The sequence below is a fragment of the Lupinus angustifolius genome, chromosome LG02, assembly GCF_001865875.1.
Source record: "Lupinus angustifolius cultivar Tanjil chromosome LG02, LupAngTanjil_v1.0, whole genome shotgun sequence".
Taxonomy (NCBI): domain Eukaryota; kingdom Viridiplantae; phylum Streptophyta; class Magnoliopsida; order Fabales; family Fabaceae; genus Lupinus; species Lupinus angustifolius.
This window is the reverse complement of record NC_032010.1, coordinates 17,568,689-17,622,930: the sequence shown is the minus strand read 5'-3', so window position 1 is coordinate 17,622,930 and position 54,242 is coordinate 17,568,689. Positions and strand designations below refer to the sequence as shown.

The 54,242-nt window shown below is 33.2% G+C and overlaps 4 protein-coding genes across 8 annotated transcripts; 2 read left to right on the top strand and 2 right to left on the bottom strand.

The window, feature by feature from the left end:
* On the top strand, nucleotides 10,750-28,224 carry LOC109337190 (AUGMIN subunit 1-like). Of its 2 annotated transcripts, none has more exons than XM_019574120.1 (7): nucleotides 10,750-11,082; nucleotides 12,201-12,333; nucleotides 12,425-12,559; nucleotides 12,710-12,833; nucleotides 14,066-14,203; nucleotides 14,313-14,484; nucleotides 28,209-28,224. In XM_019574120.1, the coding sequence occupies exons 1-6, from the start codon at nucleotides 10,836-10,838 to the stop codon at nucleotides 14,418-14,420; spliced, it is 885 nt and encodes a 294-aa protein (XP_019429665.1). In that variant the 5' UTR covers nucleotides 10,750-10,835; the 3' UTR covers nucleotides 14,421-14,484; nucleotides 28,209-28,224. The 2 variants fall into 2 exon arrangements, with proteins under 2 accessions (XP_019429665.1, XP_019429658.1); XM_019574113.1 differs by lacking the exon at nucleotides 28,209-28,224 and adding an exon at nucleotides 14,556-14,768 and having other exon boundaries at nucleotides 14,313-14,490.
* LOC109327607 lies at nucleotides 18,421-19,026 on the bottom strand. Its single transcript, XM_019560787.1, has one exon. It carries the CDS (start codon nucleotides 19,024-19,026, stop codon nucleotides 18,421-18,423), a length of 606 nt encoding a protein of 201 aa, XP_019416332.1.
* Nucleotides 23,647-27,302, top strand: LOC109337205. 4 transcript variants are annotated; one of them, XR_002106416.1, is made up of 3 exons: nucleotides 23,647-23,855; nucleotides 25,617-26,634; nucleotides 27,042-27,302. XR_002106416.1 is itself a non-coding variant. In XM_019574141.1 (2 exons), exon 2 carries the CDS (start codon nucleotides 25,777-25,779, stop codon nucleotides 26,557-26,559), a length of 783 nt encoding a protein of 260 aa, XP_019429686.1. In that variant the 5' UTR covers nucleotides 23,648-23,855; nucleotides 25,650-25,776; the 3' UTR covers nucleotides 26,560-26,854. The 4 variants fall into 4 exon arrangements, 2 of the variants coding, with proteins under 2 accessions (XP_019429686.1, XP_019429675.1); XR_002106419.1 differs by having other exon boundaries at nucleotides 26,975-27,066; XM_019574141.1 differs by lacking the exon at nucleotides 27,042-27,302 and having other exon boundaries at nucleotides 23,648-23,855; nucleotides 25,650-26,854.
* On the bottom strand, nucleotides 29,516-33,659 carry LOC109337184 (probable leucine-rich repeat receptor-like protein kinase At1g35710). Its single transcript, XM_019574103.1, has 11 exons — nucleotides 33,405-33,659; nucleotides 33,183-33,330; nucleotides 32,023-32,094; nucleotides 31,326-31,397; nucleotides 30,977-31,048; nucleotides 30,756-30,899; nucleotides 30,579-30,659; nucleotides 30,426-30,497; nucleotides 30,191-30,262; nucleotides 29,834-29,905; nucleotides 29,516-29,755 (listed from the first exon to the last, which is right to left on the bottom strand). The coding sequence occupies exons 1-11, from the start codon at nucleotides 33,496-33,498 to the stop codon at nucleotides 29,665-29,667; spliced, it is 990 nt and encodes a 329-aa protein (XP_019429648.1). The 5' UTR covers nucleotides 33,499-33,659; the 3' UTR covers nucleotides 29,516-29,664.

The window sequence follows — 54,242 nt, the reverse complement described above, 5'->3', positions numbered from 1 at the left end:
TAATAACAAAACCTCGAGAGTTGTGATACATTACCAAAGGAACTTAGTCCAGAAATTTAGCCTTCCATGGCAATGGAAGAACAAACCGAAAATGAGAAATGAAGAAGGGGTGAAACCCTAGCAGAGCAAAAAGAGGGAAAATCGAAATGTGTTTCTTTCAAAATGAGACAAAGTAAAAGTGAAGTGTGTTTGGAGTGGGGAATCCGAATTTAACCCCTCCAACACACATAAACCGAATTGGGCCTAAACAATGGGCCCAAAGCCAAATTACAATAAAAACAACTCCTAAATTAAAAATACAATCTTCACTTCAACACGTAGCCTCGACTTCCATAATGCCCAAAATGTCATTGGTGCCAAATGTGATCTGAAAATGATAATAGATTTAATCAGGCCAAATAATCCCAAATTAACTCATTTTAGGAATATTAGTCCAATAAAGTCTAAAATACTAAACCATGTGAAACAAAGTCAATTAGGCACCAAGAATCATCAATCATGCTAAATTAAGGTTATGAATAGTATGTAATATATTGTTCATCAGTTTGCTTTATAAAACTCTGTTTTGTGTACTATTTTTGTAATAAGGGAATTTGTCTCTTGATGTCTTATGACCTAAGAGATTCGGTGTGTCTTCACCAAGACTTAGAGGTCTTGAGTTTAGAACGAGTTCTTAGCTGTGGCTAGATCACAAGAAAGGTTTTCTGAGGCGATTGAGAGAGTCAAACCAATAAAGTGAGTTCTTGGATTCAAGAAGGGAGAGTCTAAGTGTTGTATTGGAAGTTTGCATATAACTATACATTCTGTTCAATATTAGTGAAGAAAAATCTCCTGAGATCAGAAGGGGAGGCCTGGATTTAGTTTGCAAGTGGACCTGCAAACGAACCAGGATAAAATTCCTTGTTGCATGCTTTTTCTATCCCCTAATATCTTTACATTTCAAGTCTTATTATTGCATGACATTGGCTCATATTTTGGATACTGTTAGGTTGTTGTATCTAGTTTAATTTTGTATAAAAATATATGTTTTATCTATTCTTGAACGTCGATGACTTGTTGTGCAAGAAGCCATTCTGCATCTTGTTATTTTGTATGTGTTAATCGATTAATGCATACATTTAATCGGTTAACTAGGGCTTTTTCCATAATAGGGCTTCGGTGCGAAAAGCGGTAATTGATAACCGCTACACCTATTCAACCCCCCCCTTTTATGTGTGTTATGTCCACTGATACCTAACAAGTGGTATCAGAGCTAGTACGACGTACTAGCTCAACCACATATGTTTGATCCTTAAGGGAAGACAAATGGGTTCCACCAACCCCTTTGCCTATGATGGCGCATCCATTAACTGCCCTCCCGTATTCAATGACGAAGGATACACCTACTAGAAAGTCTAGATGAAAATATTCATAGAAGCCATTGACTCGGATATTTGGGAATCCGTAGGCAATGGGCCTTTCGTTCCAATGCATCTAGCGGACGATGAACCGAAAGAAAATCCCAAGAGTTTATGGACCGATGATGAACGTAAAAAGGTTCAATACAACCTACATGCTAAAACATCATCACATCGGTACTGTCATATGATGAATTCTTTTGAGCTTCACAATGTCAAAGTGCCATGGATTTATAGGACATTTTACAAGTGACTCACGAAGGCACTAGCGAAGTCAAGCGTGCGAGACTGAATGCCCCGACACATGAGTACGAGTTGTTTCATATGTTGTCGAGTGAATCTATCGGCGACATGCAAAAATGATTCACACATATAGTAAACCACTTAGTTGCTCTAGATAAATCTTTCACCAAAGGAGAATTAACTAATAAAGTTTTGCGTTCTCTTGATAGGAGATGGCAACCTAATGTTACAACTATCATGGAATCCAAGGATGTTGACTCCATGCCTTTGGCAACACTATGTGGAAAGCTTCAAGAGCATGAGATGGAACTTGGGCGCTTGACGATGCATGAGGAATCAGACCACAAGAAGAAAGGCATATCTCTTAAAGTAACAACGTCTCAACCTACTAAACAGAAAGAAGATGTTGAGTCTAATTCAGACATTGATGATGAAACGTTAAGCCTTCTCGTATGAAAATTCGGGAAATTCTTAAATAAAGGAGGCTTTAAACGATTTTAGAAGAAAGAAGTATGTGAATCAACTGGAAAATGCAAAGGTAATAAAGAGCGCTTCACTTGCCACGAGTGTGGTAAGCCAGGACACGTGAGATTTCAATGTACTACTTATCTCAAGAAAGTTGATTCAGAGAAGAGCACTCCCCGAGACTTCAAGTCAAAGAAGGCCTATATTGTCTAGGGTGTACCAGAGGAGGATACGACATCAAGCACCTCAGATGAGGAGGAGTCCACCAAGCTATGCCTAATGACCAGAACAAATGAAGCTTGCGGCTCAAATAATTCAAAGGAGGTAAATAATGAGGTATACTCTGACACCTCATCTTCTTCTTCTGATGATTCACCATCTTATGAGGATTTATATAACGCTTATGTCGAATTAAAAAAATTAGCTAGGATTAGTTCCGAAGAAAACGCGTAATCCTTCTAAAAGAACATAAAATAGTCCTATTACAGAAAGAATTAGATGAGCTGAAACTTGAGAATGAAACTTTAGATCTAATATTTTCCTGTATACATGCAATTGCTCAAATGATAAATTATGTCAATCAACTGTCTGTGAGTCTTGCGAGACTTTGAGAAATGAAAATGTGAAACTTAATGAAAAACTCACAAAACTCATAGAGAGTCACAACCAACTAGACAATATGCTTAGTCAAACTAGAAATGTTTGTGACCATACTGGATTAGGGTATATCCCCCCTTTGCATAGGGAACGACCATATAGGAAACTTGTAACTCGACCAAATAAAAAGTTTTATAATAAGAAAGTTCATACATGTTTCTATTGTGGCACTCATGGCCACACTTCCTCCAAGTGATGTATATGTTTGGATGAAAAAGGGAGATAACTCCCTGGTTACTAACAGAAAATGACCGAATATAAATTGGGTACCTGAAAGAAGCAAGTGATCTATTTTGTAGGTATATCTACGAGCACACGGGCTACATTAGTATCTTGGTAGTGGGTGTTCGATGCGTACGACTGGTGAGAGATCGAAAATCCTAAGCATATCATCGAAGGAAAAAGGTTTTGTCACGTATGGAGACAACAACAACAAAGGAAAGATACTTGGCACTGGGACAATTGGAAACTCAACTCAGGCAGTGATCGAGAATGTATTATATGCTGAAGGCCTGGAGCACAATCAATTGAGTATCAGCCAACTTTGCGACAAAGGTGCTTTAGTATAATCATACTCTAAGGACATGGACCAGGACAAAGAAGAAGAAGCAGAGCAAATTGTCCAGGATGAGCATCACGACTTGTTGAACGTGTGGAAGACCAAGAAAAATCATCCACTTGATAAAGTTATAGGTGATATCTCTATGGGAGTGGTAACCTGTAGTTCTTTACAAAATTTATGTAACTCTGTTGCTTTCGTATCTTAGTTCGAGCGCAATAATGTGTGGGACTTGGTCCCTAAGTCAAAAGAACATTCAGTAATTGGTACTAGATGGGTCTTCCATAACAAACTAGATGAATCTGGCTTGATCATAAGAAATAAGGCACGCTTAGTGGCCAAAGACTACAACCAAGAGGAAGGCAACAATTATGATGAGACCTACGCTCCTGTAGCCAGATTAGAGGCCATTAGGATGCTCTTATCCTTCACATCAATTATGAACTTTAAGCTTTTTCAAATGGATGTTAAGAGCGCCTTTCTGAATGGTTACATTCAAGATAGGAATGGCAACGAGGCGGGTTTGCATATACCCAAACTCAAACCCGAACCCAAACTCAACGGGGTTGAAAATAAATATACCATCCCCAAACACGTCGGGTTTTGGGTAACCCGAACCCGAAAATAATAAAGTATTAAAGAAAATATGATATTCTTTTTGTGTAATTTTTCTCTAACATTTCTATTTTATCTTGTATTATTTCATTTCTTTTATGCTTGAAGATCCAATAGTATGTAAAGTGATATTATAAATTAGAAACAATGGGAAAATAATAGAAATTTCAATTTTAAATTGAATTACCTTACTTCGGGGCGGGTTCGGGTTAGGGTCTTTGCTATACCAAACCCGAACCCGAAATTTAAACCCGGGTAAAACCCGAACTCGAACTCAATCACATTGGGTCTCCCCATTAAATTCGGGTTCGGTTCGGGCGAGTACCCACGGGTTCGGTTTTTATTGTCATCCCTAATTCAAGAGGAGGTGTATCTCAATCAACCACCTGACTTTGAAAATTTTAAATTTCCGAACCATGTGTATAAAATCAAGAAGGCTCGCTATGGTCTGAAACAGGCCCCTAGAGCTTGGTATGATAGATTGAGCTCCTTTCTTTTAGAAAAAGGGTTCATGAGGGGTATGGTTGATACTACCCTCTTTATCCGTAGATTAGATGATCATGTATTATTAGTTTAAATATACATTGATGATATAATTTTCAGATCTACTAACGACATTCTTTGTAAAGAATTTTTTGATGTGCAGGGAAATTTTGAGATGTCGATGATGGGTGAGCTGACTTTCTTCCTTGGGCTACAAATCAAACAAATGGAAAGTGGCATCTTCATTCATCAATCGAATTACTGTAAGGAGTTACTCAAGAAGTGTGACATGGAAAAATGTAAAGAAGCTTCTACACCTACGGCATCCGCTTGCTATCTAGACAAAGACAAAAAGGGAAAAGCTATTGAGGTAACCAAGTATCGAGGGATCATCGGCTCTTTATTATATTTGACTTCGAGCCACCCTGGTATTATGTTTAGTGCTTGCATGTGTGCAAGATTTCAAGCATTACCTAAAGATTCACATTATAGTGTTGTTAAACGTATCATGAGATATTTAAAAGGAACTATAAATATGGGATTATGGTATCCTATGGATGCCTCACTATCCTTGGTAGGGTATTCCGATTACGATTTCGCTAGATGTAAGTTGGATCGGAAGAGAACTAGTGGAACTTGTCACTTACTAGGCAGTTCCTTAGTAGCATGGCACAGTAAAAAGCAAGCTTGTGTAGCTATGTCCACCACCAAAGCGGAATACATTGTCGCCGGTGTGTATTGGGCTTAAATCCTATGGATGAAGCAACAACTTAAGGACTTTGGTCTTAATTTAGAAAAGATTCCTATTAAATGTGATAATACAAGTGCCATAAACCTATCCAAGAATCTCATCTTGCATTCGAGAACCAAGCATATAGAAATTAGGCATCACTTCTTGCGCGATCATGTTCAAAAAGGCGATTGTGTGCTTGAATTTGTTGAAACTACTCAGCAATTAGCTGATATTTTCACATAGCCCCTCTCATCCCCTTTCACGAGATACTTTCTATGTTCTTCGAACAGAACTTGGAATCCTTGATCAAAAATATCTTGATTAAGTCGTCTAGCAGTTTATTTTTATTTTTTTGCCTTGCATGTTGAATGCCTTATATGCTTCAAAATGAATACTTGTTGAATGCATTCTATTCCTAATATGATTCATGATCTAGTATAATAATCTCTATATGTATGTGTGTTTGCTTAAAATTGTTAAATATAGGCTAGAAATGTTTGCATGCTTTTAAAACTCAAAAACCTACTTGATTCTACAAATCTCTTTACATTTCAACTCTTATTATGGCATGATATTGGCTCATATTTTGGATACTGTTAGGTTGTTGTATCTAGTTTAATTCTGTATAAAAATATCTACTTTATTTATTCTTGAACGTTGGTGACTTGCTATGCAAGAAGTCATTCTGCATCTTGTTGTTTTGTATGTCTTAGTCGATTAAAGCATATATTTAATCGATTAAAACATACATTTAATCGATTAATATGGGTTTTTTCCATAATAGGGCTTCAGTGCGAAAAGTGGTAATTGATAACCACTACACATATTCAACCCATCTTCTAGGTGGGTTCTGTCCACTGATACCTAACAAGGTCCCTTGATGTTAATAGCTTGGGAATTTTGTCTCTTAGTAATCCATATATAATTTTTATTTGGAACATCATGCATTCTAATATTACATGTATTCAAAGTGTGACCTTGTAATCCACAATAAAAGCAAGTATGGGCTTTAACATATGAAAATTTCAAGACATCTATCCGTTTCTTATGAAATATGTTCTTTGCATGCATATATCCCAAACCATATCTAATCCCAACATTTTTACATGTAGCAAGTAAGTTGTTTAATTTGTGACTACTAGTTTGAATTTAGCAACTTTATCCTTTAAGACATTATTTTCATTTTCCATGCAAGTGCAATTTTCACAAGTAGATATCACATTTAAATTAGTAATACAATTACATGAAGAGTTAGCATATTTAGCATCTAAGGTTTCAATTTTCAATTTTAAGCATATCAATGAGATTTTGCAATTCACAAATTTTCTTTTCAATATCTAAAATCAACCTTTTTCAATCCATATACTTTTAGCTAACTTTTTAAGATCTTCATGCATTTCAAAATAAGCATCATAAAGTATTTCATACGTGGGAAATATATCAGAATTTGAAATAGAATCGAATGAGTGTACCTCACTAGGCTCATCTTGCTTAGTTACTTTGCAAGAAATCAGATTTTGAGCCATTAGACATAGTTTGTTTGATTCTTCATCTTTCGAGATGTTTGTTGATGAATTGTCCTCTTCGGGTGTGTCCCAAACAATGTATGTTTTTTTAGTTTGGATGTCCCGAGAGTCTTTATAGTTGTCATGTTCAATCTTCTTGAGAGAGGTAGGACATGTATACCTCATGTGGCCTACTTTCCCACTCTTATGGCAAGTTGCTTTGTCTTTGGGATACTTGCTCATTTTGATTGAATCTTCTTCATCTTTCTTGTGAAGCATCTTGAGTCCTCTATTCTTGCTTAAGCACTTTCTGAATTTGTTGATGAGGAGGGACATGGCTTCATCACTTATGTCACAATCAGACTCATCATCATCATATTTCTCCTTTTAACAACTTGAATATGATTTTGTCGCTTTGAAGGAGATTTCTTTGATGTTGTTGTCCATTTACTCATTGAGTATCAAACGTCTTAATTTTATCTCGTGTTCTTGAAGTTTTCCCAATAATGTTACGAGCGTCATTTGTTCCAAGTCCTTTGACTCCATGATGGTAGTCACCTTGGGTTGCCATTTCCTATCAATACATCCCAACAATTTAATTGTTAGTTTATGTTTGCCAAATGATTTATCTAATGCAAAGATATGGTTAATAATGTAAGTAAATCGCTTTTGAAAATCAGAAATAGACTTGTGTGGAAACATGCGAAATAACTCATAATCATGCATCAATGTATTTAATCTAGATCGTTTGACCTCACTAGTGACTTATTGGGTTACTTGTAAAGTGTCCCACATATACTTGACACTATCGCACTGAGAAATCCTAAAGAACTCATCCTATGAGAGTGAGAAGGTTATAATATATTTTTCTTTCAAATCAAGCTGCCCTTTTCTCTTTTCCTCGTTGGTCAAGAGACTTCTTGGTTTCTCCTTCCACCATGTATAGTGGAACAAAAGGTCCATATTCTACAACATCCCAAACACCTATCTCAATGGCCTCAATAAAGATCCTCATTTGGATTTTCTAGTAGGCGTACCTCTCGCCACTGAAAACCGGAGGGCGATCGATGGATGCGACATCGCTACTAAAAGGGTTAGAAGAGCCCATGGTAAAAGTGCATAGGATCTACGATCTAAGCGGTTAAGCTAGCACGGTCGTACTAGCTCTGATACTACTTATTGGGTCCTACAAGGCTCTATAACTCACTTGGAGGGGGTGAATAGGTGATACGGTATAAAATTATCGTTGCTCGATAAATAAACAGATTATACAAAATTTACACACTATTTAATCGATTAAACACAACTATAATCGATTAACTCGTTCTAACTCTATAAAAATTTATTCATATATGTTATGAAGCAATATAAAAAACTTGGGTAAATATACAATTCTGTTTTCAGCTGTAGTTAATCGATTATCACTTAAACTTAATCGATTAACGATTCTTGAAAATACTAGAAAACAGAAATAGCAACAAACCTTAATCGATTAAACTCATACTTAACTGATTAACAGATTTCCAAGATTAATGGATTTACAAAAAGATATTTCAATATGATATGAACCTCTTACATGATTTATACAAGTATGATGCATGACTTTGAATGATATACGATTTAAAACTCATTTTAAATGCATCCAAAAACATATGATCATGTATGTATGCATGTAAGTCTTATTTTAGTTATGATTGATTTTATCTTGTGAGACTTCCATTAAGGTCCATCCTAGCCTAGAATCTTTCTAAGCAAACATCTTAAGACCTAATAAAGATATAAAATATTTAGCCTCTAGATCTTCTTGAATGCTTTATTTTGTGTGAGTTTGAGTCTTGACTTTGTTGTTGACTTTGTTGATTTGTTCATCCCTTCAAGCTTATCCTTGAAATACAATCCTTGTTGTCGATCTTTGTCTTTATCAAACTCTGTCTTTCATCAACCTTTGTCTTTATCAAAATCTATATGATGCATGTTTGCATACACAATATGCTCATTCATGCATGTTTGCATCTTCAATGTTTTTCATGAAAGAACTAAACACATAGAATTAGACTGTCATACTATTAAAGAACAACATCCTAAAGATCTACTTAAACTGCTTCCACTTTCATCACATATCTAATTAGCTTATGCATTAACTAAACCACTTGGCACTAAAGATTATTTGCATATTCATCTCAAACTAGGCCTCATAAATATATGTGACCCAGCTTGTAGTGGGGTATTAAACCATAACACTGCTCATAACACCAAACAGTCAAATATAGCTCACAACAATGGCACTCATGACCAAGGGAAAGAAACAAATGACTGAGGGAACAAAGCCATACAATATTTTGGCCAATTAGGAAACAAAGCTAAGGATCAAGCCATGCAGGAATCAAATGACCAACAAGCACAGGCCTCGACTATGCCAACTGACCAAGGATGTTAAGTCACTAACCCAACCTTGCACCACACTAACACTGCCACCTTCATGCATCAGAACAACACAAATATGAGTCACGATCCAGGCCCCAGCATCATGGTCCATTATGATGCAAGAGTAGAAAAATCACATGTGCATCAATATCCAATTCCTTCACATGCAAGTTATTCAATTCCCCTTCACGTGCAAATTAATAGTAACTGATTAGTTATTATAGTTAAGTTAGATTAGTTAGTTACATTATGTTTTCACTATTTAGATTAGTTAGGATTCATTCCCTTCTTGTATAAATAGATGCATTGTATTCATTCATTATTCATTCATTCCATTATTAATAAAGAAAGGAAAATAGGTATCATTCATAGTTTTTCCTTCTTTCACTTTGCAAATATTCTTCTCCAGATTGAGCATCATACAAGCTCAATCTGGTTCTTCCTTCATCATCTTTCTTTCTATTAAACAACATAAATTTCAAGTTTTAATTACAATAAAAGTGGACAAATAAGTTTAAAATTTAATTAAACGACTAACATTTTGTTACAACATAATCTAATAAATGACAAAAATTCCAACAACGACAAATAATTTGAAAGAACTAGTTTTTTTTCCTCCTATTGAGGTTTTGTAAATAAGTTGATTGATTCTGCCAGTTCGGCTGACATAATTACCAATTTATGCATAAAATAATCAATTGAAACTCATTCATACCGTTTATGATTCATGGTCGATTGAATGACGACTTGAACCGATAAGTTGTTCATTGTAGGTCGGTTTAAGCCGAGTTTAATAAGAGTGCACTCAATGTAACTTCAACCTCAGGTCTCTAAATCAGTCTCAGTCAGCCAACACATCTTTCTCCATTTCCTTTCTTTGTCTCTTTGGTTTTGATTAGGTAATAATTATTCATAATTCACAACCTAAGAAAATTAAATTCATTCATTAGAGCTAATGAATATAATCCAATGAAAAATTTTAGTAATTGATGGATTTAAACTTATCCATTATATCCATATATTTATCCATTTAGATGAATATCTAACCAATCTGAAAAGAAAAACAAACATTCACAATCGGTTTCTTTGTTTTTCAATTTCATTCAATATCTTATCCCTCACTTTGATTTTTTTATGAAATTGAAATCAATTATAGGATATGTGGATATGGTTAATATTAAAATTTTGTTCTTAAATACATAGTATATAAAGAGGTGATCGACTTACTTCATATCTTATTCATCAATTCTAGGAAAATATAATGGTTTAGATCTACTCATTAATTCAAACCATTGAATTTTCTTAGAATTGATGGCTAAGATGTAGAGTAAGTGGATTCCCTAATATATATAGATATTTGCTATAAACTTTATGTATAAAAACTTAAACATCACATAGTTGTAAAATATTGTGAAAATTAATATTTCTTTAAAAGGTTTAAAAAACATTTTTTAAAAAGTGTTTCTTAAAAAAGTAAAATAATATTTTTTATTAAAAAATAACTTTTAAAAGTGATTTAAAAAAAATGATTTTAGAAAATATTTTGTTGGAATGATTTTCAAAAAGAAAACAAGATTTTTTTCAAAATGTTTTCAGTTCCCATTCAAAAAATCAAATACTCATTTCATTAAAATTAATATCCAATTACAAATTCATCCATCTGCCGTCTATACTTTTCATCTTCATGAAAAGAGAGAACAAAGAGATACATACATTCTTCACAATCCATTGAAAGAAGAAAAGCGAAAGAAAAAATGAACGATCAAGATCCTTTGGTGACAGAGCCAAAGAGCAGTTCCGACGCGTCACGGATCGGAGAAGTGAAGGAATGGTTAGCCAAGACATTTGAAGCCGCCGGAAAATCCGTACCAGAATTTGAATACACTCCTCGTAGTGTTTCACATTTGTACAATCTCTTAACTGTTTCAAAGGCCAAAGATGAAGCCGCACGTCTTGTCGCTCGCGATTTCCGTCAAAAAGCCTCTGAGTACCGTTCTCAAGGTATGCTTCCTCTTTTGTCTCATCAAATTCTTTTCAATTTTCATCCCAGACTCGTATTTTATAAATGTTTTATTTTATTTTTGGGGCAAGTGCACGGTAAGGTTGTTGCTTAGCAACCATAAAGTCATGAATTCAAATCCGGCAAATAGTCTCTTAGCATGTACTCTCCTCAAACCCCACTAAGTAGCAACCTCGTACACCGAGCCGCCTTTTTTAAGGGGATGATCTTGTTCATTAATTAATTGATAATTGAAATTTATGGTTTACCAACTTTACTGGAACTACCCGTAGTGTGTGTTTGAGTGAGCGTTTGCAAGAGAAGATTCCAAGTAACTTTATTCCGTAAAACTGATCTCCATTATAATTGAGTTTATAGTGATGTGGTTCATGTTTGAATGTTTTATTCTAAAATCTAAGTTTAGTAGGATAGTTTAGGGTAAAAGTTTAATCAAAAGCAAAAGCTACATTTTCTCTCTTGCAAAACATAATTTTAGAGGATCCAAATTTGATTTGTAAAATTATGACATGAAGTCCAAACCATGTTTGCATCTTGAATAGTGATTTTGGAGGCTTCAAATGTGAAACCATACACACATAGTTCTAAGAGATTTTCAGGATATGTAGAGTGTTAGTAACGGATATATATTGTTGTTAGGGACTATGAGTTTGGTTCCCTTGAGCAAGGTCTCATGAATGAACAAAAATTGGTGTTGGAAGATCTTCACCTCCGAATTTGGTCTTCCTGACTGGAGTGGAATTAGTTGGAGTCCAAAGTGGTTTTCTAATACCGAGGGTCTCTCACCAATAAAAATTGATGGTTTTGGGTCTCTAGTTTTTAGTGGATGTATTTTGTAGCAATTTATTTTCTGATACTGGCTGGTGAAGTCTTGTAAATGGAAAACGCATAGGGAGAGCTTAGCCTCCTTAAATAGGTTTTCTCGACTTGTATTGGATTACTCAGAGTCCAAATTGATTTATAGATAATGAGGCTCTTAAACAAAAAGTAAAAAAAGTTGATGATTTGGGGTCTGGTATATTGATGTTCGTTAAAAGGGTGTTTGCTTGAAATTAGGCGATCTTCATGAATAAAAGCACTGTATTGAGTTTTGTTGTTGTAGCTGCTAGGATTAAAGAGATTTTGGAAAATGTGGGTTTGGCCCAGGAGAGTTTGCCCTCAAACGTGGTTGCATCGGCACAAGTTCTTGCAAATGTGGCCAACTTGTTGAACATAAGAGACACTGAACTGAGCAGGTTGGTTTTGCTTTCACCAATGTGAATTTTGAGTTTGAACTTTTTTGTGTGTTTCTGTGCATTTTGTTTGAACGTTGTAAGTTGTGTTTAGCTTTCTTGTAGCAATGGGTGATATTTCCTTGAGGAAGACTGGTGTAGAGGAGAAAAGAGCTAAGGTGCAAAAGGAGTCCAAAATTCTCCTTGATTTCACTAGAAAGGCTATAGCCAGGCTAACTTATTTAAAGAGGTATGCTTTCAATCGACTTATGTGCATTTAGGAAAGTACCATTCTTTTGAAACTTGTATGTGGACCCGAAGGGAACATTTAAGCTCTGTGCAGAAGATGAATGCTCTGTTTTTTGGTGTTGCTAATTTTATATGAAACAATTTTATGCAGAACACTTGCTCAATTAGAAGACGAAGTAGCCCCATGTGAGGTTCAGATGGAAAATTGGAAGACAAACTTGCAAGTAATGGCTGCAAAAGAAAGGCAGTACTTGCAGCAATGTTCTAACTTTAAGGTAAATCACCCTTTTTGTCTTTCCATAAATCAATTCTTCAAGTTGAGGAGATATATTTGGAACTGACAGGAAAAATGGTTGAATGTATATGATCTTAAGATAAAATGCCCTATGATTAAATCTTAGATTTCAGGAAATATATTTAGATACAAGGAGGGGCAAGGAGATAAAATATATAGCCAAAGAGGGCTCTTCTTCTGTTTAATACCAGGGAATACAGAACAAAACTTCTGTCATTCAGGAAAGAAGTGAATAATCCCCTTTTCTATGAAACCCCGTTATAGCATAAAAACTATAATTTTATTTTACCTTGCAGTCTAAAGTAACTTTAACAAAAGGAACTAAAAAGCATAAAAATAATATAGATTACATTGCAGTAATACTCAAAAGGTGAGTCTCGGTGAAACTGGAAGGTCGCTTGCCTCGTGATCTGGAGGTCATGGGTTCATATCCTGGAAAAAACTTCTTCGCTTATAAAGGTAAGGCTGTTACATCTACCCTCCTCAGACCCCGCTAGGTGAGCGTATCGTGCACTGGCTAGCTAGCTTGGTCAAACAAGAAAACAGAGATAAGGCATGTTTGCAAGAAAATAGTGTGCAATAGAAGATAATGAGTAAAGCTGGAATTATTTTCCTTAATTGCAATCCTGGTCACCACCTAGCATTAGGGGTAGTCTTATATTATATAATATGATAAATTTGACTCTAAAGCATGTAGGGAAGATAAGGATGTAGAGACTTGATGGTTGATAGAGAAAAACGGCTAAACCAAGAAAAAACTTCTATGTTCCTTATGCTGATTAGTGATTACTGAAAGCAAAAAACAAGAACAAAAGCTTCTATCACTCTCATGTTCATGAATGCTATAGAATAAACTCTTCCGCTATTCATAGTTAGGATGAGTTTTGACCTGGGACTTTGCATCTGCATGATTCTTGATGACGACAAGCATTGTGTAACACCCTCAGCTTTGACCTACAAGGCTGCAACCCTTTTGTGTAAAGACTGTGAAGTTAGCAAAAAATTAACATCATTGTCTAAATTGAAATCGTGAATAGTATTAGTATTATTTTAAGGGTCAAAATCAGTTTATATTCATGTGGTTTACAACTTTACATATAACGGAACAACAACAAATTATAAGCAGGCAACACCAGTGTGGCAAACTGATTTTTACCTATATTTACAATTGTTATTCTACTGTGTGTTTATACTACCGATCTTTTGGTGCAGGCAATGCTCAATCACGCAGGTTACGCCCCAGAGGTTAGCCATAGGGTGTTGGTCGAAACGGCTGAGCATAGGAAGGATCTGGAGAAGAAGACTAAGCCCATCCTTGATACTCTGAGGAGCTACCAAGATTTACCTCCAGTATTTTATGTTTCACATTCTGTTAATTTGTTATAGTTTCGGAATATCGTAGAACGATATCGTGTTTACTCTCCTTATATTTTCTACTTATGTGGCTTGGATTGTGCAGGACAAAGCTTTGGCTGCCTTAGCAATCGAGGATAAGAAAAGACAGTATGCTGCTGCTGAGAAGTATCTTGAGGATGTATTGCAATCAGCTCTTGCCAATTCTGGGTGATATTCTGCTATAATTTTTAAATCTATTTTTTTCATCTCTATTTGTTTGCCTCTAAGGGTATTTTGTGAGATGAGTTTTAGAGATGAATGAAAGAAAATGGACGGCTGCAGAGTCATGAAATACAAAGATGCCTACAAAATGATGTTAGTTAGGTTGGGATTGCCAATACAAAAAAGTTATTTGCTTGTCTTTTCTCCTTAATTGCTATGTTGTTGAGTGGAGGAGTGGAATCAATGACAATTGTCAGTGTGACAAATCATATATATTTGAGGGAAATGATTGTATAATTTTACATAGTCAATATTTTTTATATCCAACATATTGAAGAACTTATCGCATTTTTGTATAGTGCTTGAATAAATTTTCTAATATAGTGAAAGACTTCGATTGCAATACAAATGCAAAACTAATATAGAAAAAGATTATTCACTCATAATATGAGTTTTTTACGATATTATTGCATTATTTATTATTGATATTTAATTATCATCAACTCTTTAAAAAAACGTAATCTAAATGAATGATGATTATGTAATAAGTGTATCTTGTTGGAAGAAAACAGAATTTGCACACACTACACTCTCACTCAATGGTAGAATTATCGAAGTAAAATGAAGATGAGAAATGCTTTGTGAAGATGAGAAGAAAAATGCTTGAACTTGTTATTCACACTTACTTTGAATACAAGGCATACTTATACTATTTATAGTTTCAACAACCATAACTAATTATAACTACTATCTAAAAATAGCTTTTATTGAATTACAAATCCAATACTCTCCCTTAATTTAAAACAACTACAAACATATTACACTTAACATTTTCCTTAACTCTTTAAACCTATCTATCTTCAATGATTTGGTCATTACATCTACAACTTGTAAGGCTGTCCCATAATGCTTCAATCGTATCTTGCCTTTCTCAACTTGGTTTCTAAGGAAATGGTATTTCTTTTCTATGTGCTTGCTTCGTCCATGAGATATAGGATTTTTCGCCAAATTGAAGCAGATTTATTGTCAACCAACAACTCTACTATACCTCCAAAATCAACCCCCAATTCTTCAAGCAAAGAAGTCATCCATAGTGCTTGACAAGTAGCATGACATGTTGAAATGTATTCTGCCTCACAAGTGGACAAAGCCACCACCTCTTACTTCTTAGAACACCAAGATGTTGGTGAACCAGATAGGAAGAACACATAGCCCATGGTGCTTTTCTTTTCTAGTGGATCTCCACTCCAATCTGAATCAGAGTAAGCAACTAGCTGCACTCTGTTCTCTATTGACTTATGGAATAGAATTCCAAACTCAGGAGTACCCCTTAGGTATCTTAGAATTTTCTTAGCAGCAACAAGATGTGATTTCCTTGGATCATTCATGAATCTACTCACAACACCAACACTGTGTGCAACCTCTGGTCTTGTATGGCAAAGAAATCTTAGGCATCCAACAATCTGTCTAAACAGTGTGCCATCAATCTCTGCTTCATGTTCTTGTTTATCTAGCTTTAGATTAGTCTCTGCAGGTGTCTCAACAAAGTTGCAATTCAACATGTTGAATTTTCTTAGCACATCTTGTGTGTACTTTCTTTGATGCATGAAGATCTCTTCCTTGACTTGCCTGAATTTGATCCCAATGAAGTAAGATAGCTTGCCTAGATCACACATTTCAAATTCAGACTTGAGGCCTAGCTTTATTTCTTCAATCTTAACTGAGCTGCTACCTGTGATTAATAAATCATCCACATAAAGGCAGATAATCAGGATGTCATGCTTACTCAAATTCTTCACATACACACCATGCTCTACTTCACACTTCTTGAATCCTGAACTCAGAAAAAATGAATCTATTCTTTTGTTCCAAGCTCTTGGAGCTTGTCTCAATCCATAAAGGGCCTTTTTTTAGTCTATACACCTTATCCTCATTGCCTTTGATTTCAAATCCTGGTGGCTGCTTGACATACACTTTCTCCTCAAGAGGACCATTGAGAAAAGCTGACTTAACATTCAGCTGTCATATGTCCCAATTGTTCCAATTTGCTAAGACAACCAACATCTTACAGTTTCTAGCCTTGCAACTGGAGCAAAAAATTCAGAGAAGTCAACTCCTTCTTTCTGCATAAATCCCTTAGCCACAAGTCTTGCTTTGTGCTTGGCAGTGGTTCCATCTGGATTGAGTTTAGTCTTGAACACCCACTTTACTGCAATGGGTTTCTTGTCAGTTGGGAATTGTACTAGTTCCCATGTTTCATTCTTGGCAATTGACTTTAATTCTTCCAGCATTGTTTCCTTCCACACCTTACTATTCACTACTTCATCAATTGAGATTGGTTCAGCATCTGCAAATAGTGCAATATATTGAACCAATTATCCTTCATCAGTTAAGTTATCATCAGGAACAATTTGATACTCCCTGAGTCTGGTGGGCAAGTTTCTAGTTCTGCTTGGCCTTCCTGACTCACTCCTATCAGCAAGTGTCTCTGCCTGATGCTCATCCCCATTTGGATCATTAGTCTCAGCGTATTTTTCTTGTGCATTGCATTCTAGCTGAATCTGAGTGGTTGGTTCTGATGTTGAATTCACTTCCTTCCAAGAGCTTGACTCAACAAAGTGCACATCTCTACTGAACATGACTTTGAGTGTCTTTGGATTTAGAAGTTTGTAGGATCCTGTTGGATTGTATCCTATAAAAATCATCTGTTCACTTTTATCATCCAGATTTCTCCTTTTTTGATCAGAGATATGCATATAGCATAGTGACCCAAAGATCTTAAAGTGCTTGATGGAGGGTTTCCTTCCTGACCAGATTTCTTCAGGTACCTTGAGTTCTAGCATTTTTGTAGGACAATGGTTTAGAACATAAGCTGCAGTTGTTGCAGCCTCACCCCATAGATTCTGTGGCAGATTTCAACTCCATTATGCTAGGGAGTGTAGGGTGATGTTACTTCATGTTGAATTCCATTTTTGATGCAAAAGTCTTCAAATTCTTTGGATACAAACTCACCTCCACCATCTGTTCTTAGTATCCTGATTGATTTTTCTGATTGTTTCTCAACCATGTTTTTGAAGATCTTGAATATGCCAAACACATCACTTTTAGCCTTGATCAAATAGAGCTAGAGTTTCCTGCTGAATTCATCCACAAAGGTGACAAATATTTGTTTCCACCTAGGGAGGGAATCTCCAATGGTCCACAGACATCTGAGTACACAATGTGCAGCAGATTGTTGACTCTAGATGCAGTGAATTTTCTGAATGAGGACCTTGGCTACTTGCTGATTAGGCAACTATCACAAGCTTTCTTAGGTACCTGAACTATTGGCAAACCAAGAACCAGGTTTTTGGCTTTCATGAGACTTAGGTCTTTAAAGTTTAGGTGACCAAGTCTCATGTGCCATAGCCATGTATCATCAGTTAGCCTTTTAACATTAAGGCATTGAGATTCACCTGGAATGTTATGTTTTCTGTGAGGTGAGTCCTCAGGATCTTCCTTGTTGTAGGATCAAAGATCTCTAGGTACCCATTTTGCATATTCACTGAGAAGCCTTTCTCTAGTAGTTGCCCCAAGCTGATGAGATTGTTTCTCATATTTGGCACAAATAGAACATCTGTGATCATTGCTTTGCCTTTATCCTTCTTTGTGATCATCACATCTCCAATGCCTTCAGCTTGGATTACTCTGTTGTCTGCAAATCTGACTTTACTCCTCATGCTTGAATCAAAATTGACAAGCCAGTTCCTATGACCTGTCATGTGGTTGGAGCAGCCAGAGTCTATGTACCAAGTTTCACTACTTCTGATTTCTTGATTGGTTGTCATCATTAGCAGAATAGGGGTCTCATCATCTTTGCCAATCCTCTCCTCCTTCACCATATGTGCCTCATTGTGGTGTCTGCCATTTGAATCAAATTGACCTGGGGAGGATTGACACTCATATGAAAAGTGTCCAATCTTGTTGCAATTGAAACACTTGATCCTCTTTCTGTTTAATCTTTTCTTTCCTCATCTCCCATTGTTGGCTTCTGTTTTCTTGATTGAGCTTAGTGAGTGATCTTGATCAGGTCTTTCCTGATCTTGTTGGTTTGAACTCTTCCCTCTATAGTCTCTCCCTCTGCCTCGGTTCCTGATTCCACTTTTGTAAAGTCCTCCTCCTCTCTTGGTAATCTCAGCCTGCAAGGCTTGATTAGTGGACTTCTCAATGGATCTCTCAATGAGCCTCTGCTCATGAGCCTCGAGGGAACCTTGTAGTTCCTCAATCTTCAGTTCTGCAAGGTTCTTGGATTCCTCAATTGCCACGACTATATGATCAAAGTTTGGTGTTAGAGTTCTCAAAACCTTCTCTATGATTGTTGGATCCTTGATCACGTCACCACACGCCTTCATCTCATTCGTTAGGCTGATAATTCTGTGAAAGAATTGTGCAATTCTTTCACTCATCTCCATCTCCATCAATTCATATTGGCGCCTCATAGTTTGCAGCCTAACTTTCTTTAGCTGCTCTACACCCTTGTTACTTTTCGGCAGAATTTGCCATGCTTCATGTGATGATCTTGCTGCTGCAATTTTCTCAAAATGTGCTTCATCCACACATTGATGGATGAGGCACATTGCCTTGCAATCTCTCTTCCTATTCTCCTTGTATGCAATCCTTTGTAGTTCTGTTGAAGCTTCATCAATCTTTGGGTATCCTTCTTCCACAATCTCTTCAATTTCTTGGAATCACATGATGGCTTTCATTTGAATGTTCCATCTACTCCAGTTTTTACCGTCAAGAATGGGTAGATTTGCTGGAAAGGAATTGCTTTGATGACTCATAATGTTGAAGAAGAGAGAAGGATGTGATCTTGCTCTAGCTCTTGATACCAATTTGTTGGAAGAAAACGGAATTTGCACACACCTCACTCTCACTCAATGGCAGAATTATCAAAGAAAGTAAAATGAAGATGAGAAATGCTTTGTGAAGATGAGAAGAAAAATACTTGAACTTGTTATTCACACTTACTTTGAATACAAGGCATACTTACTATTTATAGTTTCAACAACCATAATTAACTATAACTATTATCTAAAAATAGCTTTTATTGAATTACAAATCTAATATATCTAAATCTTTATACTAACGGTGTATAAATGTTACACTTAAAGTAATATTTGCCAAATTCTACTCCACTCAAGAATTTGGATTCTTTCTCAAAACAATTCAATTGACCTTTCTAAAAACTATTGAGCTTTCTAATAATGAAAAGTCAACCCATCTTTCTTCCTTGCATAGACCTTCATCCAATCCTTTCTTTCTGAAGATAATATTACATTTTGTTTTAAGAACAATTTGATTAAACAGACCAAGCTAACTATTCCGAACTACATTGAGTAAAAATGTAACACCCCCAAACTATATAAATACACCCACTTTAATTTCCCACAAATTACCTTTACCCACTTTTTATCTATCATCCCACTCTTTCTTCCCCCTTAACCAACTATCTCTTCTCATTCATCCCAGTATCCCACAAACACTACATCCTCTAAACAAACACCATCAATGTTTTCAACTTCGTGACTCTCTTGGAGATTAACTATTACGTGTTCAACACGGTATGGGATATAACTGTAGTTATACCAAAAAAAACAAGTTAAGTGTATAAATTTTTTTTCTTGTGTTTTTTGAAGTTAGGTAACCTATGATGTGTGTTTTTTGTTATTTGAAGTTCCTAGTATGTTCTTTGCGATTCAGTCACGAAGTTTTATTTTTAGTCATTCGAAATCCTATGGGTCGTGCCTATTCTGCATTGGATGGTAGAAACACAATCTCATTCTAATCATACAAGATGATATCAAGAATGTAATTTTTTAACATTTTCGAAACCCAATTGAAAAAATTATAAAAAATAACACCTCTAGATTCCAAGAATATTGAAAAAAGATTTCAATATTGTTTTTGATTCATTTTCATGTTAGGCCATATGTCCCTGTGGATAGTATAAAAAAAATACTAAACCATAAGATGTACCAAAAAATACTGTTCCACAAGCTTCTTGCAATTGATAATGATAATAAATGAAAAAATTACAGTTATCCGTGTTATTTTTATATTTTTAAAAGTTACATGAAATGACTAGTTTATAATTAATTAAAGAGTACAAAATATGTATAAAGAAAGAACATATCTTTTTTATACTACCAAATATATCCTTTCAACGTAAGAAACTAATCCTTTTTGTTATAAAAAATAACATATAGTACTAATAGGTATATTTACCATATAAAGGTTCAAATAGATGATGAGAGTCTCTTATATGGTGCATCAACCCTTTCAAAGTTACTTTACGTGAACACGCGATAATGTACATGTGGGCTTAATGTATTTTACGTACTCGAATAGTCGTCGAATGGTTCTCTCTGCTTTATGTAAGCCACACTCCTTGTCTTATTATTTAGAGTGTATATACACCAATCGTTTAAAGATTTAGATATGGTTATATAATATTTATTATTTATTTGTACTATTTTATTTAAAAGTTGATGATAATTAAAAATAAATAACAAATAATACAGTGATTATATAAAATCTTATACGATCAGTACATATATCTTTTTCTCGATTATTTTTAACTGTTTATTTCATTAAGGTTTCCAAACACTTGTTTAAATCATATAATTGGCATTTTAAGAAATAAAATAAAACTGGTAGTATGACATGTTAAGATAATTATTTTGAGAGGCATATTTTTAATAACTTAAGAAATATAATTCATTGGAAGTATAAAAAACATTTATATGAATTACAATTTAATTCGAATAAATTAACTTAAAAACTAACTCACTTTATTTGATTTCAGGCTATTGCGAAAATATTGTGAAAGTATAAAATGAATATTATGAATTTTTCTCATTATTTGATCAAGACATCAGACCTTATTTATAGTACATGAATAGGTAACAAACTTACATAAACAAATTAATTAACAAACTAATAAAACACATGTGTAAAATGTGTAAAATATGTAAAATGTGATAGCTTTGTTCTTCAATAGTCCCCCTCAAGCTGGAGGGTTAAATGACAATGATTTCAACTTGATAATTCGATTTGATATATATCGTGACAATGTAATGGATCAGAATCTCGATCCTAACGTGATTGAATTTTCTCAATCACTTGATCTTGTTGTTGTTGATCTTGTTGATCTTGTTGTTGTTGTTGATCATGTTGATCTTGTTGTTGTTGTTGATCCGGTTGATAATGAATAGTGGATAGTGAGGCAGGGAGCATGAGCGTGAAGAAGAGATTTTGATTGTGACCAACACCAAATCTCAAGATGGAAGAGACCTCTCTTCGATGTGAACAATTGCTATATGGTGCATGCATTGAGGTTCAAAAAGAAGAAGATGGTGCACTTATTGCATTAGATTGTCAAAATGGCTTCTCTGAAAGGAGAAGGGAATTTGTTGCACCGATTGTCCGTGCACTTGTGGAAGATGCATTTTTGTATGTCTTTGTTCCAGCAAAATTCAACCCCTTGAGCCCTTTTCAGCTTCCACGACTTGGTTGCTCCTTCTTGCCTTTCTTCCGGAAACGTCTTCTCTCTTCACAAACTTCTCCTTCATGTTGAGTTGATGACGATGATTCTTTGTAGAATCTTGGAAGAGGAAGATAATAATATTTTAGAGAATGTGTAGCGGTAATCAAAGCATTCAGGATGAAGGCTCTGATACCATATTGCGAAAGCGTAAAATGAATATTATGATTTTTTTTCCTCATTATTTGATCAATGCATAAGACCTTATTTACAGTACATGAATAGGTAACAAACTTACCTAAACAAAATAATAAAACACATGTGTAAAATATGTAAAATGTGGTAGCTTTGTTCTTCAATACAGGCTGAATATGCAAAATTGAAAAATAAGCAGATGAAGAGAATTTGGGTTAGTAGAAGAAAGGAAGTAAAAAGGAGTTTAATATTTGAGAATGGAGTATCTCCTGGTGTAAGGAGATAATTTCTCTCCTTACACCAATTAGGCAATGACACATCATTACATTTCAGCTTTTTTAAAATGAATAAAAAAACAAAAAGTAAAATATCACAAGTGTCAAATAATGAGTGGGTGTGAGGAGATAATTTCTCTCCTCACACCAGGACATACATTATTCCCTTAATATTTATACATTTGTTAGAATTTTTTACTTACATCATTTATTATTAATATGTTAATTATTATTAACTTTTAAATAAAAATATAATACACATAAATGATGAATAATGTAATCACAATATAAAATTCTTTATATTGATCCTAAACTTTTCAAGATTAATGATAAACTAAATAGAAGTCATCATATATTTTTCACATTTTTTTTGTACTATTAAATATATATTCTCACGTTATGGACAAGAAACTAATATCCATTTGGGTTCATGATTGTCCTCCCAACAAGTATTGCAGTATTGCTCACATGAATTGAACTTTTGACCTTTTGATCATTCTTAGTATCTAGTATAACTTTATATCACTAGATCAATATCTTGTTGATAGCTACTATTTTTAATCCCAATTGTTTTTTTTGGTGATTCTTATATAGAAAGAATATTTATGCAGTAAATAATATGCAATAAAATAATCAATGTGAATAAAAGCAAGACGTTAAAATTTATCTTCTAAGAAGAAAAGAAAAATGAATAAATTGAACTATATTTAAGATTTTACAACATCAAGTTAGGTTTTTTAATATGAAATGTGGCCATGTTTTTTTAAAGAAAAAATTATCTTAGTTTTTTTTCTCTCTCAACAACATACAAATATTAAACCTACAACTTATACAACTTATTGATTTAGTAGTGTAAAGTCATATTAGATCCCAGAAAAATTAAAATGTCAAAAAATTATATTCTTAAGAACGACACTTGTTGAAAATGACTATATAACATAAAATGATTTAGTTTTTTAAGGTCCGTTTGAGAGTTGAATTTTAAAGGGGAAGAAATGAAAAGAAAAACTTGCGAGTCATCTCACAAATTTATTTTATGATTCTCAAACCTATCTTTTTCTTCCTTCTCCAAAGTCCAACTCCTAAACGGACCGTTACAATGAGATACATCTATAGTACATAAAAAAATATAAATATTAAACATCCGAAGAAAAGGGAGAATTGACCGTGTTCTACAATTCCTTGACAGCCTCAACACAAAACTAAGAATTAACAAACCCTGTTACGACGTCGTTTTCTCTCTTCTTGTCCTCGTATATATCACCTGTTCCCTTTTCACCCTTCGTTTAGTTCATCTCATTCGCAACAACAGAAGAGGAATAGAGATTGAAAGAGTGCGATCTTCCTCAATCGATCTCCTCTTTCTCTCCCCTTTCCAGATTCGTACAATTCTCCGATTCTTTGCGAAATTCACATTCGATTCTTCCGAAATCCTACGCTTATGTTGAAGGTGAGATATTGTTCTCTCATTTTGCGTTTATACCTATAGATTCAGTTAATCCAATTAGAATATCGATATTTTGTATATTGCTATGTATTGTGTTTTAATTGAAGTTTGTAAAGACTTGTGATGTTATATTCATATGCATGGTGAGTCTCAGCGCAATGTTAAGTTTGTTTGCTTTCAGACACACGTGGAGATCATGAGTTTAAATTCCGTAAGTAGTTTCCTTGCTTGGAAGGTTAAGACTACGTACATCTACCCTCCTGAGATTTCACTAACAGTAAGTGATTATGTGTTAGAAATGAGATTGATTTTGTTGAGTAATTAGGAGTTATAAGCTGCTGTGTTGATCAACCATGGGAATTTTTCTCATCGTGTTTATGTGAATTGAAAACGGCAGGTTGACAATGTTAAATGAAAACCTAACACAGTAACATGTAATTTAAAGACTGTGGTGAACTGGCAGGGTTATGATTTTGATGTATGGTGATTTGTGGTGTTGACTGATTGGTCCGGCTGAACACACAGCACACATGCAGTGTAACTCATTTGGATTTTTCGGTTATTTAAACTCTGTTTCTGTAGCTGCTGCTCATAAAAGAAAGTTTATTTGGAATGATTTTAATCATATGGTTTAATACAGTTTATGCTTCTTAGGAATGGCAGATATGGTTCTTCCAGCATTTCCCCATATTTTGTATTTTTCTTGCTAATAAAGTAACTATCCTGTTTATAAATCAGAAATTTGCGGCTTTTCAATTTTGATACAGAATCCTGTGGTTCTACAAATGGGTCTAATTGTCATGGATGGTAGACTATGCTTAATAGATTTGTTGTATTAGATGCTAGGTAATCAATAGCGCGATAGCACTGTGATAGCAGAGTGTAGTAGGTTTTCGGCTGCTCCCTGTGACGCCACCATGGATAGTGGTGCAAATGGCCATAGCAGGTCAAATAGCGGAGGAATCGCAGATCGTGGCCCACTACATATTTTGCCGCGAATGGAACCCTAATTTAGAGGGGAAAAGTCTTTTTTGCCCCTCTTTTTTAATACGTGGCATATTTTTTTTGTCAGGTTTTAGGTAATCAGAATTTCCCCTTCTTTCCCTTCTACTAACACGTTGATTTTCCTAGCCATGCGATTTTTACTCATCTACCTTTCTTCTATCTTCTCTTTCTTCTTCCTAATTCCAGTTTACATATTCAATTGCTTACATGTTCTTCATCAACATAGAACAAAATTGCAAGACTTCTTAATTCACGAACACACCCTGTCTTTTCTCAGCAGGATTTTTCCTTGGACTGTTTGCCCCATCATCTCTTTATTGAATCTCTTATCAAACTAGCTGAACCCAATTTTTACATCATCTTCGTGTGGTTCAATTTTTGAGATATAACTCTGTTACGGCCTCTAACTTCAATCACCTCTAGAATATCTGATACTCTTATCTTGATTACTAATTAGGAATGTGTCTTTAATATGATCTAGTTTAGTATTTCTGTTTATTTATGTGTCGGCTATAAGTTACTTATACTTTTTCTTAGCTGTAGTGGCTGTCCCGCTACCCGCTATTTTTTCGGGTCAGCTGCTACGCTCTGCTATTCGCAATTGACTACCTAGGTATGTACTGTTGTAAGTTGATATATAACTCTGCCTGTATTTTGAAAATATGTTAGTTTTTCTTTCGCGTGTAAAATCTTAATATCTCCTTGATTGTAATTTTTTAAGCTGTCATGTCAAAATTAAGAGGATTGATTTTCTTGCAGGTTTTTATTAAGAGGATTGAATTCGTTTGGTAGTCAACAGGGGAAGAGTAGTGGCTGAGGCTCAGTTTCACGAAACAGTGTTTCTTTGTTCGACAGTTTCTTGTATACTACTAATGTTTCATTGATTACCGTCTTTGCATTGTAATCTTGTTCATCTTCCATGATGTGGAGTTTTGCATCAAATGCCATTTCAAGCATTAGGAAAAGAAGTTCTGGAGACCTAAGTCAAACTTGTGCAGAAGGCTCAGATGATGAGGTCTGCTCTAATGCTAGCAGAGATGAAGTGCTGGAATGCCCAATATGTTGGGAATCTTTCAACATAGTTGAGAATGTGCCTTATGTCTTATGGTGTGGCCACACCCTCTGCAAAAATTGCGTCCTAGGACTTCAGTGGGCTGTGCTGAAATTTCCCACCCAACAAGTCAAGGTTCCGTTTTTCATTTCTTGTCCATGGTGCCATCTATTATCGTTCCGGTTGGTTTATAAAGGAAATCTTAAGTATCCTTGCAAGAACTTCTTCCTTCTTTGGATGGTTGAGAGCCGGAATGGTGATAGGCAAAAGGTTGTTTCCAATTGTGATTATAGCCAACAAATTTGGTCTTCCAAGAGCAACCTTTTGGGAAGTCAAGCTACTAATTGGAACCTTAGAAGGGCTTCGACAAGTCATTCTGGACCGTGGGGATCTAACAATGATGTTGGTGGCCGTGATGGTGCAAGACACCATTTTTGCCTTCATAAATCTCTTGATTTCTTTGTTCACTTTACATCAAAGTTTCCATTGGTCATCATATTCCTTCTGATTGCCTTTTTCGTGGTTCCCTGCAGTGCTATTATTTTAGTCATTTATTTGCTAGTCACTATTCTTTTTGCTATCCCATCATTCCTCATACTGTATTTTGCATACCCTACAATCCAGAGGCTGATAAGAGAAATAACTTCTTGAGATGTAGACTCACTTCTACCGCTCCAACTTCTGCAAATTCACTATATGCGGATGGATTGTTTGTTTTAATTCTTGGTACTTTCTTTGTCATTTTTATGGTTTTTATAGCTTTATGGTTCTTTTTCTTTAGTAATTGTTATGATATTTTCATATCAACTTTTAGTCTAATATGTTGAGAGGAACTTTATATTTTGGCAGTTGCAGTTTGGTTTTTATTTTATTGTAATTGTACCTGAGGTGGGGGATTAACTATTGTACAAAGTAAAGGTTTTATATGGTGAAAATTATTTGTGCCAAATGATTATGGTTTTACTTGTAGAATATAGTTTCCATTTCATATCTGTAAGAGCTGGCATGATTTAGACCAGCACTTAAATGTGTTGGCTAATGTTCTTTCTGTTCATTACTGAAATAATTTGGGTAAAATAGCCACTACTTCATTTTGTAGCTTAACTTAAGCCCTGGATTGTCACTTATTTCAGCATTCCTGGTGATGCCAATCATTGAGCAACTCTTGAGGTCTAGTATGTGTTAGGTAGTTAGCACCTACAACACAACCGCAAAGAAGCAAGGCATGCAAGTTAGTAGTTTTGCTGCTTGGAATGAACTATGTGGATAAAGCAATTCCGGTATCCCATTCATACTTTCCTAGTCTCTCTTAAATTGGAAAATCTTTTTAATTTGTCATTGTAGTGACGTGAAACATCAATGTGACTTCAGATAAAGTTTTTTTGGGTTAGGTAAATTAAACTCTTGAACATTAGAGTTCAATAATGTGATTATTCATATTACTGGTTAATCTTGTCCTTTCCTGAAAAGAAGGTTGACACTCGAACCAGTGATTGTACAAAAACTTGAACAAGAATGGCAGGACTAATTTACACAAGAAGTAGCTCATGTATCTGTTCAAAGTTTACACCTTTTCATTTTCTCAATTTGAATCTGAAGATGCCTTGTTTCACTGCAAATGTGGACTGAGCTATTATTGAAAGAACTATGAAACAAACATTTATATTTGTTGTCCTAATTCCATTTGCATTCTCTTTAGCTTTTAGCTCTTCATTCTTTCGTTTTTCTTCATTCTTGGCTCTCATTCTTCCTGCAAATTTCTCAAATGCTATCAACCTTCTCCGCTTAATTTCACTCCTGCTGTTGCAGAAGTTTGTGATTGGGCACTTCATAATAATTTATTGCTTTAATTTTATTCCCACAAAATTGTTGACATGTGTCCTTTTAGATTTGTTTTTCAATGTGGTCTCCTAATTTATAATGAACTTTAGTGTTCCATAATCAGTTGTTGTGAAAATTGAGTTTAACTCCTATCTGGTATTAATAAAATATGTGGTTAAAATTTTTTAAAATTTTATTTATTTATTTTTTATTCAAAAATAATATGAAATCATTACCGTTAGAATGATTTTTTTGCCACGTGTTATAATCCTATTCAATATTGGACTCTCCGGTACCAGAGAGGATCCCTTCTTTACAAATTAGACTCTTCTGTACAAATTAGACTCTTGTTAAGTGATGGGACTCACTTATAATTGTTGGGTGCAAAATAGGATGGTAATTGTCTTGCACGATTACATTCTGCTACTTATGACATATGCTCTTAAAATGTGTATAGCACAGTAGAATCCTCAATCAAGTCTAATTTCAATTATGCATACAGAATGAATGAGTCAAGCCTCTCTTCTTTATTTGTTTGCGGTTATAATTATGGACTTCCTTATTTCTTTTTTAGGTGTCTCAAATTAGATGATTTCTGCTAGTCTGGACCTAGAGACACGAGAGAGACTTGTCACTTTTCCCAGTGGTTAACATAGAGGGTGTGCACCAAGGTTGTTCTTAACCCATAGCAAGACATCATCTAAGTTTCTTCCAACAGTTTTTTCTATAAACAAGTACCCAACCTTTGAGGGTCTATCTTTGATATTGCGAGGATTATGCTCCTCTGTTCATTAACAGTCTATTTTTTTAATTCTTATTTACCAATTATGTATAAAAACTTTTTATATCCGAGTTCCTTGAGTTGAGGAGGGGTTCCACGGTAAACTAACTTTAATCAAAATCAAAATCTCCTCTATAATGGTGGAGAATTGTCAAAATTTCGGACTAATCTTTACATGTACTCCTCAACCTTATTTTTCAATGTTGTGAGGTACCGGACCAGATGGTTAGGCCGATTCAATTGCTTACCATACTTGAAAATAATCCTGATATACAGTTTTAATCGAACAATATGTTTGACTATTTTAAATCAAAAAATTTTGGTCTGATCATGTTAAATTCGATTAAACTGGGAAGCGAACTAAACATTTCACTTAAATCTAATAGGAAATTTCTTTCCTGAGTTTGATAATTTCTATCTAGATCCTCCTATTGATTTTTCTGCACCAAACCACGGGTTTTTGCAGAAGCTGTTGGGACACATGCACTTAAATGCAATATTGAAGGGAACCTCTACAATATCACTCATTGAATTTCTAAAGACATTAATGCACTTATTGAAGGGAATCTCCGCACTAAACCTAACCATATAACAACTCAAGCATCTCTGTAACAAGCCATGCAAAGTCTGAAAGTCACACGCCTTCATGTTAACATCGGAATATTATATTTTTTCATGTTAGAAAGCTGAATTTTTTTTAGTGAAATATTTTCTTTTATCAATGTTCTAAGTTATAAACCAATGACAATTTCTCAACAATCTCCAAAGAAACACGCACATTTTGGTACTTAAAGTTGAATAGCCTCAATCAAAAACATATTTGAATGAAAAAGCCCTTAAAAGCATCAAATCTTTAGTATATTGAAGGGAACACTAACAGTTATTTTCCTTTATCTGTGTTTATAGTAATCTTTGGCACTTTTTGAAGCTAAAACCTAGAGTACAAAAAACAATCTTTAGTACAATCAACTCAGAAAGAAAAGAGCAAAAGAGCATCAATAGTAGACTTAAAACTATTGATTATTGATGAGAACAATGCATATTAGACAAAAAATGGATTACCTATTTGGCTATTTCATTTAGATAATCAGTGGAACTACTGTATAAATAGATATACACAATACTTCCTGAAAAATAAAATATTTTATGTTTCATTAAACAAGGAAGTCTGAATCAGAAACTTCAAGCATTTTATGGAATCCAATAGGTTTGACACCAGGACCGAAGGCATTTCCTTCAATGTACCTGCAAAGAGCATATGATTACTCACTTCAATGAAGAACAAGAAAATGGATGATTTACTCAACTTTGTCAGAAACTCACATTTCTTTCAAAAATGGATGCTTATAAAAGGGATCAGGAATTGTCCCAGAAAACTGGTTGTGATCCAAGTACCTGGAATAAAGATCGAAAAAATGTTGACATTGCTAACACTTCACAAAGATGCCAAACATTTCTTGCAAAGTATTTAAGTGTATTTGTCAGTCTAATTAGCAGAGGGCAAGGAAATCACAGTTAAAAAAATTCATACAGAATCCTTATTTGATGCAAAATGCTTCTTTTTCTAACAGATGGCATATATTCCAATCAACAGCTATTCATTCTACTTGAGTTTGAAGGTATACTTTTAACAGCTAGTCCAGTAAACTATCAAAGAACTGATCTGAAAGGCGAACTTACAAGTACGTCAATTTAGGAATATGAGCAACGCTCGATGGTATGACACCGGACATTTTGTTGTAGGACAGATACCTGTCCTCACATTTTAAGAAGAAAAAAATCAACAATTGGAAGTTTCAAATTGTAAGGAATAATGGATATTGAAACAGTAACATTATTGTTTAACAATACTTTCATAGTTCCATACACAGGCAGGAGGAAGAAGAATAGGTTGTATAGATGGAAAGGTGCTTACAAGATTTCAAGACTGGACAAGTTAGCAAGTTGTGCGGGTATTCCTCCGGTGAAATAATTATTGTTGAGATATCTGGTTATCAGAACAAATTTTGTCAATAGCTAGAGACCACTGCATTAACTAGAGGAAAACATTTCGGCAGCAAGAACTTACAAATTGCGAAGTGTTGGAAAGCAACCTTCAATACGAAAGAGTTCCTTTATGGTGCCTACTAAATGATTGTTACCAACATCCCTGTGAACACAACAGTATGATCATGCAACACAAACAGCTTGAGATGTGTATAGATGACTCGGTAGTCGAAGATTCGTAAAAGGATTTGAACATTACAAGTGTCGAAGGTTTTTTATAGTGCCGAATTCCGGTGGTATTCTTCCAGTTAAACGGTTTTCATGAAGATAAAGGTAGCGAAGGTCTGGAAGATTTGCTAACTCCCTTGGGATTTCTCCCTTGAAACTATTGAAGCTTAGGTACCTGAAAAAAGATATAGTAATGGGGGAAGAATAACTAACAAGTCCAGAGTTAATAACAGGAAAGTAAAAGTTACTCACAGATGTGTTAAACTTTTAAGCTCGCCAATTTCTGGAGGAATTGCATCCTGAAGTTTGTTCCACCTCAAATTTCTGCACGGAAACAACTTCCAATAATGAACCACATATTTTAAAGAATGGAAGAAAAAGCATCAGAAGGTCGACAATTTATCGCATAAAAGCAGTGGAAAAAGCATAATCCTCGTAAATCAACAACAGCTATTAACATAAAAACCAGTCTATGTTATAGAAAGAGAATAGGATTACTATAAACAAAGTGCATCATTATATTGCAATGATGTGTCGTATCAAATAAGCATATAAGAAAATGGAGAGTAAGCAGAAACAGAGAGGGATTAGATAAGTATACAGTATTTTAAGATGCTTCAATCGTCCAATTTGAGAAGGAATAGGCCCTGTCAACTTGTTATTATGGAGATCCCTGCATAAGCACACAGTAGTAATATAATTCATAAGAACTAGAAAAGGAGTGGGAAAATGTAAATACTTAAATTTTATATTTTGTAATTTAAAGTGAACAAAAATACTGAAGGCGGATAAACTGTAACTGAATAAGATACCATCTTAGCATGCAAATCCTAATTTCCCATCTGAAGTTTTGTCACTGATGAACCAATCACAGTTTTTCAACTTCCTAATATATTCACAACTGTTTTAGTTAACATAAATCTTAGACTGACACACACATGTTCTATGTCTCAAGGCGAAATCATTCACAGTTATGCTTGCACAATAAAAGTCACCACAGTAAACAAAGTTCTTGGTCTTCAATCATACACAAGACTAAATTCTAGGGCTACAACAACAACTACTCCGACATGCTATTGCAAATTAGGAACCCAACCTTCCATTACTTTTATCATTTGCCAACCAATTAAAATCCCAGGTGATTCTGCAAAACCACTTGAATAACATACATGTCTAACTTCTCATTCTGCCTTCTCTATCATCCAAATCCAATACAACCATAGGTATCAGGTAAAAGCACATGTTCCTCAGGCCATTTGTTAGATCAAAATGTAACATACGTTAATCAAGATACTTACAGCCGTGTAAGATCCAATAAGTTTGTCACAGCCGTTGGAAAAGGCCCCACAATGGACACTGCATACACCTCACTGCAAATAAAACAACACAAATTCAATAAGGAAAAAGTTAGTTACACATCAATTTTTGATGTCGATATCTCATGTGCCACATCTGCTTCATGTGTGACAAACTAGGCGAAATCAGTTGGAGTAATCAAAGCATGCACAAAAAGAGAGGTGGACTTAGTTATAATCCAACAGCGATGAACTGGCGTAAGAGTACGATGAGTGTATAAATGCATGCGTGTTACAATTTTGTTCCAATTACACCAATCTTTCTCATTCCTCATCTTTCGGACATTGATTAGACTTAAAAGTTCAAAATCTTTTTCGCTCTCTTTTTTCAGTTATTAATTGATAGTATAACCGCAGAATCAATTCAATGTGTTTGTTGGGTAAAGTTTGATGTCAGGATTCAAGTGTATGAAAAGAAAAAGAAAAAACCGTTAGGATGAACCTCTACTCAGGGCTTTAGCATACCTGGAAATTGGTTATTTACCTATCAACATGCCAGGACTCACGTGAACATTAAAAACCAATAAGATGAATCTCTACTTAGAGGCTTGACCATACCTAGTGTTAAGATATGACTTGACACTGATTCAGCATTATTTGATATCATCTTAATTTGTAGCTATTATAGATTAATCTTGATATTGTAATTAAGTTATGGCTATTTTGTATCTGATCATTGGCCTATAAATAGGACCATTCCATTGTACTAAATCATATATATAGATTATTCACTTGACTGGTTCCTCTGTTTCTACCATCAGAAATTGATTTTATACCCATCAACATGTCAAGATTCATGTTTATACAAAAAAACCGTTATCACAAATCCCTCAACTTAGGGGCTTGACCGTACCCGAAAGTTAGTTTCTTACTCATGAAACAGGCCGGTATATTCTCGAAAAAAAACCAACAAAAAGAACATGATGTATGAGGCGACCCAATATACGAGGCTCTCATATAGTGGAGTCTTGGAAGAGTAGATATAAACAGTCTTATTTCTGATATTTGAGCCTCTTCACTTACGAGGGTAAGACTGCTTACATATATTCTCCCTGACAGGAGCCTCGTGCACTAGGCCATGACCCTTTACACAGGAGTCTTACAGCTCGGTGACAACACGATAATCACCCATAGTGGAACAAGTGACACCAGACCAAGGAGGTAGATCTCCATCTCCACACGGGTCATCACCAACCCAAGCATACACCACTCTCCACCCCAAAGAAGCCTTGATCTCGTTCAAAGCTTTCACTGCAATAAATTACATAAAATGAAAATCCCATGAAAGGAATCGAATTAAGGTTGAGAATTGGTGTTAATATTACCGTCACGTTTGAGAGTCTTGCAGTGAACAAGGTTGGGAATTGAGAGAGTGCAAATGAGGATGAATGTGAGTTGAGTAAAGGGTATCTGCGCCATTTTGTGGGCGCTTCTACAAAACTTTGTTCTTATTCTATATTCGGTGTTTCTCTATATATAGAATCTGTGATTCAGATTTTCGAAATCTGGGATTTGATTGAGAAAAGGAAATAGAAGATAGATCAATTAAATTTCAGAGAATCTGCATCAAGTGAACATTATTAATGCTCATCACACCCAACTTCTATGATTATTTTATTATTAGTCGAGTCTAATGGAATCTGAAGAAGTTTTCCCACATTTTGTGTCATACTGTATATCCTTTGAATGAAAAGTTAACACATGCTAAAAAGAAAAATAAAAGAAATACAAAATAATATTTTTATATTTTCTAGTGGGTTATGATTTGTTTGGAACACACGAGGGCAAGAGATTTTTAGAATAGAGAATCTGGTTCTAGTCTAATGATGATTTTATATAAATTTATATGAATGTAAAATATATATACTGAGTGTAAAGATTTGTATGTATGCATTTTATCATCCACCGTTTATTTGGATTACCTTTTCTGAAAAGTCAACAATAACAAAAAATCAATGGTGATAAAACTCATACATTGTTAGTGCATACATCTTTTTCTCAATTTATATTCCCACCATATATAAAGAGGAAAATGAGTATCTCTTGGTATATAAGTTATCTTCTCCTGCTAGTGAAATCATAACATGTGTCATGTTTCATCATTTTCTGTAAAAAAATATTTTTAAAAATAAACAATAGCACACATGTCACATTTTTACTAGCTAGAGGAGATAAGTTATCTCCTAATATGAGGAGATAAGTTATCTCCTAATATGAGGAGATACATTATTCTCATATAAATATCATACCCTTTTAAGATAACAATCTATTAAGTGGTGATATAAGTTTTAATCATGGTTAATTTTAAGAGTATAATATACATACACTATTAGGAGATAAGTTATCTCCTAATATGAGGAGATAAGTTATCTCCTAATATGAGGATAACAATCTATTAAGTGGTGATATAAGTTTTAATCATGGTTAATTTTAAGAGTATAATATACATACACTATTATTATAAAGATTTATATACACCTCAGTATATCTTTCACCATTTATTTGTATTATTTTTTTAAGAGTTAATATAGATTAAACATGAATGGTGGATAATAGATGTGTATTTGGGAGTATTTGGGTGTACATATTTTATCATATAATATGTGTTATTTCATGTATTATGAATGTGATTAGTCAGAAAAATACTTAATACCTATATTTTAATTTAAATATATTTTCTTCAATTAATTATATTGCTCATAAGGCATAGAATAAGTAACACTATATAATTGATAGAAGATCTACTCTCCATGTATTCTAACAATATTATAAGCCAAGTGCAACATTTGTATAATTTACCACATTAATGCAACTTTTCGTCTACATAGTAAAAGAAAATCAATACATATCACTTTCCCGGTGTTGATATAAGAATAAAAGAAGATAAATAGACCAATAAGATATTGGTTTAGTAGTATAAAACTCTATTAGATCTCTGAGATAATTAAAATATTAAAAATTCAACTCCTTAGAAAACATTTGTTGGAAGAGTTAGCTACGGCTGCTACACATTATGAATAAATTAGTTATCTACCCATAAGGTGAAGGGATATATGTTAAGTGACAATTTGATGTATAATTTACACTAAGTTTTTGACACTTTAACGACTTAATCAACTCAAATAATTGAACATAGACTTATATAAGATTAAGAGCTTAATTGTTTGGCTAAATATTGATCCAAGTGGTTTGTAGGCTTAATTTGGATAAAGGAGCAAAAACTTCTAAGCTTTTGGGCAAAATTCAGCCAAACTCAACACAAACATCACGCTCAGCGAAAAAGACAGCATCTCATAGATGCACTCAATGCTGAATCCACGCTCAACAGAAGAAAAGGCACGCTCGGTACAAATCCTGCATTGAGCGTCTAAATTAAAAAAATTGAAGTCAAACTCACTATCTCGATTACACTCATTGTCTAGATTGCGCTCATTGTCTAGATTATACTCAATGCCTTATCACACTGAATGTAATGGGTGGTGCACTCAACGTCGGAAGTCACGCTCAGCGAACCTAGTGTGTCCAAGAGTCACGCCCAACCAGCTGGAACTCGTGCTTAGCAAACAGACAATGCACTGAGCATAGAAGCCAATACCATAAAACTATTTAAAGGCTCCAAGACCACTCCAAAAAAACACACTCTTACTTCTTCAAATTGTGATTTATTTTTGCTAAGTTTTAGAAAGCTTAGTTCACTTAGTTCATAGAAACTAAGTGTACGCATCATAGGTGATAATCAATACTCAATTGTGAGTGGTTCTACCACCCCATGAGCATATTATCTCTATCATTCTTACATTTTATGGATATAAGTAGCTAAGTACTCAATTGTTGGGGTTGAATGTAGCATGGATTTAATTTGTACACTTTGATTCAAAATTAATCCACTAAGTTCGATTTCATTTGAGTTTTGTATTTACTTATTCTTGCCTTTAGTTTGATCAACTTTTTGCTTGAATCTTGAATATTTGCTTAAGTTTCTTTCTGCATTATTATGAACTTGCATAACTCAATAAATAGTACATTTGCTAGACATATGCTTGTATTATTTGTGATTTTATAATCGAAAACTAAATAGTCTATGTTACTAGACATAGAGATATGTTTGAAGGTTCGTAAATCTAAATTTTATCATTGTAGTTACTAGACATATAACTATTTTTTGGTAAAGTGCTAGTATACACTAGGATATTAACGACTAACATATTTGAGATGTTGCATTTTACTTAACTTGCATGCATGAATCACTAGACATATAGGCATGATTTTACAAGTCATATTTCTTATTCTTATGTAACAAAGTTACTACAGATAGGAATTTTGTGCAAAAGTTGCTAACTGACTAAAACATTAGTTGTTAGTAATTTTGAGGTTGTTATATGAATTGATCGCCACTAAATGGATATGAAATAAAAAATCAAGTGTATACTAAGAATGAGTGTAAAGTTCAACTTCAACTATCTTTATCATTATTTTACATTTGAAGCGATTGTGTCAAACAAACATTCAATTCATATATTTTAAGCTTAAAACAGTAAACTTAATTGAAAGGCTATAATTTTGGCAATTCTAGGTGGATACAATAAAAATTGTTTCTATACTCGTGACTTAGAAGGTAGTATTTATACTCATATTTTCATCTTAGCAATATCTTGGTAGTACCAAAAAAGAAGAGAAACATACCAAAATTTTTAGAGAACAATATCTATACACCTGAAGTGTAAAGATTTATATATGACCAGTATATCATTCACTATTCATCTACGTTACTTTTATTAAGAGTCAATAATTTTGAAAATGAATGGTGGAAGAAATAATGATATTGTAAAAACTCTTACACTTTCAGTGCATTCATATTTTTCTCAAAAAATGTCAACTTAGTTCGGTCATGTTACAATAAAGGATTTTTTGGTACTACAAAGGGTATTCCTTCATCTTTTTTGAGTAAAGAATTAATCTTTTTCAGGGTACATGATTGCTCCTTCCAACAAGTGTTACTCTAAAAAATCAAACATTTGACATTTTGGTTATCTTGGAGATCTAACAAGGCCTTATACCATTAAACCAACACCTTATACAATAAAGGATTTGAGTCAATGTTCTAATATATAAAATTGATTTATCTTTTTCATTTTAAAACTTGACAACATGAGATCTTATACATTAATATATGTCAAACATCCCAATAATATATATATGGAGGCTGATTCAAGTGAGAGCAATTTCCGATAAAAATAAGTTTCAGTCTTACAAAAATACATAAATTATTACGACTAAATTTAATTATTGATCATATCATCATTTCTTTTAATTTAACTGTTCAAATAACTCACTCCTATATATATATATATGCTAAAATGAACCCACAGTTTGTTAACAGTATGTACCTAAATAATTAGATAAAATTTCACTGCTTAATCCAACTAAAATATTCTACCGAAGTTAATTTTAGTCATTTCTGTGCCTTTGGAGAAACACAAAAACTCTTGGTCCTTATACAATTTTATGCATAGCAATATTATAATATATAAAAATGTAATATATAGATTATCATTATAAAGATTTATACAATCAATATATCATCTACTATTAATTTGTATAACTTTTATTTAAGAGTCAACGATGATAAAATAGAATTGATAGATAATACAATGATAATATAAAAACTCTTACACGGTTGGTCCATACAATTTTTTCTCAAATATAAAATAAATGACTCACTTTTTGTATGACTTGACTATGATTTTCATAAATAAAAACATTTTAAAAAGATTTGAAAGTTCAATGGAATATTAAATCATTAATGGATATATATCTAACCGAAAGGAGTTGGATACGTGTTGATTTGTATATAAAAACATTGTTGACATATTTCATCCTCGTGAAATAAGTCATCCCTGTGTATTTAAAGACATTGTCTTCATTTTGCGCAAATTGAAAGCAACACCTTCCCCGCTGGAAAAGAGAAAATTTGTTATATCATAATTATTTAATATGATGCCTTATCTTTTATTTAAAAAACAATAAAATTACATGATGATATCTCACCATAAATTAAAAGATAATTCAAACAAATTAAGAAGAAGTGAGATTTATTATTTTTGTTATAAAAATATGGATTTATCTTTAAGTGGATAACTATATTTATCTTTCATATTATAAAAATCAGTTCAAATCGGACATTTCGACTATAGCCCAATCACTTAACTGATATAAGTTGTTTATCTGAAAAATCTTGTATCAAAATGATGTCATTTTAAAATGAAATATTTTGATATTTTAAAGTTATTTATAAGAGAAAAAATTTATACAGTAACAATATATGAGTTTTATATACTTTTAATATATAATCCACTATTCATATTTTATCATCATTCACTCTTCAAAAAAGAATATAAATAAGTTATGGATAATATACTATTTATATATAAATTTTATAATGATGGTGCATAAATATTATACTGTATTTATAATTATGTTATCATTTATTTATTTTAAAGTTCAAACTTTTAACAAAACCTTAACTGTGAAATAAAAATTTTAAATTTATTTTCAATTAAAGTCTAAAACCTTGAGCCGCATCTAATATGAGAGACAAACTGTTATGTAGGGGTTTAGGCCCATTATTGCCCCTGCCCACAAACTAATGCATTTTTTCAAAAGTTGACACATTATCAATAAGTTGGTTTAGGCCCACAAACTAAAAAAGATTAATTTTTTATTCTTTAGTGCATGATAAGTCTTTGATTAGATCCACACAAAAAAGTTGACACTCTTAGCTGCCAATCTAATCATAGTGTGGCAAAGTTGCCTAAATTGCTCTATGAAAGGTTATATAGTTTGCGATCTTCCACAACGTCATTTCCATGAACATCATGTATAATATCAATGCGAGTATTTCTTAGCCACCACTTTAGGATGTATTAATCTGGGACAATCTTGGCATTATTTGCTTTAACACATTGTGTCCTTTAATTTTTTATATTGGTGACTAATGATCGTGTTTACTCTTTCGTTGAAAAAGAGAAAACAAAGAAATCTCAGAGAGGAATATGCACACAGAGTAGTTATTCATAACAATTATATATACATTGTCATGTAGAATGCCAATTTTAGCGGTGAGCATGACCACACCCTTCCCATTCATCCGGTCCGATCGATCATAATCAGGTTCAATAGAGTTGAGTCTCATCAGATTTAGATCAGATTCGAGTTCAAAAATTAGACTAAGATAATATTTAGGACCGGGTAGAGACCAAACATGACCGACATGTATCATGGTCACTCACTCACCAAGTCGTCATATTTTTATGTGTCTCTATTCAAATGTGTAGAGAGTAATACACATTTTTTGTTGAAACCATAATTGATTCTCTAATTTTTCATCACATATACATGTATACATATATCATTTTTATATGTCAAATTACATATTCATAATAATAAATAATAATGAGAAACTTTATCTAAAATGAATATGCATTATATTTAATCGGGTCTAGGCCGGGTTCGGGTTTAAAGGCTGATCAGATCGATATTTCGGGTCGGGTTATCATCGGGTATAGGACCGAGCCCGGATTTAGAAAAATGATCCGACCAAAAATGTTGGTTGGGTAAGGACAAACCTTAAGCCATCCCAACCTAGCCTATGCTCACATGTTGCCAATTTCATTTTGTTAGAAAAAGATTTTAATTTAAAAAGTTGGTGATTTTTATATATGAAAAGAGGATAATGATTGATAGTTTTGTAACACTGTGATTTTCTGTGCACGTTTTATTAATTATTTAATTGATAAACGATTAATTTTAAAAATTAATTGATATTAATTTAGGCTAAATCTCAGTTGAATTTTAGTCTTGTATTGTGATTTCCTAATTTATGGTAAATTTGTATAATTTTTTGAGACGGAAAGTCTTCAGGCCTCTTTCAGGCCCAAATTCACCCTAAATTCGGCCCAAATGTGATTTTTGAGTTTGTAACTTGGAATCAAATTCTGTTTGTGCCATTGGCATCAAAATAGTATTTCGAGTCAAAATAGACACTAAGTTTATCCTTAACTCATCTCTAGATATTTTGACTCTGAAATCCAAGTTTCGACGTTCTAAACGTAACTCTAAATCGAGAGATTTTTAATCTCCGAGCGAGTTTTAAACGACAATACTCGGACATGGTTTTAAGCACGATGTCTCATCGCATTAGTCACATCACCCATTCTTGAGTCGAGCTTGCTTGTTAAATAAGCAAAAGTACAATCACTTACATAATCCCTTAAATCACTCATCAACTCATTACACCACCATGCTTTTGGGGAACCACTTTGATCTCCTCCCAAATCTGATTTCCCCCTCTATAAAAGCAACCCCTTGGACTTGAGGGAGAACACTTTTTCCCTCACTTTCTCACTTTACATTCTAAGCACTTCTAAAAGATTTCAAGGTATTTCTCTTCTTATTTTCTCAATCTCGCACACATACACCATTAGATAGTTATCATCTTTTAGTTTGTTGTTCTTGATTATGTGATCAACACTATCAACCCTTGTGATTGCTTTAGAATGAAATGTGTTGAGATGACCATAGAGTTTTATTGAATCAACTTAAGTTAGCTTACTTTAAAGTGGTAAGTTTAACTTAAGAGATCTTGATTTAAAATGTTAACTTTTGATATGTTGTTCTTGACTATGTGATCAACACTATCAATCCTTGTGGTTGCTTTAGAATGAATGTGTTGAGATGACCATAGAGTTTTATTGAATCAACTTAAGTTAGCTTACTTTAAAGTGGTAAGTTTAACTTAAGAGATCTTGATTTAAAATGTTAACTTTTGATATGTTGTTCTTGACTATGTGATCAACACTATCAACCCTTGTGGTTGATTTAGCATGAAATGTGTTGAGATGACCATAGACTTTTATTGAATCAACTTAAGTTAACTTACTTTAAAGTGATAAGTTTAACTTAAGAGAACTTGATTTAAAATGTTAACTTTTGATATGTTGTTCTTAATTATGTGATCAACACTATCAACCCTTGTGGATGCTTTAGAATGAAATGTGTTGAGATGACCATAGAGTTTTGTTGAATCTACTTTAGTTAGCTTACTTTAAAGTGGTAAGTTTAACATAAAATATCTTAATTTTAAAATATTATTTTTATGAATGAGATCAACACTATCAACTCTTGTGGTTGCTTTAGAATGAAATGTGTTGAACTGACCATGGAGTTTTATTGTTCAAAAGTATTGATTCCGCTTGAGTTAGCTTACTTTAAAGTGGTAAATTTAACTTAAGAGATCTTGATTTAAAGTGTTGGCTTTGGTTAAATAACTTACCTTAAAGTGATGAATATGACTTAAAAAGTCTTCATGAAAGTATTAATTATTGTTAAAGTTAAAAATACAAGCTTTGTTAAAGTCTTATTTTAAAAAATGATTGTTTTCTTAAACAAGACTTTCGATGATAAAGGATGGTTCAAGAATATGTAATCTTAAAACCAGATGGATGAAAGTGATTAAGTCCATGATAGGTTAAAAGATGTCTTTACCTAAGGGTTATCATGCAAGAATTTTAACTCGCAAACCTACTGATTTGTTCTTGTGTTTATTTCCGAAGCTTCTGAAGCTTTCGAAGTTGGGCAGCATACTCGTTTCACACTTATCACCAAGGGAACCACTCATGTGGCACTCTAAGGTGTTGGAAAATACACCATGATGCAGTGGTGTCAGGATATGACATCCAAACCTCCTAAACTACCTCAGAAGTTTGGAGTTGTCTTAAGTAACAAGAAATCCCGTACTTAATCAATTGTTTGTCTTTTAGGATTAAGTATAGATGATCTCTTAAGGTATATCGTTTAAGTTATGTCCATGTGTGGAGTAATGTTGTGGTTATCCATTGATGAACATTACTCGAATAACTGTAATTAGGAATGATCGACTATCCCTTGAGATATTCGATTTTCCGCATTCTAAAACCCCATGCCTGATGGTCATAATCGATTACCATGGTTGATAATTGATTATTGATATCAAAAATTAGAATCTTGTAGCTACTGTAACTAGAAGTAATCAATTAACTCTTTTATATAATCGATTATCGATATCAGAAGTCATAATTTTTTTTGCTATTGTAACTAGGAATAATCGATTAACCTTTAACATAATTGATTATCAGTGTTATAAAATCGTCTAAATGACGAAAAGTATGAGAATGCAATTAATACAAGATAAAATACTTTAAAAAGGACTGATGTCCCAAAGATGAAACAAATACATGTCACTAGAGCATAAGTAAACGTTATCTACCGGTAGTATGAGTTGTTGGTGGCAACAAGATTACTTAGGGCCCTCCTGACAAGGTCGTCAACTATTATGTCATAAAGGGCGAGGCCCAAAAGGGTATGTTTACCACACAACGAGATCATCTGACGTAAGTGGCTTGACCATTGGTCCGTCTAGGGTGATTCAGCGATGGTTCATAGTGGTGAGGATATTATTCGTCTTTTATGTTATGACATAAGGTCGGGCCCCATAAGAAGCATTCCTCTAGGAGATGTCTTAGGCTGAGCCGATCATATAAAAAATTAATGATTAAAATTAATCGGCTAACCTCGGTGAGTCTGCATACTCATTATGAACAATGAAGTAGTAGAGAGGAAAGTTACGTGAGACAAATGAGTCTCGAGATGTCGAGAGGGATGATGATGGCGGTGATGCATCAACAAAAGCCTTGAGGGAGAGTATAGGTGAGACGAGTCCCCTGTATTCCTGGATGAGGTATTCTATTAGATCAGAGAGTTCTCACAACGCAAACTAGATAATCTTTGACAACCCCTTTTTGCAATCATGATCTTTGAGAGATGCCCAGAAAGTGTTTGATACGACACCACCTGAAATGGACAGTTCCATTGAAATAGATCGATCATGTATCTTTACGAGGAATACGTTGGTGCGTTTAAATCGGCTTGTTATGAGACATGTACTCTTGATTATTTATGAATAGTTTATTAGTAGGATATTGGTGTAAGGATGAATGAACTAAACATAGTATTCATATATTGAACTCGTGGATATTGACCCCCATATCTTGGGTTACAAACATCATTCATCATCTACATTTATGTATGTGATAACATAATATGTATATTATGTGTGTTATGTCTGGATGTGATATTCTGTATAATTACACGCATCGATGAAAAATATTCATTAGATGGGGACCGCTATACCTACGCAGGCCTTGTGGATGTGATATTCTGGATGTGATATTCTGGACAAATCAACGTGAATTCAGAGCTACTAATTCTTGATGCCCCGAGAGGGGGCATAGAGAACTGATGGGGACCGTTATACCTACACAGGCCCTTGTGACCTAGAGCTGGAGATGGTGTGCAATGACACCATTATGCACTTTCCATCTCACCATGCAGTCATAGAGACTTCTTTCACTCTACCAGGCCAGAGGTTGGTACCTACTGTGTCATCCACCCAGTCTTCGACTCCTTGTGGACCAGATATTGTAGGAACATCAATTAGGTGAAGGAGTTGGAATGATGTGACCCGTTCTACACTGCCAAGGAGAGCCGCTCGGCGTACAATGCTAGAACCGCAGGTGTATGCTAGGACATGGCTTAGGTCACAAGGTTCTTCCTATGATACCATGGAGGAGATAGAATCTGAGGATGACGATTATGTGGAGTTGGTCCGCATAGAGGACTCTATTGAGGTGATAGATCTCTCTTTGGACTCCGAGCTAGAGGAGGACCCGAGTGAGGGTTCTAGTGCCCCCGTTAGTGTTGGAGCTATTTCCTTTTCCTTTTAGCTTTTTGGGGTTAGGGTATTTGTGTAGGGTACTTTGTAGTGCTGAATAATTCAATCTATTTTGTATAGCTTCAGTTAGGCGATGATTAGATTCCGCCTTGTATTTTATACTGACATTTTACTTGACCAAGCAACATCTCGTTATACGTATTGTAGGGTAAAGTCTAATTATTAATGAAGAAGTATTTAGGAAAGTATTGCATCATTTTCAGTATCTGTCATTGATTTTCCGCAGTTTATGCTATTAAGAATGTGATGTCTCGAAAAAGAAATGGATATGAGAAAAACCATTTGTGATTTATATATTACATAAAAGAAGAAAAAATTACTCATTTTTTCTAATAGATTAAATACATTATTTATGAAGTGATTTTCGGGGCGTTACAAGTTTAATACAGTAAAAAACCCTTTAAATTATTAATATACACTAACTAAATTCTTCATTTTAATGGAAATTAGGTAACATACTCGGTACATTTAAGAAAAATAATTTTCCTTTCTGCTTGTCTTCCGAGTGGTGAAGTAGGCCACTCCTCAAATTTGCAATATTACAATATCATTGCAAAAGTGAAGATACACAAGTAAAACACTATATGTTAAATTAAAACTTTAACACAATAATTTTATGAGTTTTCCCACTAATAAAGTCTTTAGTTTATCACATTCTATTTAATACGAAACTCTATACTTAAATATACCATAAAATGTGCATTTATTGGAATTTGGAAGGATAATGGACATCATTTTAATAGCAATCACAGATTATAGGTATACATTTAAAACCATCACATATCCAACTGCACAAAGTAAATGAAGTAATAAACATAATATTATATAAGATAATATCCATTAATTCAAAATCAAATACCAACTATAAAGTATAATCGACTATTTTAAAGAAAATGTTGTTGACATGGTACCAAGAATGAGCCCATGTTGACCTCAGAAACAAAGCAACACCCATAAATAGGAATTTGGATCTTCTCCGAGTCTATTACTATGTTGAGATTATGACACGTGTCAAAAATAAAATCTAACAATTATGATTTTAACTCATTTTTAATAAGATAAATTATAATTCTTGTTTTCCCTTAAAATTCAGTACTGTGGACTGTCTAGTACTAGAGAGGAGTTGGGCACCATAAATAGATACGTTCTTATCCTTTGGTGCTTCCATATTAATGAAACTCATGTGGTCCTTCTGAGTTCTACCGTTAACCAGATTCTCTTCAAAGCTGCCCAAAAAGGACCATCTCCATGTTTGTTTTCAGTTTCAGATGTTCCTTTCTATAATGTTCTATACTCTCTGTATTACACATAAACTCTATGGTCCTAATTGCAACACAAAATAACCAAAAACTAGCATGGAAATGGGAATTTCCCACTACTAAGGAGTTGGAGAGATTGATTTTGGATGGAAAAAAAATGGATGACTTTAGAAAATCTCCTTATTTGGGAATTGGATGAAAGAGAGAAATATTTTGAATTATTTTTCAAACTCTCTAAAACCCTTTACACGTCTATTTTTATAGTTCCCAAATTTGAGATTTTTTCTAGAGACAAAATGTAAAAACATAAATATTTTTAATAAAATTATAATAATATTGTTCATTTTTCACTATTAATTACATTTTAAATGAAAAATAAAAAATATTCTAACATTACCATCAGTTTACTCAACCCTATCTAAAATTCATACTCTCAAATAAAGAAGAAAATTGTCTTTATTTCTTCTTCTATTCCTCCAATTCCTAGCTTTTTGATCTGTCATTCCCTTTCCCCCTCAACTCCCACGTAGCTTAATGGAAAAGTTACCAAATAAAGAAAATAAGATCTATACAATAATATGTGAAGTTTTGGTCACAAAGAAAATAAACGTCAAACATAGAACCTATAACAAAAGTAACATATTAATCTTGGTTATTGAGAAGCCATCCACTTCCAAGATTTTCTCTTTATCCATGCCATGGTATCTCTAGCGATTGATGTATAATAATATTCCTTTTTTGGATTGTGGGTATGCAAGAACTTGATGAAGGATACTCATAAAGTTTCCAAGAATTGTGATAATTATAAACTATGAAAAGAAAGAAGCAAATGTTTTTTGGCCTAAAGTTTGAATTTATGGACAGCGTATGCAATATTACATTTTTGATAGGATAGTATAATTACATTATGACCATAATTTAAAACAAGGATACTGAGCAGGGTGTGGAGAAATTAATATATTGAAGTAGTATATGCAGAATAAAAGATACCTAGGAGTGTTGTTAATTCAGGTGAAATTTGATGGCTAGGGAATGGTACAATCAATTATGAAGATGGTTTGGGCCCGAAGGAACTACCCTCTTCTCTCCGCCATATCTAGGATCAATTCCATTCTCCTTTGAAGGTGGAACTGGAGCATGCAATCTATGGTGCATTTTTTGAAGTTCAATGCACAAAGAATGTGGGTTTTTTCTAGAGAAAGAATCACAATAACCAAGGTGGTTATGGTTATGGGTAGTTCTTGAGGGATTTGTAAGTGAAAGAGCATGGTTTGGAGTTACATAATTGGTTGAAGAGAAGGAAAGGAGAAGGAAGAGAATCAAGATGATGATAGTGGTTGAAGAAAAAGAGCTCTTCATTTCTAAAACAGAGAGAAACAGGGGTAGGTGAATAGAAAAGTGATGAGGTTAAAAAAAAAGTGATGGGGTTCATGATTTGACATTTGGGAAAGAAGTGAGAGTGTTATTATTATAAGAATTTAAGATAGTCCAATATTGCGCTCAAATGATAAGGAATACGTCACATCTCCTAAAGATTGTACTAGGCTATATAATTTTTATTTTTTTTGTTAATTAAAAAAAAAAAAGTAAATTATGATTAAATATATATCACTTTTATATTTTTTTTGATCAATACGAATGAATGGTAAGTGAAGTGATACATATTTTAAGACAAAAGATGTGCTCCTCAAATAATAATACATAACATCAAGATAAATCTCCTATGGAAATTATTTATTATTAATTTTAAATTAAATAATAAAAAATATTTCTCCTCTCATATTCCAAAATATCTAATCTCTTTAAGTGTATATCATCACCAAGAAAAGTAAGGCCCTTGCGCAATAAATTATTGTGTGGTTCTTGGCATGAATATCTTGTTTGGATAATGAATTACTTTGTAACATTTAAACTAAATTGTTTGGAAATTATAATATTAATAAAGGTTAAAGTGACAGAGACTTTGGAATCAAACTTACAATACTCAAAACTCCATGGAATCCTTACATAAATAAATCAACATCAAGTTGATATATTGATAGCTATTATATAAATTTTATTAATTTTTTAATGAAACTAATAGTTCTATCTAACCTTACTTAAATCAAAATCTCCCCTTATCTAACCTTACTTAAATTAATTAATATATTTATGAACTGATTCTTAAATCTTTCATTCTTTTTTATCCAGACACAAACTTGCAAAAACACTTTATAAGGCAAAAAAAAATGGTGATTTTTTATATGTAGGAGTTGGTCAGGGGCATATGTTAATGTTTATGTGGATTGTGAGATGCATTAACATGGGATTCAGAGATCGATAATATGTGAAATTTCGGTTTACGCAAAAAGAAGTGTGTTGGCAGAAACAAGATAATGGTATTTTCTGTTTAATACTGTTTGGCTTATTTGACTTGTTGATATACATGACGTAAACCTAAAATAATTTCTTACTAGTAATCATAGTTGTTTGATTTACAAGAAACAAGTTTTTAAATTTAAAACAATTTAGTTTTTAGAATGTGTGATAAGTGCCTAATTCTGTTTTAATTTTAAAATCATTTACAACTATTGTCGACAAACATACTATATATTTTGGCCATAAAATCATCAATTGCTATATATGTTACTAGATATAAAGTATAACATACAATTTGAATTAGTTACTATGTAGATTTTCCCACAAATTCATACAAATAAAAAAAATGCACATTTTGTGAAATTTAAAAGAAAAGAATTGGTGTGGTTTAGAAAATAGAGGGTGCTTTTCTGAAAGCAATATTGCTTTGAAGTGTTATGAGCTGATTAATAAAAACTTAAATCATGGATTCATTGAACACCCTCACGTATCGATGTTGGACACATATTCGACATGAACACACACAGATTCGTGAATGATACTTATTCATAGAGTATCCAAAAATTAAAATAAAAAAAATAAAGATGAAGATACATAATTAATATGTTTTCAACAAAAAATATAGGATAATATATGATATATTTTATCAAAGCTAAACAACATCCCAATAATCAAGCAAAAACCAACTTATTTAAGCAATTTTATGAATTATTCTACTGTATTTTCTAGTTTTGGTACTTGGAATTTTGGAGGACAATATTTACAATTTCTATTATATTTTATACTTTGAATATTTTGTTTTACGCTTATAATTTTATCATATTTTATATATTTTTTTACTATTTTATATACGTATCTCTAAACGTATCGTATCCTATATTTTAAAAAAACTGCGCGTCGATATAACGAATATGTATCGTATCCGACACACGTAATTGTATATGTAATTCAGAGATAAAAACTATTCCTACACTTTAAAGTAGGGATGATGATTGATATTCAGACCCATTCATGAGTAATATTTGCAATGGAGGAGGTTTGTATTCGTATTTTTGGACCTTCAAAGTAGTTTATATTGAAGATTTTGAAACGAGCTTCTAAACAAATTCAAGTCCGTGTAATGGAGTACCCTAACTCATGGGTACTGTGACTTGCATTTGCTACATCCTTATAATATTATGTTAATTGTAATTGTGATGTTATATTGTTAATTCATAATTATAATAACATGTTAATTTATAAATGTGATGTTATGTTGTTAAGTATTGATTTTATATTGTTAATCATACTTGTAGTGTTATATTGATTAAAAAATTATTACTAAATAACTTTTCAATCATCACAATGTGATCTTATGTGGTTAAGTAGTGATAGTGATGTTATAGTGTTAAAAAATAATGTTACATTGTTAAGTAGTGATGTTATAGTGTTAAAAAATAATGTTACATTGTTAAGTAGCAATGTTATTAAAACCAGTTCGGACCGGCCGGTTTGACCGGAGAACCGGCCAACCGGTTCCATAACCGGTACGAAACAAATATTGTGTCAGCTAAGCATCAAAACTGGTGTAAATCGGAGAAAAGCTGATGAACGTGTCAAAATCGGTGAACCGGCCGGAATTTGATTGAACCGACCGGTTCATACATGTAATTTTAAAGAAATTACAATAAATGTAGGAATCACTTGAGATATCAAAATTATGACCCAATTAATTTAGAAACATTTGAGGATCATTCTCATTTTATATTGGAGGAGTCACCACCATTCCTAACTTATGAAGAGATTGAGACCTTACGAAATGATCTTGCAAATATTTCTATCCAACCGATGACATTGGTATGTTTTTTATTGCATTGTCGATTTTGGTTCTAATAACTAATTTATTTTATTGATTACTTGTATGAAAATTGATGTATGAAAAAATGATATTGTTGTAGATCAATTAAATTTAGAAGATGATGATGCACAACTCAACCTTGTGGAGAATATGAACCTAGTTGAAGACAAAGTTAGTCAAGCTTTGGACTTAAGTGGTGAAGAAATGGAACATCAATATGAAACAACTTTGACTCCTTGGTGTTAAAGTTTTAAATATATAATATGTTTTGTAGACTGAGTTATGAACTTGCGTCATATGTTTCGAGTTTGTTAAATAAGACAAGTACTTTTGGATTACTATTTGTATTTGTAATTTAGACTTTGGATTTATTAAAGTTGTTTGTTTATGAGAATTCTTACTTTGACTATAAATATGGATTATAAATTTGACTATCTACATATTAGATAATTTTTGTTACAGGTTTACATACACACACATATATATATATATATATATATATATATATATATATTGTTAAGTAGTGTTATTATGTTATTAAGCACTGATATTATGTTGTTAAATAATAGTAATATGTTGTTAATTCATAAATGTGATGTAATGTTAAGTTGATTAAAAAGTTCTTAATAAATAAATTTTCTAAAATAATGTTGAAATAATGACTTTATTTTTTATGTTCTTTTGAGTAAAAGAAATTTTGTCTAATTGACAATCTAAATGATATTTTTTTCTTCTATTGGTTGCCTAAATTAACATAAACGATTATAGGAAAGAAATGCTCAATTATATAAACTGTTCACAATTATTTTTAATATTTTAAATTTTTTAGATATCCATATATCCGTAGGTTACCCAATGATTGACAAATAATATATTCAATGAGTATTCGTACAAGTCCGAGTATAGAAACAAATAAACAAGGTGAATCCGAGTAGTAAAGATATATTATCATCCTTATACACAGGTGTAAATGCGTGTTATATAGCATAAATTATGAACTTTAATTTAATAGGTTTTTCACTTTTTTGGTAACATTTAATTTAATAGCTCAAGTTTTAAAAAGAATTGTACACTGCCATAATATTTGCACAACAGTTTTTATTGCAATTAAGTACCTAACTAGTAGTGTAAAATTCCACTGAAATTTTAAAGTTGATGATTCAACTCTATGAATGATATTTTGTAGAATGAGCTATCACAAACTCCAAAATCAATTAATTTCTTAATAATAAAGATAATAAATAGTTTTGATAATACTAAAAAATCAATATTGTAATTAACTAGTTTTCCTTTGCAAATAAGTACTTGGAACTTCAATTCTCGTCCCTAAATTTTTGGGCAGGTCAATGTTAAGTTTGAAATTAAGAGCTGACTCATAAATACTGCTTTCTAAAAATTGTGACGTATCCTCCTATATGAAGTGGACAATTTAAAATGAATATAACATTGTCACATTAACTTGTCTGAAAAGACACCTGAAATATTTACAAAAGGACATTAATAATGAAAAGACACATGAAATATTTATAAAAAAACATTAATAAGTCTGCACATAAGATAAGAGTTCAATTTTGAAAAGGAAAAAAAATGAAAATAGAAATTTTCAAAATCATTTCACAATCAGTGGCAGATTATCTTGGGGGCAGGTGGGGGCAATTGCCCCCCCTGGATTTTTACCCCAGTTTTTTACTTATTTATTTTTTTCAAATATTTTTTTCTTTCTTCAATTTATATGATACTTCTAAAAATTATAAATAATGGACCAAGTTTTCTTACATATATAAATGTTGATATTGCTTATAATAATAATATTATTTCATTTGAGTTCATAATAATTTTATATTTATGAAATAGATTATAAACATCATATACTCATTCAACAAAAAGATCAAATGAATTTTTGTAAATCATTTAATAGTGATAACCTATGCTAACCTATATATTTAAATGAGCAAAAGAAGATTAGCTTGAAATGTCAATATCAATATTTTATTATTGATGTCATTAGTCATTCATGTTTGAAATACTATCAACCATCTCCAAACTAAGTGCAACTTTGACAATAAAAATAGTGCATATTATTTGTTTGATCTATTTATATGTCCTATCTTAACTATTATTGTTTAACTACTATAAAAAAATCATTTTCAGCAAAGACACCTAAATAAAATTATATAGTAAGATAGAAGATGAAATTCTTATACACAATATGATAATTTATATTGAAAAGGAGAAGCTGAAACTTTTACTACTAATTCAATCATTGATAAGTTTAAGTTTTTAAAAGACCAAAGAATAACACGAAGAGATATTTTTTATATTTTTATTATTTAATTAATCTAACTTATAAAGTGTAATTAAATAGTGTTGCCCCTCCTGAACTTTATTTCAAGATCCGCCACTGTTCACAATTGTAATAATTTACTATTCTCAATTATTTCTTTTCCTCATTTTCCTTTAAAACTCAACTTCTAAACAAATTTTAATGTCAAAATAGTAATTATTATTTAGCCTAATGATAGTTCAATCTATTAAGCAAACAAAAAAAACTTCTTTACCTATTAATATATCCTTGTCTTTCCCAACAATGAAAACGCTCATTTATTAACAAAAATAATCTTCATTAAATGACAGGATATCATAATTTTTAAGGTGATTATTTCTCAATGATGATAAAGAGAATGATACAAATTAATAAGTATAAAATATTTGTATTTTTTTGAAGCATGCATCATATATGAGCTTTACCCACAATTATCTCTTTTTTTGTTGTTGGTTTCATTCGTTTAAACTTTTAATTTGATAACGTGTTCTTATTTTCAATCCATTGCGTGGTTCTCTAGCATTACCCTAATTGCAATTTATTGGTATTATTGAAGTATAATTCAGCTTTGTGATGTAATTAGTTAAGTTTCCTAATATAGCTAGTTAGTTGGCAAGTTAGTTAGGATGAATAGCTATAAATAGTAAGCTTTGTGTATTGAGTTAAGAGATGTATTTTGTAAGAAGAATTCTATTGATCTTTTAATACAATCTTGATGCATATTCATTGAATCATTATTCTCTTCTTCTCTTCTCAAAACACTCTTCAAACTTCTCATTTCTTCACTCTCATTACTCTACTTTTTCTATTCTTTCTTTCTTGTTGCTGAAACCGCTGAAGCATATGCACTTGGTGTGCATACTGCTTTGTTGAAGAACAAAAGCTAACAGTGGTATCAAGAGCTCATTGGTGAAGCTTGATTTTGTGTGAATCAAAGTAGGGACCTATGTGCGTGCGTGAGTGCACTCGAGAACAAGAAAGGAAGGAAGGGACAGAGGTAAACAAATGGAATTAGGAGATGGCAAACAACAGTGGTTTCTCTATGACACTTCCCATTTTAGATAGTAAGAATTATGATAGATGGAGGAATCATATGAATGCTATATTTGGATTCCAAGAAGTGCTTGAGATAGTGCAGAAAGGCTATCAAGAGATTGGAGATGGTGCAACTGAAGCTCAAAGAGCAATATACAATGAAGCAAAGAAGAAGGATTGCAAGGCTCTATTCCTGATTTATTAAGGTGTTGATGCAGCAAACTATGAGAAAATAAATGGAGCTGAGACTGCAAAACATGCTTGGGAGATCTTGGAGAAGAGCTATGAAGGTGCTGACAAAATCAAGAAGGTGAAATTGCAGAACCTTCAAAGGGAATATGAGGTCTTGCAGATGGAAGAAAATGATTCAATTGCTGACTACATGACCAAGATTCTAACACTTACAAACCATATGAGGTCATGTGGCAAAGCAATGAAGGAGAAGTCAATAGTTGAAAAAGTGTTAAGGACCCTCACTTGCAAGTATGATCATATAGTAGTTGCAATTGAGGAGTACAAGAATCTTGAAGAATTAAAAATTGAGGAGTTGCATGCCTCACTGCAGGCTCATGAATTGAGGCTAAAAGGAAGGAGTTCAAGTAGAGGCAGTGATCAAGCTTTGATGTCAAGACATACCAAGAAGAACTATGAGAAATGGAATCAGAAAACTAAAGACAGAGGTCAGAACAGTAGATGGAGAGCCAATGAATCAGAATCATCAAGAAAATTTGATCATAAGGGTGCAAGAAATGGTGATCTTGAGCAAGGAAAACATTCTCACAGAAACTCTGATGGCAGAAAGAAATTAGATAAGAAAAGGCTACAATGTTACAATTGTAGGAACTATGACCACTTTGCATCAGAGTGTAAATCCAACAAGTGGAAAAGTTCAAGAGAAGAAGAGGCAAGACTTGCAAAAGAAGAAAACACAAACAATTCTGATGAAGAACATTGCTTGCTGATGGCTACTACTGTGACTGAGCAAGGAAGTGGAGATTGCAATGAGTTCTGGTACCTTGACACTGGGTGCTCAAACCATATGACTGGTAGGAGAGAATGGTTTGCACAGCTTGATGAATCAGTGAAGAGCAAGGTGAAATTTGCAGACCACGGTGCCATTTCTGCAGAAGGAGTTGGAAGAATCTTGATTCAAAGATTGGATGGAAAAAGTGCATCAATTTCAAATGTTCTCTATGTACCAAAAATGAAGAACAACCTATTGAGTCTTGGTCAGCTCTTGGAGAAGGGATACAAGGTGATCATGCAAGATGGTGAACTGATCTTGTATGATAAAACAGAACAGAAGGTCTTGAAAGCACCTCTCTCATCAAACAGAACATTCAAGATCAAGATTCAAGTGGATGAGCAAACAAGTCTCAATGCTGAGATAGATCAAGAAACTTGGTTTTGGCATTTGAGGTATGGACACTTAAATTTCAAAAGTTTAGAGTTGCTAAGCAAAGGTGAAATTGTTGCAGGGCTGCCCTCTATTAAAACTCCAGAAACCTTGTGTGATGATTGCTT

Coding starts and splice junctions, on each gene's coding strand:
- LOC109337190 (XM_019574120.1), top strand. CDS start 10,836: ATGAACGATCAAGATCCTTTGGTGACAGAGCCAAAGAGCAGTTCCGAC. Junction 11,083..12,200: donor CTCTGAGTACCGTTCTCAAG/GTATGCTTCCTC, acceptor TTGTTGTTGTAG/CTGCTAGGATTAAAGAGATT. Junction 12,334..12,424: donor AGAGACACTGAACTGAGCAG/GTTGGTTTTGCT, acceptor AGTTGTGTTTAG/CTTTCTTGTAGCAATGGGTG.
- LOC109327607 (XM_019560787.1), bottom strand. CDS start 19,026: ATGTGCCTCATCCATCAATGTGTGGATGAAGCACATTTTGAGAAAATT.
- LOC109337205 (XM_019574141.1), top strand. CDS start 25,777: ATGATGTGGAGTTTTGCATCAAATGCCATTTCAAGCATTAGGAAAAGA.
- LOC109337184 (XM_019574103.1), bottom strand. CDS start 33,498: ATGGCGCAGATACCCTTTACTCAACTCACATTCATCCTCATTTGCACT. Junction 31,049..31,325: donor TTGAAGCATCTTAAAATACT/GTATACTTATCT, acceptor GTTTCCGTGCAG/AAATTTGAGGTGGAACAAAC. Junction 29,756..29,833: donor CATCCATTTTTGAAAGAAAT/GTGAGTTTCTGA, acceptor TGCTCTTTGCAG/GTACATTGAAGGAAATGCCT.